Consider the following 72,089-nt stretch of genomic DNA (forward strand, 5'->3'; position numbering starts at 1 on the left):
AGGTTCCCCACCCCTGGTCTAGTGGCAGTGAAACTGCGACTGGAAAACTGGCGTGGTTTCAATTACGCTAAAGAATGGGAGTGGCTTCAAGGGGTGTGTGGTCAAATTAAGTCTGAGGTGACTTACACAGTGGAGAATTTGGTAAAATATAGGGAAATAAAAAGAGAAAGAGGGATGGAGGTAGAGAGAAAGAAATAGAGGGGCAAAAGAAAGAGGGAAGAGAGAAATGAGGGAGAGGGATGGAGGGAGGCAGAAAGAAACAAACAAAGAGGAATGAATAGAGAGGGAAGGAAAAAAAAGGGATTGAGGGAGAAGAAAGATGAAGGGGGGGGGGGAGAAGGAAAGAAAGAAAAAAGGATAGAAGGAGAGAAAGGAAAAAAGATGGAGGTATAGATAAAGAAAGTGGGATGAAAGAGAAGGAATGCAAAAAAGAGAAAAAAAAAGAAAGACGGAAAAGGAAGGAGGGAGGGAAAGAGAAGGAAAGAAAGAAAGAGCAAGGGAGGGAGAGAAAGGGAAAGAAAGAGCAAGGGAGGGAGAGAAAGGGAAAGAAAGAGCAAGGGAGGGAGAGAAAGGGAAAGAAAGAGCAAGGGAGGGAGAGAAAGGGAAAGAAAGAGCAAGGGAGGGAGAGAAAGGGAAAGAAAGAGCAAAGGAGGGAGAGAAAGGGAAAGGAAGAGCAAGGGAGGGAGAGAAAGGGAAAGAAAGAGCAAGGGAGGGAGAGAAAGGGAAAGAAAGAGCAAGAAAGGGAGAGAAAGGGAAAGAAAGAGCAAGGGAGGGAGAGAAAGGGAAAGAAAGAGCAAGGGATGGAGAGAAAGGGAAAGAAAGAAAGAGGTAAGGTGGGAGAGAAAAGGAGAGAGAGAACGAAAGAAGGATGGAGAGAGCGAGATGGAAAGAAAGAGGAAAGGAGGGAGGGAGAGAAGGAAAAAAATAGGAGCAAAGACAGGAAGATGGGTGGAGGGGGAGATACGGAAAGAAAGAGAAGAGGAAAGACAGAAAAAGAGGTGGAGGGAGATAGACGGAAAGAATGAGGAGGAAAGAAAGAGGGGCAGAGAGAGAGAGAGACGGAAAGAAAGAGAGGAAGAAAGACAAAGAGGGGTGGCGGGAGAGAGACAGACGGAAAGAAAGAGGAGGAAAGACAAAGAGGGGTGGAAGGAGAGAGACAGACGGAAAGAAAGAGGAGGAAAGACAAAGAGAGGTGGAAGGAGAGAGACAGAAAGAAAGAGAGGAGGAGGGAGAGAGAAGGAAAGACAGAAAGAGGGGCAGAGGGAGAGAGACAGTAAGAGATAGGAGGAAAGAAAGAAAGAGGTGCAGAGGGAAAGAGACGGAAAAGAAAGAGGAGGAAAGACAGAAAGAGGGGCAGAGGGAGAGAGACGGAAAGAAAAAAAAAAGAGGGGCGGAGGGAGAGAGACGGAAAGAAAGAGAGGAGGAAAGAAAGAGGGGCAGAGGGAGAGAGACAGAAAGAAAGAGGAGGAAAGAAAGAAAGAGGGGCGGAGGGAGAGAGACAGAAAGAAAGAGAGGAGGAAAGAAAGAAAGAGGGGCGGAGGGAGAGAGACAGAAAGAAAGAGAGGAGGAAAGAAAGAAAGAGGGGCGGAGGGAGAGAGACAGAAAGAAAGAGAGGAGGAAAGACACGGAAATAAAGAAGAGGAAAGAAAGAAAGAGGGGCGGAGGGAGAGAGACAGAAAGAAAGAGGGGTGGAGGGAGAGAGACAGAAAGAAAGAGGAGGAAAGAAATAAAGAGGGGTGGAGGGAGAGAGATAGAAAGAAAGAGAGGAGGAAAGAAAGAAAGAGGGGCGGAGCGAGAGAGACAGAAAGAAAGAGGGGCGGAGGGAGAGAGACAGAAAGAAAGAGAGGAGGAAAGACATGGAAATAAAGAGGAGGAAAGAAAGAAAGAGGGGCGGAGGGAGAGAGACGGAAAGAAAGAGAGGATAGGCAGAAAGAGGGGCAGAGAGAGAGACAGAAAGAAAGAGAGGAGGATAGGCAGAAAGAGGGGCAGAGAGAGAGACAGAAAGAAAGAGAGGAGGATAGGCAGAAAGAGGGGCAGAGAGAGAGACAGAAAGAAAGAGAGGAGGATAGGCAGAAAGAGGGGCAGAGAGAGAGACAGAAAGAAAGAGAGGAGGATAGGCAGAAAGAGGGGCAGAGAGAGACAGAAAGAAAGAGAGGAGGATAGGCAGAAAGAGGGGCAGAGAGAGAGACAGAAAGAAAGAGAGGAGGATAGGCAGAAAGAGGGGCAGAGAGAGACAGAAAGAAAGAGAGGAGGATAGGCAGAAAGAGGGGCAGAGAGAGAGACAGAAAGAAAGAGAGGAGGATAGGCAGAAAGAGGGGCAGAGAGAGACAGAAAGAAAGAGAGGAGGATAGGCAGAAAGAGGGGCAGAGAGAGAGACAGAAAGAAAGAGAGGAGGATAGGCAGAAAGAGGGGCAGAGAGAGAGACAGAAAGAAAGAGAGGAGGATAGGCAGAAAGAGGGGCAGAGAGAGAGACAGAAAGAAAGAGAGGAGGATAGGCAGAAAGAGGGGCAGAGAGAGAGAGACAGAAAGAAAGAAAGGAGGATAGGCAGAAAGAGGGGCAGAGAGAGAGACAGAAAGAAAGAGAGGAGGATAGGCAGAAAGAGGGGCAGAGAGAGACAGAAAGAAAGAGAGGAGGATAGGCAGAAAGAGGGGCAGAGAGAGACAGAAAGAAAGAGAGGAGGATAGGCAGAAAGAGGGGCAGAGAGAGAGACAGAAAGAAAGAGAGGAGGATAGGCAGAAAGAGGGGCAGAGAGAGAGACAGAAAGAAAGAGAGGAGGATAGGCAGAAAGAGGGATAGAGAAAGGGATGCAGGCAGAGAGAAAAAGAGAAAGAGGGATAGAGAGGGAGGGAGGGAGAGATAATGAAAGAAGACATAGGGAAAAATAATTTGTCTTTTTTTCATTTACATCACAAATAAATAGAAACCCCAGTGATGATCATATACCACCAAACGAAAGCTTTATTTGAGTGAAGAAAAATGATAAAAATGTCATTTGAGTACAGTATCGCATGATGCAATTATCAGTTAAAAGTAGTGCAGTACTGAATAGCAGAAATGACCTGGTCATGAAGGGGGTAAGCTAGCCACATAAATACCAAACCGCTTCCAGTCCTACATTATCCAATCATATGCCTCAGGCATTTCTGTGTGTAACAGGAAATAAAACCAAATCACCGCTCCGCCTTCCTCACACACCGCTTTTTTCTTATTCGTCGCCGATTTGCTGCCTCCGTGCCTTTATTGGTTTTGTCGTCTTGCCCCGCCTCATTTCCTGACGGTAGCGAAATTCTATTGGTTGGTTCTCCTTGTTCCGTGATGGGAAGATTCTGGAACTTAAGGATCGGTCGCCATTTTGTTGTGTTGTGTACGGAGGGGTTACTGGAGCGGGTGAGTGCAGTAGGCAGATGGATTGAAGCAGTGTCGTGGTTCATTGTGTACATTGCTTGTTGTAAAGGGCGGAAGGAGAAATTTGTGCGCTGAGCTGTAATGAGATGGAGCTGCGAACTGTGTGTGCAGGGAGGTGCGTTCAGTAGCACATTGTGTATGTAGTCCTACCTGTGCTGTGCCTCTTCCTTCTCCTTGCAGAATGTGATGGCATAGATAGAACCTCCTCTGCACCCTTCGTCCTTCCACATGTTTGGACAATATAAAGTCATGTGTAGGTCTTTTGTCAGTCTTATAAATGTCATACAGCCTGCAGGCCGCGCTTGGCTTATACACTTGTAAATAGTGATGGCAATGCATAGTCTTCTGCTTGTTTTGGCTCTGCATTGTTTACGAAGCATTGTATTAAAAGCGGAGTTCTGCCCTCCAAAAATGAAAAGTCAGCAGCTACACACACTGTAAACACACTGTACACACACTGTAGCTGCTGACTTTTAACCACTTTACCACCGGAGGATTTTGCTGTCTTACGTCCAGACCACTTTTTGCGATTCGGCGCTGTGCGACTTTACCTGACAATTGCTCAGTCGTGCGACGCCGTACCCAAACAAAATTTACGTCCTTTTTTTCCACAAACAGAGCTTTCTTTTGGTGGTATTTGATCACCTGTGCGATTTTTACTTTTTGCGCTATAAACAAAAAAAGAGCGTAAATTTTGAAGAAAAATTTTTTTTTATATGAAATCCCCCCCAAAAAATGTAAAAATCAAAATTTTTTAAAATTTTTGGCCAATTTGTTTTCTGCTACCTATGTTTGGTAAAAAAAAAAAATCGCAATAAGCGTATTTTGATTGGTTTGCGCAAAAGTTATTGCGTTTACTAACTAAGGGAACGATTTCTGTCATTTTTGGTGTGTTTTTTTTTTTTTTTTTTTTTTTAACGAGTAATGGCGGCGATCTGCAATTTCTTTTGCGGGACTGCGACATTGCGGCGGACAGATCGGACCCTTGACTGACATTTTTAACACTTTTGGGGGTACCAGTGACATTTCTACAGTAATCAGTGCTATAAATATGCACTGTTACTGTAAAAATGACACTGGCAGGGAAGGGGTTAATTTTATTGGAGAGGGAGGGGTTAATGTATGCCTGGTGCTTACTGACGTGTGGGGGGAGGTGACTGAGTGACACAGGGACAGATCGCATGTTCAGCTATGCTGAACCCTGCAATCTGTCATTGTTTGTCACTTAGGAGATCCGCCCGCTCTGTTTACACAAGCGGGTGGATCTCCAGATTCGATTCCCCGACGATCGGGGAAGAGCGGCGGTAATCACTGCCGCTCCTCCCCTGGCCCGACTACCGCTGTGACTGAAAACAGCGGGAGCGAGCGCCGACCACAAGGGGAGGAGTCCAGCGACGTAGGTCTACGTCGCTGGAAGGAATCAAGCCACTTTTCCGCAGTACAGTCCCAGTGACTGGTCGGCAAGTGGTTAATATTAGGACACTTACCTGCCCTGGAGTCCAGCGATGTCGGCACCGCAGCCGATGTTTACATCGGGTGTTGTCGCTACCATTGCCGGTAAGGGAATCCGGCAGTGAAGCCTTGCGGCTACATGGGCGGGTTCCCTACTGTGCATGCACACTGCGCAATCCTATTGGCTCGGCGGCAGAGGAGGGGGCCATACTTCTGAGGGACGTGGGGAAGGGTACCCGTCAAAGGGTACCCGTTCCCCCCCCCCCCCCCCCTGAAAGGTGCCAAATGTGGCACCGAAGGGGGGAGGAAACAAAAGAGCAGAATTTCCACTTTTGGGTGGAACTCCGCTTTAAGGCCCTGTTCACACCTGAGCGTTTTTCAGCTTGTTTAAAACGCTCCTCTCTGAAGTCTCAAAACGCCCAACAAGCAAAATCCCATTCATTTCAATAGCTCCTCTTCACATGAGTGTTTTGTCACCTGAAGCAAAACGCCTAAAGCTCAAAAAAGTACATGAGATTCATTTTGGCAGATTACAAGCATTTTTGTTAGATCTCAATGTCTGCCTCCAAACATCTGCACAAAAACAGCTGAAAACAATACCCTCAGATGTGAATGGAGCCTAATGTGGAACTGAAGTCTGCAATACTTGCCTCTCGTTCGATGGTCCGAGGGCCCTGTTCTTCTAGTTACCAGGATGCGGCCGACGCGGAATGATGTCGCGCATGAGCAGGGGTTATACCCCCCACTGACAGGTACCCACTCCTACTTCCTGGTAAGATTGCCGCACGGCAATCTACGTAATTTCTTCACTCCTACTCCCCCCCCTGTTCTTCTAGTTACCAGGATGCGGCCAACGCGGAATGATGTTGCGCATGAGCAGGGGTTATACCCCCCACTGACAGGTACCCACTCCTACTTCCTGGTAAGATTGCCGCACGGCAATCTACGTAATTTCTTCACTCCTACTCCCCCCCCCCCCCCCCCCCCCCTGTTCTTCTAGTTACCAGAATGCGGCCGACGCGGAATGATGTTGCGCATGAGCAGGGGTTATACCCCCCACTGACAGGTACCCACTCCTACTCCCTAGTAAGATTGCCGCACAGCAATCTATGTAATTTCTTCACTCCTACTCCCCCTCCCCCCCCCTGTTCTTCTAGTTACCAGAATGCGGCCGACGCGGAATGATGTTGCGCATGAGCAGGGGTTATACCCCCCACTGACAGGTACCCACTCCTACTTCCTGGTAAGATTGCCGCACGGCAATCTACGTAATTTCTTCACTCCTACTCCCCCTCCCCCCCCCCCCCCCCCCCCCTGTTCTTCTAGTTACCAGAATGCGGCCGACGCGGAATGATGTTGCGCATGAGCAGGGGTTATACCCCCCCACTGACAGGTACCCACTCCTACTCCCTAGTAAGATTGCCGCACAGCAATCTATGTAATTTCTTCACTCCTACTCCCCCCCCCCCCCCCCCCCTGTTCTTCCAGTTACCAGGATGCGGCCCACGCGGAATGATTTCGTGCAGGGGTTATAGCATGGCTCCACCCAAAAGGGGAAGCTCTGCTTGTTTGCACAATCGCCCCCCCCACACACACACACACACGCACACGCACACGCATACATACATACATACATACATACATACATACATACACACACACACACGTACCCACTCCTACTTCCTGGTAAGATTGCCGCATGGCAATCTACGTGATTTCTGGCCCCTTCTATGCAATCTACGTAATTTCTGCCCCCAAACTCCCACCCCCCGCTTTCTGGGACACACAGAGGTCCCAGAAAACAGCGGGACCATTCAGAAAGCACAGCGTGATATACCCAGTAGGAAACAGCCTGTGAAGCTACAAGGCTTCATTTCCCATTTCCCTTACTACAGGTGTTCTGCTAAAAACTCCAACTCGCCCAAATCTCCAACCACGTCACTTCCATGAATCTACAGCAGATATAATTAGAGATTTCGACCACTTGGTGTTTTCACAGAACATGGGCAGCCTATACTCTCCGGTACACTCTATAATGAGCGGACATTGTTAGTCTGCCCGCTAGTTGTCACTTCCACCTTGGAGGCGGCCATGTTGTTGGTTACTAGCGTGCAGACTAAAAATGTGCACTCATATCGTGTACCGGAGTGTATATGCAGCCGCCTGTTCTGTGAAAACACCAAGTGGTCAAAATCTACAATTATTCCTGCTCTAGATTTACCGGAAGCGAAGTGGTTAAAAATTTTATTGAGTTGGAGTTTTCGGCAGAACACAGGTGCTCTTTTAGATTACCATTAACCGTCAGATCGTGTAACGGAAGTGACATTCCCACCAAAAAATACTTACTGTGCATGTGTTGTGCGTTTCACAGCGCTATGCGTTCCAAACACTTCATGATCTGACAGGTAGCTGTAATCTGATAGAAAACCCAGGTGGACATCTTACTACACCCAGCTATGTCTTGAATTTCAGAGTAATTTTGGCAATAAAGTAAGCCTATATAAATAAATATAATATATTATCGGTGATGCTGTTTGGATGTTTAATATTTAAAGCGTAAAGGTTTAGCGCTGAGCAGTGCGGGGTGTAACAATATGACCTCCATCACCTTCCTACTGCTGGCATCCAGCTTCTTTTAAAATGTTACATCAAAACAGCATCACAGTTGTCAATATACTATATTTATATATGCTCACTTTATTGCTAAAATTACTCTGAAATTCAAGACGTAGCTGGGTGTATTAAGATGTCCGCATGGGTGTTCTATCGCATTCAGATCACCGTCAGATCATGAAGTGTTTGGAACGCATAGCACATGCACAGTAGGCATTTTTTGGTGGGAACGTCACTTCTGTTACACGATCTGAGGGGTAGTGGTAATCTGATAGAACACCGTCACCTGCACCCAATGGCAATTGACAAATCGACTAGGGGTGCCAACATTGTGGGGTCCTTGGACAGTTAAGTGTCCTCATATAATAGTTACAGTATTTTGTTTTTTTACAGACTGGAATTATCTTTAGCCCCTGTTAACATCAGGCCGATTTGACATGTCAAATCAGAGCCTTTTGCCCACAACGGCACCGTCTAAATCGATGCAACAGCGACTTTGCAGTGCCGCCACGATTCCCTAAAGTTAGTTTCTGCACAGGAACCCACACAGATGTCTGTAGAATTGCCCCCGAACTTGCACTGACATGCGGGTTCCAGTTCAGCTGAACTCGCACTATTTAAAACCCGCCTTTAGTGTGAATGAGGGCTTAAAGTAATTGTAAAGTCTCGTGGTTATTTTTCTTGTTAAAAAACGTTTTTATGTATAGAATTTTTATCAGAAATATTGTTTTCTCTCGTTCATTGACGGACACAGCTCCAGAATCTTCTTTACCATTGGGTTATGCTGCCCCCTACAGGAGTAGGACACTAGGCAGGAAAAAGCTTTACCATGCCTATGGGGCAGTCCCAGGGGGTATACTCCCACTTCCTGCTATAAGCATTCAGTTAGTGGCATGCCTACCCTTAATGACCAGCCCATTTTTTTGTGATACAGCACTTAATTATTTTAACTGACAATTGCGCGGTTGTGTGACGCTGTACCCAAATAACATTGTCCTTTTTTTTCCCCACAAATAGGACTTTCTTTTGGTGGTATTTGATCACTGCTGCGGTTCCTAATTTTTGCGCTATAGACAAAAAAATTCCACAATTTTGAAAAAAAATCATTTATATTTTTTGCTACAAAACCTGGCCAATGAAAAAAAAATTAAAAATCGAATTTCTTCATAAATTGAGGCCAATATGTATTCTGCTACATATTTTTGGTAAAAAAAAATCCCAATAAGCGTATATTGATCGGTTTATGCAAAAGCTATAGCATCTACAAGCGATGGGATATTTTTTACTAATAATGATGGCGTTCAGCGATTTATCAGGACTGTGACGTTGCAGTGGACACCTAACTTACGCTTTTTGACACTTTTTTGGGGACCTGTGACACTAATACAGTGATCAGTGATAAAAATATGCACGGTTACTGGACTAATGTCACGGGCAGGGGTGAACACCAGGGGCAAGCAAAGTGTTGAATGTGTCCCTAGGGCAGGGAAACAAACTGCAGCCCTCCAGCTGTTGCGGAACTACACATCTCATGAGGCATTGTAAAACTCTGACATTTACAGACATGATGGGAACTGGAGGGCCATAGTTTGAAGACTCCTGCCCTAGGGGGTGCTTGCTAACTGTGGGGCAGGGGTTGCTCTGACTGTGTACTGCTTAGCAGGAACACAAGATCTCTATCTTCTCCCCTCTTAGAATGGCTATCTGCCTTGTTTACATAGGCAGATTGCTGTTCTGCCTCTCCTGGGAACGATCGCTGGTTGTCGGCGGACATCCTTTGGACCCGCTGATTGGCATTCCCTGTATCCTCGCGCCCCCCAGTGGCTATTGCACGAAATGACGTACAGGTATATGATTTTGCGAAATAGAGCTGACCTACTGCAGTAAATAGGCAGGTCTGTAAGTGGTTAAACCCTCCTATCCTTTATAGCCATGGAAGGTGCTTCTGTTTGATATGCAATTGCCATGGTGCTGCATATATGATGATCAGTTATACCACCATCCATTTGATGGGTTGACAGTTTGGTTGGGGACATAAGCAAATGTGACAGTTAGCAATCCTGGCATTCCAAGGAAGTAACTGTTTTTTGAGGGGGGTTTGCATGTTAGTTGCATATCAAAATGGAGAGATTACTAAAGTTACAACAATTGTCATATGACAGAATAAAAAATTGGAAGTGTTGTCATGTGAATTTGTATTGTATTTTCAGATGACAACTGCACTGATTAAATAAAAATTGTACGATCTGGTATCGCAAGAGAAAAATTTTCGTGCTTGTCCCATCGGATAACATTGGATGAACTGTTGTGATCGGCTCTGGAAAGCTCAGTACTAACGATACGATTATCGTACGATGGCTTTGAAAGCCAATTTTAGGAATGTGTGTACGAGCCATTAGGGCTTGATTTACTAAAACTGCAGAGTGAAAAATGTAGAGCAGCTGTGCATTGTAGCCAATCGACTTCTAACTTCAGCTTGTTAACAAAAATCTGGAAGCTGATTGGTTTCTTTGCAGCGCTGCACCAGATTTTGCACTTTCCGTTTTAGTAAAATAACCCCCAAGTGTGTGTAACCACAATGTGCTTCACATCTACTCCTTGTGGTAACACCAGATCTGCAGTGCTTGTGTGTGCTGCAATGGTGTGTGTTGTGATGAAATGATCAAGCCTCGTATTTTTTTGCAATGCAGGTTACAATGCGCAGCAATGCATTACAGTGTGCTACTACTTGTAGCGTTGAGTGAATGTAATTTACAAAAAAGTAGTGCCCACCCACTGGTATACTGCACTGCACAGAAACACATATTGGGCATTACCATGGTGTGTAAAGTGCACGTGTACTTTTTTTGTGGAAGAGGCTAGGTTCCCAACTAAAGATCCCTGATATTTCACTCAAACACCGAACCCAAAGTGTTCTGTCCATCTGCCATTCAAGTAAACAGCACTGAATACTCCAGTGTTCTTTCAGGACACACAAAGGATCAGTAATGAGACACGTGTTTACCAATCTCCTGCTTTTTCACTATGGTGACACTTAGCCACCCTGATGACCGGATTTAAAAAAAAATAGAAAAAAGTCTCAGGTACATCAGGATTGATCAATGTTCAAGTGTATATATACCATAGTTTGTAGACTATACCTTTCACACAAACCAATTAATATACACTTATTGGGATTTTTTTTTTTTTTTACCAAAGACATGTAGCAGAAAACATTTTGACCTAAATTTCTGATAAGCTTTGATTTTATTGGCTATGTTTTAAAACAGAAAGTAGAAATTACAGGCGGTCCCCGGGTTACAAACAAGATAGGGGATCTGTAGGTTTATTCTTAAGTTGGATTTGTTTGTAAGTCGGAACAGGTACATTTGTTTTTTTTTTTTAATTGTAGTTTCAGCCAAAAAAATACTTTAAGTTTTGGATAGCATAGGTTAGCACCCCTGTAACGTATATTTTGCTGTCTGTGACCCTGTTCAGAAGATTTCACCTCCCTTTCTGTCCCTATGACATTTGAATTTTGAATATTTTGGGTTGTGGAAACAAGGATTAGTGATATACCTTCAGCAGAGACACCTTTTTTTCCATGATAACTCTTCCAGCAGTGAATTTTCCTTCCTAGGGGTAGATTTCCTCTCACTTCCTTCGTTTGTAAGTAAGAGTCGCTTGTAAGCTGGATGTTTGTAACCCGTGGACCGCCTGTATCAGGGTTTTCAATTGTCATTATTTTTTCGTTTATATAGCAAAAAGAAAAACTCCAGTGGTGATGAAATACCACCAAAAGAAAGCTCTATTTATGTGATATAAATCTAATTTTGTGTACAGGGTTGCATGACCGCTCCAGTTAAAGTAGTACAGTGCTGAATAGCAAAAAATGACCTGATCCTGAAGAGTCGCAGGTCAAGTGGTTAAAGACCCTACAAGTATAGGAAAAAAAACATATCTGCCAGAAATGCACTCGGAAGTCTTACTGTGGGATGACAACAATTTAGCAGACCAAAAGGAAGGAAATAAAAGGATTTCACTGTTGGGGTTCAAGTACACTGCAGCTCCTAAACTTGAGTTTTTTTCCCAAAGCTGCTAAACTCAACTCCATAAAAGCCTATGTGACCATGTACACCCAGGCTCTCAGCAGAGTTTAGGAGCCTCTGCGGTTAGTGGGGCTTCAACCTCCCTCTCCTGAACACAGAGGAATTATGTTCAGGATTGGAACACTGCATGGTTTTACTGCATTTTGCGTTTTCCTGTATCCAGGGGTCAAAGTAAGCTGGGTTTACATATAACTGGATAATCAGATTTTTGTATGTTCCACTATAATGATATTGGCTCTTTCTGCTTTGTTTAGAATATAAACTCATTGGTCAGGAGACATGGCATCAGATGACTTTGATATTGTGATTGAAGCAATGCTGGAGGCGCCTTATAAAAACCAAGAGAGGGAGGTAAGTCTAAGAAATGTTTATAACATTTTTTTTTTCTAGGTTAAATACCAGCGGTGCCTTTCTTCTATTGACATGCACTGTATGATAGCAGTAATGTTTAGTCTTCTGGCTGAATGCAGTTTTTTAGTCCCTTTTGTGTCAGTTTTTTTAAAGCCAAGTCCATAACCTACTGTATAGTAAAAGACATGATTTGTGAGCGCTTCTGCTGTGGAAAAAAAAAGTAGTGCTGAACACAGTGAAAAATCATGGCAATTCAGATTTGGTCATTCTTACCCCTTACTAGTCTTTCTGCCTGAAGCTGATTGTGGTTGGCCTATGTACAGGAGTCGTCAGGTTGGATTGTTGCTATTTTTACAGACTGCCCATCTGCTAGAATAACTTAAAGCTTGTAGATACATGCAGTGTTTCCTGTTTTTGACATGCATTTTAAACCCAGGTCAGCAGATTCCTATTTACTTTAATAGTGCTTGTAGAATTACAGTTTTGAAGAAGTGAGACAGTATACCTCAGTAGGACCTGCTGTGTCTATAGAAACAAAAAGCAGGTCAACTATAGCCTCAGAACTGTCAACCACATGGCAATATTAAATTGTAATTTGCTAACCTATGTTTGTCATGCCATTTTAAAATGGCTGTCTCCATAACCATCTAAAAATGTGTCCTATAAATTAAATTTTAGGTTTAACTTGAACAAAATAGCTGAATTCTTAAAAGGAATGAAAGTATGTGCCCAACCCTTGTCAGCAACTCGCGTGACAAATGCAAGGAAGATGTTTGCTGACAAATAAACTTGGGAGCAAACATTCAGAGAAAGATGGCCAATCAAAGGCATTGCCTAACTACAAAGCACCTCATCAACAGACGGTTACCACTGCTATGGCATTCGTACCGTAACATTCTCTTAGGTAGTCCAATCACCTTTTCTGAAAAAATGAACATTTCTTTTCATGTTCATCCTTATCTCTCCCAAGTATAGTTAAACAAAATAAAGTTTTATCTCAAGGGTGCATTCTGAGCTCTTGTGCATAATGTTTCTGTGTTGCAGTTTAGTAAAAATATGTCTGAGGTTGCATTGCAATAACTTGCTTATGCACTTTACAGCATGCTCTCTGTTGTATAGGAACACTTCATGTATAAAGCCTAAGTGGTTGCCTAATGCTGGCCATACACTGTACGAAAAATCGGCCGAAATTTGGCCATTTGGACAGTTTGGAAATTTTCTGCCAAACAATCGATAAATTTAAAAGATTTTGTTTCTCATCCAAACTGTTTGCCCTAGGCATATGTGAATAAACTAACTAAAAACTGATTCATTTATGCCTATTGAACGATTATCTGTCATTAAATGATGGCACTATGGTTTGCTCTCACGCCCAAGTGTTCGTTTTTCGAAAATGAGTTTGAACAATTTTTCCTATAGTGTATGGCCAGCATTGGTGTGTGTATGTGTGTGTATATATATATATATATATATATATATATATATATATATATATATATATATATATATATATATATATATATATATATATAAACAATTTTCAAATTTTACATACAGTCTTTCTGTTTTCAACATCAACAAAGGAACTGAACTCAGTTTATGAAGCAACGCTAAAAATGTAACTCTTTTCACATTTGAATTTTAGATACAAGTACTTGCATGCTTTATTAGATTAAGTTCCATCCCCTATAAACAAACTAAACATAAGCCACCTTCGCTAAAGTCTTTAAAAGAAGAGACTAAAACTTTGCAGCCTCCGTCTTCCTAGGAGGTGAATTGGAATGTAATATGTTCCCTTTAGCAGTAGGTTAGGACTTGGTTGATGAGAAACTGCTCCAAATGGAAATGATTAGTTTAGTTATAGCAGTTAATGAAATCTGAGATAACTATGGTTCTATTCACTGTAAGAATTGTTGGGGTATATTTTTGTTTTTTTCAAACCCATATAACACATATAACTTATCCAGTTCATGTCCTCACACTTCTTCAATTTATCCATGTGGACATCTGCACTGCTGTTCTGATCTCTTCTCTTCTGTTTATAGTGGGTTTTTTTTTTTTTATCTCAAAATCAAGGGCATCCTTGCAAGGAAAGGGATAAATACCTAACACTTGTACTGCTGATCTCTGCTGTATTTACAGGTTCCTTAGCAGTTAGGCATTCAGCAGGTCCTGTAGATTTTTCAGACACTGGATATCTGGGCTGCAAGAGAAGTGTAGTAATCCTCTCACCAGATTTATTTGACCATTGACACACAAAACAGATCATATAAGGCTCAATGATAATGCCAAATGTCTTTAATTCCTCCTTGTGGTCTGTGCTTTTCCACTTTCTCATCTGCATGGGGGATAGGTTGCTTAAGGGAGATGGTGCATGGTATGAGATTTACACTTTTGGTTATGGCTTTATGCAAGCGCAATTGTATATGATCTAATAAATCAAGTCCATTGTGCGCTGTACTACACTATATAGTATTCTTTTTTGGTTGCACCTGCTAGAGGCTTAGTCTGGAAAGTGAAGAGGCACGAGCCACAAGGAGGAATTCAAGACACTTGGAGTTGTTCAATGAGGTGTATATGATCTGTTTTTATGTTTAAAGGGTGAAAAAAATCTGTTGGTAGTTTGATTTTTCACAGGCCAGAGAGAGATCAGATTAAAATTCACCACTTTGTTTTGATTTATAAAGGGCTTTTTATGGACATATATATATATATACGCAGTATCTCACAAAAGTGAGTACACCCCTCACATTTCTGTGAATATTTTATTATATCTTTTCGTGTGGCAACACTGAAGAAATTACACTTTTCTACAATGTAAAGTAGTGAGTGTACTCTTTGGGCCCAGTTTGGACATTTTCACATAGGGGTGTACTCACTTTTGTTGCCAGCAATTTAAACATTAATGGCTGTGTGTTGAGTTATTTTGAGGGGACAGCAAATTTACACTGTTAGACCCAGTTCACACTGGGGCGACTTGTCAGGCGACCTGGTCGCCTGACAAGTCGCCGTGGGTGGCCTGCCATAGAGTAGCACAGGACCCGTTCTAATAGGAACGACACAAGTCGCTCCGACTTAGAAAAAGGGTCCTGAGCTTCTTTGGGGCGACCTGCATTGACTTCAATGATATGAAGTACGTGCCAGCCGCTCCTAGGTCGCCCCGGCAAGTCGGGTCGCGCCTGTGTGAACCGGCTCTTATACAAGCTGTACACTCACTACTTTACATTGTAGCAAATACAATTGTTTTTTTTTTTTAATTTAGAAGGGATTGGGAAGTTAGTTGCCCTATAAACAAAATTAGTGACCATTACCTAGATTTTTGGTCTTGCCTTACTCTGGGACTAAACTACTGGTTTGATAAATTTTACTTGATTGACTTGTCATTCTGCAACCTATTTACTATGTAGCTGAATAGCAACAGGTTGAAATATGAAGTAAAGTAACTCACTTTTCTATGCTTTTGGTTTTCTAAGTAAGAACTCAAATGTTCACATACCCTAAGGCTCCATTCACACTTGTTGGATTTATTATGCGACTTTAGACATCAAATTCATGTGACGTTGCAGCCCATTCCTTTCAGTTGCACCATTCAAGTGGCAGCGACTTTGAAAAGTTGCCTGCAATAGTTTGGTGTGACTTTTGATGCAACTTAGATCCACTAAGTGTAAAGTCTGATCCAATACGCACTGGAAATCGTGACCTTGGAGATGCTCTAATGTGAATGGAGCCTTACAGTGATAATTCTAAAACTGTAAATAGTAGTATAACCTTTACTACAAGATGCCTGTCCAGTAAGGTCATTTCAACAATAATTGAACTTTTGCCCTAAAAAGCATTACATTTTGATAGATGAATAAACCAAGAACAGTAATTTAATGCTCTTTGTGACCAACATCTTCATAGATAACTTTATTTTTGAGGTTCCCAAGTTGTTACTGTTCTTTCTATTGGTGGTTGGTTTTGAAGTTTTCACTTGCTGGTGTTCCTCGCCCACTTACCTGTTATAAAGAGAGCCTGTCAGTCAATCAATAACACACTGCTCCCTTTCTCTTCATAGAACCTAGTCCTCCTCCCTGCCCTGCTCTTCCGGGGAAGGGCCTTGAACAATGTTTGACGTCAAGACTACCACAGGACCAAAGCAAAGATCTGTTTGTGGGATAGGGGTTTAGCTCCTTCGGCCAGAGGTGGTTCCGCAATACAAGGGGCAACACATTTTAATAACTTAAGAGCATGGTTTAAATTGCACAAGTTGTACTTTCTGATATTTACACAGAACTACGGACATTGCTGCATTAGCCATAGATGTTTAGAGGCCAGTGTTTGAATAATATGTGAATATATAACTACTGCTGAGAAAAGTAAGTGATCCAGCTATCCCCTCAATGCTTACCTGTACCCAGTGTTCTTTCATATTGTGATCATTAGTGTTAGTATTTTTGAAAGCATTGTGACAGAATAAAACCTCCCCCTGGTTCATTGGTGTGTAAGGGACACACACGTGAATGATGCTTATGTGTTTGCCCTTTGCAGTGAAAGTAGCATAACTGTGGAATGTGGTCCAAACAGTTGAACTGTGATATACATATCACATGTATACATCTTTTGTTTGGGAAGAAGTGAAAATGCATGCTTGAGAACTGCTGCTTTACTTCCGGGGAGGATCATTTTCTATAGTTATGTGACACAGTAAAGACAGCCATACACTGCTGAAATTTCAATCGATTCACTCTGAACCAGTTGCAATTCACGCCATGGGTGCCCCGGTCAACACCATCTAGCTCAACAAAAGTTGATAGAATAATTGAGATTTTTTTTTTTTAAAGATGCCAGGAGAATTGTCAGACGAACAACATCTGCATTCATTCAGATGCAGGCAATGTCGGTATGTCAGAATATAAAAGCAGCAGGTGAGATTCCTCCATCCACCATGCATATGCTATAAATGGAGGAATCTGATTTTTTTTTTTTTTTTTTTTCCATTCAGCCTAAGGGCAGAACAAATGAAATCCAGTTTTTTGACCTGCTTAAGCAGCTTTGCTGATGTGTTCATGGCATAGTGCAGACAACAAGGTAAATGTACTGCCACCTTTTAAACTGAATTCCAGGTATGGCTATTTTTGCATAGTTGCATGGGTCCAGCTTGGACCCATGTAACTATGTATGTTTTATATACCTGGCCAATCTCTGTGGAAGCTGTAAATCACTCTAGTAGGCACTGCTACTATGGTGATAGACACTAGCTTCCGGGGTTTCATGCCGAGTGAGTGCCCTGCTGCTTAGTGTACATGGGAGTTCGCTTGCTAGCGAGCTCAGCATGGGTACTATTCAGAGTACATTTTGCATTTTCTCAGCGACTGTAAAGTAATCCTGATTGAGATAACTGCAATCATGTCATCATGCCCCGACCTATCCACTTTGTGCTATGACATAATGTTTTGCGATTATTGAGAAGTGCAAAGCGTTCTCTGAATGGTGCCGATGCTAAGCAAGTGATCACTAAGCCACAGGTCAACCACTCCGGACGGGACCCAGAAGCTAGCGGAAATCCCTTTAATAGCTGTGCCTACTACAGTGATTTCCAGCTTTCACGGAGTTCGACCAGTTCTGGCACATAACATAGTTACTTTGGTCCAAGCTAGACCAATTTAAATATGCAAAAATAACCATAGCTGAAATTTAGTTTTAATGTATATACTTTTTTATTAAAACATGGTATGTGCCTTTTTGCAGGCTACTAAAGCCTAGAACGGAGGGGAAAATAATGGTGATAAGGGGATGCCTATACACTTACATGCTAGTCATTGTGTGTGTTTGTAGCTCACATCTATGCTTAATTAATTTGCTCTCAGTGTGTCGTTGCTAAAAATCATAAAGCAATATGCCCTCTGTTTGCTCCAGGCCGAGGAGTTTGAGAGACAAGATACAGTGGGAAATAACCCATAATAACTAATTTTTGTATCAGGTAAGGTATATAATTAGTGGTGCACTCTGCTGATCTCTGTTAATCCTCCATGTAAGGTCATGTATTTAATGTCAAGAAATTATTTAGGTAGTTTGGAAATTTAATCTACTGGCTGAGCTTTCAAAATCCCACTATTTTATAGCAGTAACTACTGTTTTTTTATTTATTTTTTTAATTCCTAGCTAATGGTGTTTTTTTTTTTTTTGTTTTTGTTTTTTTTATGTCTTTCTGCTGTTTCCCTTCTTTGCCCCATTATCTTCCATATAATTCTATGTTGGGAACTCCCTGACCATCTTCTGTCGGTGTGGCATTTTTTGTTGGGCTGAACAGGAAGAAACTCCCAATCAGGAGACAAACCACGAACAGGCGAAAGAGACAAGCAGCAGTCAGTCTGGAAATGCCAGTAGTAGCAGCAGCAGCAGGTGGGGTATTCCTTTTGCCATCAGGGATTCTTTTTCCCTCTGTTTTTATTTTATCTGTGATCCCTGTACTGCACAGTAGGTAATTGCATATATTCTTTGTTTTTAGGAGAAGTAGAAGTAGGAAAAGGAGCCGGAGCAGAAGTCATGATCGACGTCGAAGGTAAGTGTATACCTCTTTCAAAGCGAGATTTAACTTATCACTTTCCAGGTATATAGAACATGGTTGACTTTACTAATTATGGTGTTAACCCACACCTTGCTAATCTACAATGCTGTTCCACACCACAGTATTGACAAATTTATATCAAACTGTCTTTGCTGCTTCAAATAGGGGCCATTCAGCCTAAGGGCAGAACAAATGAAATCCAGTTGTTTGACCTGCTAAGGGCCCTTTCACACGGGCGCTCCGTATGTCCGCAAATCATCCTATTTTTTTGCGGATGATTTGCGGACATAATGTAAGTCTATGGCATTGCGGATGTCAGCGGAATACCATCCGCTGACATCCGATTTTCCTCCTGTCAGTTCTGTTCCGTTTTTTGGAACTGAAAAAACCCTATTTTTGTTCCGTTCAAAAAACGGAAAGGAAGGAAAATCGGATGTCAGCGGTGTCATCCGCTGACATCCGCAATCCCCCATAGACTTGCATTAGGTCCGCATATCATCCGCAAACGGATGGGATGATATGCGGACCTACGGAGCGGATGACAGAAATGTCATCCGCTCCGTGAAAAAAAAAAAGTCCCGCAGCGGACCTTTCACACGGAAAGCCCGTGTGAAAGAGCCCTTAAGCAGCTTTGCTGATGTGTTCATGGCATAGTGCAGACAACAAGGGTAAAAGTACTGCCACCTTTAAACTGAATTCCAGGTATGGCTATTTTTGCATAGTTACATGGGTCCAGCTTGGACCCATGTAACTATGTATGTTTTATATACCTGGCCAATCTCTTTGGAATCTGGAAATAACTCTAATAGGTGCTGCTACTATGGTGGTAGCCGCTAGCTTCCGGGGTCTCATGCCAAGTGAGTGCCCTGCTGCTTAGTGTACGAAGTTCACTTGCTAGCTAGCTCAGCATGGGTACTAATCAGAGAATACTTTGCATTTTCTCAGCGATTGCAAAGCGATCTGATGGAGATGGCCGCAATCGTGACATCATGGCCCGACCTCTCCACTTTGTGCTATGGGATAACGTTTTGCCATTATTGAGAAGTGTAAAGCGTTCTCTGAATGGTGCCAATGCCAAGCAAGTGATCACTAAGCTGCAACCACTCGGCATGGGACCCAGAAGCTAGCGGCAATCCCCGTAACCCACCCCTTGCTAATCTACAATGCTGCTCCACACCACAGTATTGACAAATTAAATCAAGCTGTCTTTGCTGCTTCAAATAGGGGACATCTGCACATGTTTGTCTCTTATAGATACCTAGGACTGTTTGCTGTTTTAAAGAATAAAGGACACTTCAGGATTTTATGTGGACTCCAGCCTTCGCATTATTTTTCATGGCTGTGAGGTATGCAGGAGCCAGGCTTTTGAGAGTGGTATACCATGGGGCATTGTGCCGCAGAGGTAGAGTCAAATTCCTTTAGGTTGCATATAATTGATCTTCCAGTATGCCATAGGAGCCCCAAAACGCACAGGGCTCAGTTATGTCAATAATGGCTAGAACTTGAAAGCTCAAGCTCTGGCCCACACATATTGGCTAATGGCCATGCAATGTGATCAGCAGCTTTGCCAGGGGAAAACTTGTGGCATGGGGGCAGAGGTAAATGCGCTGGCCACGCCACAATTTGCATGATGCAGATTTTTGGAGATTTTCCAAATGGATGTACATTTTAAATCTCTTATCACCTTCTTGTTACTCAGCCGCAGTCGAAGTAGGGAACGACACAGACGACGGGGCAGCAGGGATAGACACCGAAGCCGTGAGCACAGGCACAGAAGCCGCAGTCACGGAAGACGGTACGGCTCAAGCAGTCGTGATCGCCGACGAGATGAACGTTCCAGACACCGTAGTCCTGGGTGAGAAACTTTGACTATGAGGAGTTGTGTGTGGTTTGGTGCTTTTTTTTTTATTATTATTATTATTATTATTCCTACAGATTTGGACAACTATATAACCTACAGCTGACTGTTCACTCTTTTTAAAATAAGAGTAGTTTCATTCAGGAAGCTTGCTGATTACAAATGGGAAAATTACATGGTTTGTTCAAGATGGTACTAAAATAGTTTGCTTTTGGGCTCTTTTACGCTTGAATTGTACAGAAACGCGGTTTGGGTTCCTGTGCGATTCAGTGCAGTGTTTTTAGCCTAACAATTTGAGTGGGGTGAAATCGCATTGAATTGCACCAAAAGTAGTGCATGAACTACTTTTAAAAAACGCACTGGAATTGATTTGCATGATACTGCAGTAAAATGCGATCTGATGTAGGCAAATGCACTGCATATGCATTCTTTAATTGGGATGGGGTTAGGAGTACATCGACAGATCACACACCCAGTGCGTTTTTATACGTAGTGTGGAAAATGTGCATGGAGTTTCCCACACTGCATTCTGGTGTGAATGAGCCCTGAGTGTGTATTTTGAATGCTTGAAAAGTAATTACAGGTATACTACTTTTGCTAAGCCACCCCATAAGCTGAACTACATCAATCAAACCCCCCCCCCCCCCCCCCAGGGGATTTATTATTATTATTATTTCAGGTACTTATATAGCGCTGTCAATTTACGCAACGCTTTACATATACATTACACATTCACATCAGTCCCTGCCCTCAAGGAGCTTACAATCTAAGGTCCCTAACTCACATACATACACAGTAGGGCCAATTTTTTTTATATAGGATCCAATTAACCTACCAGCATGTCTTTGGAGCGTGGGAGGAAACCCACGCAGGCACAGGGAGAACATGCAAACTCCAGGCAGGTAGTGTCATGGCTGGGATTCGAACCAGCGACCCTCTTGCTGCTAGGTGAAAGTGCTAACCACTACACCACTGTGCCGCCAAACAACCCCTTTCAAGGCTATGGAAGGATCTTTGTGTTCAGGCATGGCCAGTATTAAGAAGATTTTTATAGGATACACTGTTAATAATGCAAGAAATCTTTAGCTCCTCCATTGTATTTTAAAGGAGATGTACAGCCGAAGCTCGTTTGATTGTACATCTCCTGTGGATCACAGGAGTGCAATTAGTTTTGCACTCCTGTGACCCGTTTTCAGCAGAGTGAACTGAAGTCTGATATCAGTCAGACTGTTTGACGTCAGTCCAGGCACCGCGTCATCAGGGCAATGGAAGTAAGGATGAGCCAGGTGCCTGGACCGACACCCGGATCAGCCTCTCAGCAAGCCGCTGAGAGCCTGAGCCGACCTCTCTCCGCCCCTCCACAGCCCAGTGTTCCAGCTGCTGACTGACAGTCAGCAACTCTGCTCGTGGAGCTGTCAGAGGTTCTCAGTGCAGAGGCGCTGTGGGACAGATGCATCCACCTAGGTAAGTATAATTTTTTTTTTTTTTTTGGGGGGGGAGCCATGCATCTCTTTAAATATAAAAATGTAATGCATTTACAGTATGTGAACAGAATAATATTTTTGGCAAGAAGATTGTGTGAAGTGATGTAAATAGATATGGAAATCTTCTACAGCTTTTTTTTCCCGCCGCAATAGTAGACGTTTACATTTTAGGTGAAAATGTGTTGTTGTTGTTTTTTTTTTTCTGTGTCTAAATGTATCATGATTCACAAAAGAGCTATTAGAACCCACCTACCTTGTATTAGCATATGAAAAAAACTTGTATAATAGCTTTTAATATAAAAGGTTTTGTTTGAGCAAAATAAACTGATAATCAAAATAAATTCTTAATTTGACAGGCGGCGCCACACACGTAGCAAAAGTCGCAGCCCCCGACATAAGGAAAAGAGTCCTATCAGGTATCTTTTGGTTTATACTGTGATATTTGCTGTGCTTTCTGTGGGTACATTAACATAAATACACCCGTTCTGTGATTAGCTGTGAGAATCTCAGCAGAGCGTTCCCGCAATAGCTGCGAGTAGGCAGCTAATCATGCACACAGATATTCGCACACACTCGCATGTAATCGCTCACACGGTGAGCACATGCGAGTGATCGGCTCTGGGCGCAGGTAGTCAGTGTCCAGGGCCGATTACTCGTATGTGCTTGCTGCATTAGTGTTATTGGCTGTGAGAGCCGACAGCCTCCCATTATTTTCAGTGAGGGTACCTACTCGCACCTAATCGCCAAGAGGGTGCATTCAAAATGCCAACACCTTTTAGAATAATATTTTTAACCAGGTTAGATTGACAAGTACACCTGTCTTTGGTACATCATGAGTGGCTCCAATTGAAAAATTATAGTCAGTCTGTGCCAGAGCGCTGCCTTGCCAGTTTGGAATACTTTGTATGTTGAGCATTTTATTTTTAGGGCTTCTTGATTTCTCTGGAAGATTTTGTAGGCATGTCTAGGTAGTTTTTGGTGCTGGCTGTTTCAGCGGTTGGCTCATAATGGCTTCAGGCCTGCTTTAAATTTGGCACACTGTACTGTCCTTATATCTAAGATGTGATAACTAACATACCACTGTACATTATTTTTTCTTTTTAACCCCTTCATGGTGGAGGGTAAAGCAAATCCTAATGCCTAAACACAATCCTACAACTTTGACACGTTAGTAAAATTGTACATCTCATTGTAGCTACTTTGTGTGTCCCGGCAGATTACACCTTGTTCTTTTTCTTTTACGGTGAAATTGGGCTTTCATTTGGTTGTAAATGGTAATGGATATACTGATTATCCCCTCCCTTTTTTTCTTTTTTTTTTAATCAAAGAAAAGTGGTTAAAAATAGTAAAAAAAAAAAACTTTTTTTTTTTTTTAATTCAGCTGTAAATTTCTTGCTATTACCATAACTTACCACCAAAGGACAACCTAAAAAAAATTCTTCTGCTACTGACAATGATACTACATACGTTTGTTGTGTGTACCTGTAGTAGGGCCCAGAAACAATAGTGCGCATTTTGCTTTTTTATTTTATCCCACCTATTATACACTATCTAAAACTAAATTAAAAAAAAAAAAAAACCTACCAAAAATATGCTGAACCTGACCTGTTTGCACTTACCTTGACACTGACCTAGAATCGAGCCTTCGAGTCATCAATCTATCTGTTTTTTTCTTTCTCTTGTTTTTATTTATTTTTTTTGTTCACATTTTTCTTCCCTAAGTGCCGGTTCACATTTGTGCGATGCGGGAACGCTGGGAATATACAGCGTGTTCGCACCCCTGGCGGTTCACACTGCCATATGCAATTCGCTGGGGGTGTCAATTAAAAGTTAACGTCACCCCCAGATCGGATCACATATCGCAGTGCGATCTGAAAGTTCGCACAGAATCGGATCGCACTAGTGTGAACCACTATGCGATCCGATTTTGCTGCGGACCAAAAAAAGGGTCCTGTACGTCTTTTAGTGCAATTGCTGTGCAAATTCAGCCATACAAACTGTATGGCTGAATTTGCACCGCACAGAGATCGCATGTAATTTTAGAAGCAGTGCGCTCCGAATTACATGCGATCTCTGTGATCGCACAAATGTGAACCGGCACTGAATGGGAGAAAGATAGATACAATGCATTTTTCTCTCTATTCAGAGGAGGGAGAAAAAAAAAAAAAAACACATGGACAGGCTGCACAGTGACTGGTCACTGTGATAGCCAGCTGGAGAGTATTACAACAATCGGGCACTGGAAATCTCAGTTCCCTATTGTTAGTTCTGGACCCAGGGCTCTCGGTTGGAGCCTGGTCTCTGTGCTTGGAGCTCACTGTGCATAGTGTTCCCAGTACAAACACTGGCAAGCATGTCATAAATGTGGGCTCACAGAAGAAGACCCATTTCATTGAGGCCGTATATATGTGTACTGTATGTATGACATTATTCATGTGTAAATATGAATTTTTAACTCATGTTTTAATCACTACCAGGCAACCAGGACCCACCCTAACTCCAGAAGAACGTGATGCAAGGACAGTATTTTGTATGCAGTTGGCTGCTCGCATTCGTCCGCGTGACTTAGAGGACTTTTTCTCTGCTGTAGGAAAAGTAAGATGATCATTCTAATAAAGACTTATGTGTTTCTTCAAAAATCCTGTAGCTGACCAGCCGGTTCTTGTTTTTTTTAGGTGCGAGATGTGAGAATTATAGCTGACAGAAACTCTCGCAGATCAAAGGGCATTGCATATGTTGAATTTGTTGATATCCAGTCTGTACCTTTGGCCATTGGCCTAACTGGCCAGAGACTGCTAGGTGTACCGATCATGGTACAGGCTTCACAGGTAAGCATTGTTAATTTCGCACAGATTTTATTTGCTTTTCTTTTTTGCCCATTTTTGATTGCACCAATGTGCCTTGCAGGACAGAGAAAAACTTTACTTTTGATATTAGACCTGCAGTCCTTAAGACTTTGTGGCTTTTGGTTGCATCATTTAAGTGTTCACAAGGTTCATAGCTACTAACATGAAGCATATTACCTGTATTCTTTCAAGTACCTCTTGAAGGTCTCCTTTTGCTTAGGAATGTTCTGCCCCACAGTTTATATTTAGTACTGAAATATATAGTGCAGTATTAGGTAAAGCCTCAGAATAAATAGGAGAAAGTATTGTGACAAAAAAAAAGCAGATTTGTACAAAAGGTATGACAGTGCTGTTTATGGACGTTTTTTATTTTTTTTAAGGCTGAGAAGAACCGTTTGGCTGCTATGGCGAATAATCTACAGAGAGGAAATACTGGACCCATGCGTCTCTATGTTGGCTCTCTGCACTTCAATATCACAGAGGATATGCTAAAAGGAATTTTTGAACCTTTTGGAAAGGTTATTTGCACTTTTCATTTTAACATACAATATATAATTGACTTTTATTTTTAGTTGTGCTAAAAGAAGAATCATTTTTATTTTTCAGATCGAGAACATTCAGCTTATTAGAGAACCTGATACAGGGCGATCCAAAGGTTATGGATTTATCACGGTAAAATCCTTTGTTTTTCTGCAAACCTCATTGGCTTGCAAATTTACGTTTTGTGCATCGTCATGCTGCTGGTAGTAGCTTCCCACATTTGCTTTATGCAGACGGCATTAATTATCTAGTGCTAATAAGAATATTTTAAATAAAATAAGGGGGTAATGAGATAAGTGGCGCTGCTTTGCAATTAATATGTACGGTAATGCATGCAATGAGGTAAGTGGCGCTGCCTTGCAATTAATATGTAGGGTAGTGCATGTAAATGTATTTGAGCAGGGTAATCTAAAACACATGTAATCATACAATCATATTATCACTTCTAACACCACTTAAATATGATCAAAACATATGAATAAATAATTGAAAGTGCAAAAGTGCAGCAAAGTGTACTTGATGTGAAAAAAATAATGAATGAATTATGTAGTTATATATGATATGTAAATATAAAGTGCTCAGTGGGGTATAGTAAAATAAAATAATATCCAAAGTGCATCAACAAGTGGTCAATAAATATACCAGCTGATAAAAAAAATCACTGTGTAAGTGATCATATCCAAGTGAGTAAACTGAATTAGTGTATCCAATAAATATGAAGTGATATAGTGCTAGTTAATCCAATATATGGTAATAAAAATGGCAAATTGCAAATTAAAGTGACAAAGTGTGGCCTGGTCCAGTATGTGTGCAAAAGACCTTGTGCTATGGAGCGGCCACAAAGGTGAGTTAAAGTGACTGTGAAATTTTTAAATTGATAATATAAGTCCATAGGTCATTAATTGGTGAAGTAAATTCCAGAAGAAGTTGATGGGTGAGTCTCAGGGTGATCCAAATATGACGTGATGGGTGAGGAAACTAGTGCTCCCCTCTCAATTCTGCCCTCACTCACCAGAGCTCACTACCCCTACAGGGGTAACCAGCGTGATTTAATTGGGGGTTCCCTCTATCAGACAGGGCCCAGATGCCAGTAGACTCAGTGGTTTTATTGGATCATCTCTCCCTGATAACGTGGTATACCCAGTATAATCTATACAGCCTCGTATGATATCAATATCCTGTTGTGTTATTGCGGCAAATTCCAGATCATATAAAAGAAGAGCCTCATATAGTGAAATATTGTGTGAAATCCTTTCTTAAATAAAAACTGTACTCACATTAAGAGAAGGTAAACGAGCATGTATTGGTATAGGGACCGCAACTTCCTCACTCGCGGTATGCTTCCGGAAGGAAGGCCACACTTTGTCACTTTAATTTGCAATTTATTGACATTTTTATTACCATATATTGGATTAACTAGCACTATGTCACTTTATATTTATTGGATACACTAATTCCGTTTACTTGGATATGATCCCTTACACACAGTGATTTTTTTTTTTTATCAGCTGGTATATTTATTGACCACTTGTTGATGCACTTTGGATATTATTTATTTAATTTTGCTATACCCCACTGAGCACTTTATATCATATATAACCTAATTAATAATTCATTGTTTTTATTCACATCAAGTACACTTTGCTGCACTTTTGCACTTTCAATTATTTATTCATATGTATTGATCATATTTAAGTGGTGTTAGAAGTGATAATATGACTGTATGATTACAGGGGTTTTAGATTTCCCTGCTCAGATACATTTACATGCATTACCCTACATTTTAATTGCAAGGCAGTGCCACTTACCTCATTACCCCCTTATTTTATTTATTGAATACAACCCTTTGGGTTGTATTTTGAGGTAGGCTGCAGCCCCAGCCTCTTCCTTAGCGCGGAAATTGTACCCCTTTGATAGAATATTTTAAAGCCAAGGTAGATTTGAATATTTAAAGTGATTTGTAAAGTCTTTTTTTTTTTTTTTTTTTTTTTTTATCACAAACAAAAATGTTATACTTACTATCTCCTGCGCAGTGGTTTTGCACAGGGCAGCCCAGATCCTCCTCTTCTCGGGTCCCTCTTTGCTGCTCCTGGCCCCTCCCTCCTGTTGAGTGCCACCACAGCAAGCAGCTTGCTATGGGGCACCTGAGCCGAACTGCAGTTTTGTGTTTTCATTCAGATGTGCAGCTGCTGTTCAGTCCCATCTCCCTCCCTCTCTCTATCTATCTCTCTCTATCTCTCTCTCTCCCCTAACTGACTTTGACAGCAGCAGGACCAATGGCCGAGTATTGAGGGGGACTACTGCACACAGAAGGCTTTAATTTTAATGCATAGAATGCTTTAAGATAAACCTAACTGTACAACCACTTTTAACTTTTTTCATTATGTTGGGGACAAAAGTCCCTTTTGTGATAACTTTTTGGTAACCGGCCTTGTTTAATGGGACATCTGGGGCTTAAAACGCCCTGTATGTCTCTTCTGTGCTCCAGTGAATCTCATGCAGTGCAGATCGCACTGCATTACATTCTTTGCTGACTAAGCTCACCAGGGAAAGTGAAAGGGGACGTGGAGGTGGTGTTTTACAGTTTACCCCTCGGTCAGCAAGAAGAGGGTGAGGAGAGCATGTCCGCTCAGCTCTCCTCTACCTGTGGGAACCCGCCATGCCAGTCCCAGGGGTGCCTGTTACTGGAGGGTTTGGAAGCAATCCGGCGGCTGCGGAGGCACTTGAGTGCTTCCATCTGACCGATTTCATTTGTCAGATATACACATAATCTTGGTGGCTAGAGCCACCAGTAATGTGTGTAGAACCCCCTGCTGTCACATTCGTACAACATTTGGACCTAGCAGTGAAAGGGTTAAAGCCACGGCCCAGTGCAATCACTGTTTACTTGCCACTTAGCAGTCAGTTAAACAGCTGATCAGACCAATCGGTGTCTGGTCTGCTGCATTGGAGTTCAAAGGGGAGATGGGGGGGGGGGGGTGGGGGGGGTTAATAGACCCCCATTTCTCCATAAAAATGCAATAATTGTAGCAACAGACTTTGTAAATCTAAATTGGTAATCTGCAAAGGCTTTTAAAACATCGCCTATGGATAATTGAAAACCGTAGTTTTTCACCATTTCATGCGCACAATTGCAAATGTTTGGAGATTCTAAATAGTAATTTTCTAGCGCCAAAAAAAAAAAAGATACATTTTACATGTAAGAGAGAAGTGTCAGAATAGGCTTGGGAAGCAAGTGGAGACAAAAAAAATATTAGAATTATTCAGACTGATTTTTGTATGTGGCTATTGTGTCCGAACTGAGAATTGGCCTTCTCATTATTGCAGCACTTAGCTCTACCTTAAGCCTGTCAACAAGTCTTCGCTTTTATACAGTGCTTTAATTCCAAAATTTGTAAACACCATGTTCTCTTTGGATTCTACATTGTCAAATTTATGACTAGCTGGTTAAATCCCCTGTAAAGAGATCTCTTCACTACTGCAGCTAATATCTCGCTTATAGTACATATGGGCAAATGAGTGTAATTTTGTTAGTTCAGCTGTGCTTCAGTTTTTTTGAGCAGTGTTTTTTTCTCCACATGGCCTAGAGGAAGAAGGCTATGAAATAGACAAGTCTCTCCTCCACTACACTTTTTTTTTTTTTTTTGGCCTCTTGTGTTCACCAAGGTACCAGCTGTGGGATTAAAACTGTTATGATCTTGTGACATTACTTGTATGAGTCCTAGACAGCCTTCTGTTTAGGGAACAATGAGCCTGGGCTCTGTCAGGCCATGTGGTTTTGACTGACCAGAAGTTCAGTTGGATCCTACATTTCAGCATTTGTTACTGGAACCTGCTCATCATTTGGGTTATCTGGGTTTAGTCCTGGACATAGGCCAGACCAGAGCGATCCTTCCATATGAAAAAAACTTCACACTCTCCGATTTGAGCTCTATATAGTCCAGGATTTGTCTGACCATCTTTTTTTGTCCTGTGCCTGATTGTAACCCTCTTCTAAATTGTCTTTTGGAGGGTCCTTGTGTATCTGTCAGTGCATTTGGTTTTTCTTTTCCCAATCAACAGTCAGGATCTTCATGCTGTGAGGGTGTATCTTCAGCATTGAACCATTCTGCTGGAAGCAACCATTAGGGGGGGGAACCAGAAATCTTGCTCTAGCATAAGAGTTAGATTGCCTCTTGTAATGCACAGAATGTAGCTTTTCATAATTGTCTACTGTGTATATCCAGTGTGGGATCAATTGTCAAGCATATTTCCATAGATTGCAACATCTAGATCAGCTGAAGTCCCTACACCCAGAGATGTATTAGTACCTTTTTCACACATGCTGTATGTGGTCCTTTAGGTCCAACAATGAACTGGATAGATTTGTTTTTAGGAAGAGGGATGCTCTAGCAGAAGTGGTGGATGCTCTTATTACTCCATGGGATCAGTACACCCTGTTTCTCTTCCTCTGCTGAATCCCCTTGCTCAGCTGTTTCACAGGATTTAGATGGAATGCATTCTGGTGATCCTCAATGTTCTGAATAGCTCAAGCAGATGTGGTAAGACTACTGGCAGATGGTCTGTGTGCTCTGCTGGATTATCGGGATTTTCTGTTCCTAGAACCTATGCTACTATGCTGCTTCAGTCACTGGCCTAAACAACATGGCTGCTGGAAATGCAGTCTCTAAGAGACAGAGGCATATCAATTTCTGTGATTCATCTGATACTGGAAGCTAGAAAGGCTACTTTCGGCAAGGTCCATCAACAGACATGGAAGGCGTACTTCAATTGGTGTGATTCTCTGGGCTTCCACCTTAAGTGGTTGTAAAGCCTTAAGGTTTTTCACCTTAATGCATTCTATGCATTAAGGTAAAAAACCTCCTGTGCTGCAGATTCCCCCTTTCTCTTACCTGAGCCAGATCTGATCCAGTGGTGTGCACGAGCGCAGCGGCTCCAGCCACTGTCTCTCTCTCTCTCTCTCTCTCTCTCTCTCTCTTTCTCCCTTTCGCTCTCTCTTATTCCTCATTGGACAGATTGATGGCAGGAGCCATTGGCTCCCGCTGCTGACAATCAAATCCAGTGATGCAGGGGCAGGGCCTAGTCCCGCTATCCTTGTCCCCACAGGTGCTCCATGGGGGCACTGAATGAAGAGTAGGGGCCTGGAGAGCCAGCAGGCACCCCATAACAAGAGGATCTGGCTGCTCTATGCAAAAGGATTGCACAGAGCAAGGAAGTATAGGCATGTTATTGTGTTTTTGCTTTTTTAATTATTAAGAGGGTTTCTCAGCCCATTTAGGAGTTTCTCTGTGGGACAAATTACCTCCTTCCTACAGGTGGGTCTGGACCAACTTTTTGCTCTGTTCTGTCTTGGGTCAGGTTTCTGCCCTTTCTATCTTGTATTTAGAGTCATTAGTCTCTTTTTAAGACTTGTACAGTGAGTTTTTCATTTAGCTCCATCTGTCCCCTGATTCTCTGTGCTTAAATTATTGGAACCCATTAGGGGCATTCCTTTTTTCTACTCTCACCCATAAGTTGATATTTCTTGGAGACCCACTTCTGCAAATGGGAGTGTCAGGAATCCTTTCTGGTTTGAATAGTTAAGACCCAGGACTTTTTTTTTTTTCCAGAGGGTAGTTTCTGCCTTTCACCTTAACCAGAACATCGTTCTTTCATCCTTTTGTCAGGTTTGAGTTTTTTCCAAAGGAAATTTCCCTCCTATTGTCTGACTGTTCAGGGAGAATCTCTGTTACTGCTTCTTCCTAAGTTGAATTATTTTTTGGTCTTCTTGAATGTACCTCAGAAGTAGAAGTGCCTTCTTGTTACACCATCTCTAGGTGGCTCAGGCAGACCATTATCCTAGCCTATGGTTTTTAAGATCGGTATCTACCCTTCCCTATCAATGCCCACTCTACTAGACCTGTGAGTAAGACTTTCATCATCAAGCAACTCCCCCCACATAAACTGCAAAAAGAACTGTTTTTACCTGATTGCAAGGCTACCACCTTGTCTTCATCTTTTCCCACATTCTCTAATTACCATTTGGATGTTTTTGCTTTAATATGCGGGCATTTTTGTTGTTTCTTGGGCCTTTAGTGCTTGCTGTTTCCTACTCCTCTGTTGGACTGCTTTTGGGCGTCCTCACTTCTGTGTTCCTCAGTGAGTGAGGAAAGAAATGTTTTTTTTTTTCCCCTCTTTTGCGATTAACTAAAATCTATTTCTAAGTAAATGCTGTGTGCAGTTAGGATTAGCAGGGGTAAACTGCCCTTGGCTGGTAACTTTTATTCCTGGAGTTACACTTTGATTGTTCATTTGATTCTCCTCCAGTTTTCAGATGCAGAGTGTGCCCGGCGAGCCCTGGATCAGTTGAATGGGTTCGAGTTGGCAGGTCGGCCTATGAAAGTTGGTCATGTGACAGATCGTGGTGATGGCAGTACAGATGTTTCTTTCCTCGATAATGATGATCTTGAACGCAGTGGGGTTGATCTGGGGGCAACTGGAAGATTGCAGCTCATGGCTAAATTGGCTGAGGGTAAGTTCTCACTATTAATATTTTGTTATCCAAAATTCAGGTTCTGTTCACACACGTTGCATTTTGTAAATTGATAAAAATAAACAATTATATATTTTTTAAAGAATACATACTTTAGAATATGTCTTTACATCTGCCTAAAACTTTTGCAAAGTATTGTATTGTATGTGTGTGTGTGTGATATATATATATATAATATATATATATTCTCTGTCCCAAAAGTTCACGGCATGGTAGGAGTGCCCATACAGGCATGAAACTTTATCCCTGCACCAAGCCAATCTTCCAGATGTGCAGCGTTTGAAAATGCCAACTGTTTGCAAGGAGCACACAAGACCATATAGCGAACATGTGCCATTTTCAGTACCAGTGGCTTGGTGCAGTGATAGTTTCATGTCTGTGTGGTCACCACTGCTACGTTAGGGCGGGAACTTTTGGGATGGCATATATATATATATATATATATATATATATATATATATATATATATATATATGTATGCTTTTTTATTTCTTCATTTAAACAAGGCCTTTTGTGATCGCTATGGGCAGTGACAGGTACTTTTGAGCGCTGGAAAATGATTTAGGTGGCTGTAAAACCTCAGATCGCTTTTATTGGAAAGCCACTTGCCGACTCTTAAAACAATAAAGACATTAACAGAATGATGGCTGCAGCCATGATCCTGGTGTAACTGCTTGCTTACAAAGTTGTTTATATACATGTGCTGGGCAACAAGCGGTAAAGTACCTGGCATTGGCTCACATCTAGCTTAGAGTGGGATGTTGTTTGTGCTCCATCAATGTAGTTTTTACAGGGTGCAATAGGACCCATACTAAATTGTCAACGTATGGATTGTAACTATTGGTAAAATTGTTGCCTAGGAAGTCCATACTCATACTGTAAGTTTTGAGTGTTTGATCCATATACAATTGATAGTTTGTCATTTATGCACCACAATTCAAACCCTTCAAATTTCCCAAGTTCAGGGTAATTTAAAGGGTTACCTTTAAGGGTTAATTCAAATGAATGATGATCTCCCACAGTGCAAATAAGATTTTGGCTTCTGCCATATAGTATCTTGCATCTCTAAGGTGGATACAGGGGGGAATATGCCAGCCCCCAGGTTGGAAACTAAAGCACTCGACAGTGACAATGAAGCAAGTATTGTCTTTATATTGTTAAAACAATCGGGAATTCCCCATCCTGGTATATATTGCAGTTGTAATACTGTATAATAAAGCTTAGCGTTGGGGGGCAGCCAACCCTCCTGAGTCCTTGGGATATTGCAGATAGTCGAGTTTAATTCTAGAGCAACATTTCTTTGGAAGACCCTGAAATAGAGCGTCAATATATTCTAGCAACTGTGGGGCCCATGACATTTTTATTAAGCTCTACCTACAACCATGAGCTGTAGGTTTGCACCAACTAGTACATTTCGGTTTGAATTTATGTAGCAATAGTTTAAGATTCAATTTTAGATAGGCTTAGGGGTTCTTGACAAGATCTTTATGTGGATCTTTGACAAATCAGGAAGTTTGGTATGATGAATAATTGGTGCTTTTATGTGTTGTCTTTGTATTTTATTGCGCCTTTTGTTTTATAGCGAGTTTGTAGTGAGCTTGGTGTACTGATAACGCCATCCCTGTTAAGGTTAACACACACAAAACCAGGTAGGAGTGCTTGTCCTATTTTTTGCAGGAACATGCAACTCAAATAATACATTTTTGAACTACTTTGTTGGGTTCATAGATGTGCAAGTTATACGTTCCACTTGATGTTTTGCTCCAGATTAAGTACTAAACTGTTGCTAAATCAATTTCCTGGATGTTTTATGGGTAAATAAGCATTTTCTGCTTTGTGCCTTTTGGATATAGTTGGCAGAAGACAACACAAATTGTATGCTTCACTTGACCATTTCACACATTGTCTTAACATTGGAAGATCTGCATAACATGACTGATCTTCAGTGCTTTACCCCTTACCACTTAAATTTGTACATCTGGATGTTTCAAAGAAATTGGCAAATGTGTCTTCTGTGTGTCCATAATAAGCACACTATTAGTTGAAAGGGTTGCAATAACTCAACAGGAGAGAGCAGCTTTATTTTGTCCGTCAACTAATTGTTCTTACTGTTCTGATTTCCTTGTCTCAGGTACTGGCCTGCAGATTCCAATTGCTGCTCAAGCTGCTCTGCATCTAAATGGAGCCATTCCACTGACTGCCCTGAACCCTGCCCTTTCAGGTATACCCATTTAAAAAAAACAAATGTACTCAAGTTTCTTGATGGATTTCTGATTGTTAAAAAATTACTTTGTATTTTTCAGCTCTTAACCCGGCTTTGAACTTGGCAACCCAATCAATTTCTTCACAGTGCTTCCCACTCTCACACCTCTTCAATCCACAAACCATGTAAGTAGGACCCATATGTAACATTTGTACAATGCAATGGTCCTCTGCGTTTTAAGGAATGTAGAATGCCTGTGTTTGCTTTGAGGCATTTCTAGATGCCTTCATAGTCGGTCATTTAATTTTTCTTATAGAATTTTACTGTTTGAGGGGAGAATATTTTGAAGGACATTCTCAAGATTTTTAATTCATTAATCAGGGATTTGGAAGTAGTGAGGCGGACCTGATCGGAAAGCCTGTGTAAAAGGACCCTAAAAGTATAAATCCAATTAACATAGCTTTTTTTTTTTTGCTGCATAGAAACTTGTGTTGAGAGTATTTGCACGCTGTCATTCCTGACCTCCACTTGAAAAATTTGCCCGGTCTTTGAGACGCTGACCTGAAACTAGCATGCAGTTATAGACATCTGTTCTGTCTGAACTCCTATTCTGCATACATTTATTAGGAGAGGCGCCTTCAGGCTTCACAGCTGTTTTTTTTTACTGTGCATGCACGGGCTGTGCACGATGCACTTTCTAAATGGTCCCGCCTTCTTCTGGGACACACACAGGTCCCAGAGAGCAGCAGGGGGGGGGGGAGGGGTTAGGCGGTGGGGCCGGACATGTCGTAGATCACTGATCTTACTCGGAAGTAGAAGCGGGTACCTATCAAAACCAGGTACCTGCTCCCCCAAAAACGTGCCAAATGTGCCAGTGGAGAAAGAGAGGATGCGAACAAGCGGAGCTTCACCTTTTGGGTGGTGCTCAGCTTTAATGAGCTCCAAGAAATAGATTTTACCGTAAGTACAAAAATCCAGTTTTCTCTATCATTCGACAGACGCAGCTCCATATCTTCATTACCATATGGTTATGTTCCTCCAAACAAGAATAGGCACTAGGCATGAAAAAAACTTTACCACGCCCATGGGGGCTGTCCTTCCAGGCATAACCCCACACACTGTACTTCAGATTGCAGTTTGTTTCTGCCTAGTTTTAGGAATAGGACCTAGCTCCCTGCTGGGACTTTGGTCTTAGCTGTAAATAGGGAATTGTTATTATGTTTTTTTTTTCTATTTTCACTAGTTAGTTCCTGGAGAACTACAAGCAACAGCCGGCTGTGGTTTCGGACTGGATAATCTAGATCCTTAGGGTCTCCCAGCCTGGCCAACGAGCGTGAGCAGGTTATAGTCCAGAACTAAGCCTCTGCACGACAGTGTCCCGATGCATGGGGACGAGCCTGCGAATGAACCATCTCTTGGGGACCCAATCGACTTGGAATGCTCTGAGTCATGGCGTACCCCCTGGCTGACAGCACCCCCATCCCGGGTGGGAGGTGATCTGTTTCGGAGTGGCGCCCACCTGATATCGTGGTATGGTGAGTAATTGTTCCCCCAAAACCTCTAGCAGTCTCGGGGCGGACGTGGCCCCTATCCCTGGAATGGTCGGACCCTCGGGGCTCCCTCGGTTCTCCTGGCCTCTCAGGAGGACTAGGCCCAAACCCCTCCAGTTTTTTTCCCCTACCCTGTGCAGGTTTCTACCTTGGAAATATTGCAGACATTGTGGTGCCTTTTTGATGGGGGTGGTTGGTCCTGGTGGGGTCCCTTTTTGTAGGGACCCTCGGATGCCTAATGTTCAGGGACCCCTTTTGGGAGTCCTTGAGACCAGCATGGCGCGCCGTGGGGGCCGCCCTTTTGCAGTGGATAAATGTGTTCTTTTTCCTATTGTATTACATGGGCAGCCATTTTCTGTTAGTTCCCCATAGGAATGCATGGGGCAGCCATTTTCCTGTGGTCCACGATCGCTGGACAGGCAAGCGGCATGGCACTTTAATTCTAGCAAGACACAGGCTGTTCTTTCCTTTTCCTGTGCAGATTAGTTTCACTTTTGTTTTCCCAGAGCAAAAACGTTTTCCTGGGGTTCCCTGTAGGTTTTCCTTGTACACGCTGCTGTTGGATTGTACTAACCTGGGGTTTGGTAGCCCGCTAAGATAGCGGTGAGATCGCGATTTGGCGACTCTTAAAGGGATAGTGCACTTTTTTCTTACCAGTGTAAAACGCAGTCCCAAAATAAAATTTCACCTACAGACCCCTTAGGTGCTGCTGCGGACACTTTTGTGTCAGTCACAGCCAGATAGCACAGCATTTTTTTACTAAGCCTGATGTCAAAAGTAGATTTTGTAATTACAAGTGTTGCCAGCCGCAAACGCCCTCTGCCTTCACCTCTTTCAGCAGTGTCTTCAGACTCTAAGGCAGATATGGCCGCCGCAGACGCACCCCACCCTGCAGGGTTGGTGTCTTCGCATTCTGTCAGTGAAGAGGACCTTTCGTCATCCGCTGCAGCGCGGGAACGCGCCTTGTTGGAAGCCCTTCTAGTTTCAGTGCGGGAAACGCTTCAGGAACGCTTTCAAGGGTTTTATTCAAACCTGTTCACCGTACCCAGAAAGGAGGGCAAGGTGCGTCCCATCCTGGACCTCAAGGCCCTGAACCACTTTGTGCAGGTACAGAGGTTTCGGATGGAATCCATCCGCTCGGTAGTGGCTTCACTACACCAGGGAGATTTTTTGGCCTCAATAGATATCAAGGACGCATTTCTACACATCTCTATCTCCGCTGGACACCAGCGGTTTCTTCGCGTTGCAGTAGCAAAAGAGCATTATCAATTGGTGGCGTTACCCCTTGGTCTCGCCTCCGCCCCCAGGGTTTTTACCAAAGTACTAGCACCAATGTTGGCATTGCTGCACCAATAGGGGATTGCAGTACTGGGGTACATAGACGATCTCCTATTGAGAGCAAACTCTTTCAGCCCTGATGGGCGATCTAACAATCACTGTCCAAACACTGCAGGAGTTCGGGTGGACCATCAATTTAAATTTAAAGGGATTATCTGTACCTGACTCTGCCTTGGCGAGGGTCTTTCTTCCTCCAGACAAGCTGAAAAACTGCAGGAGGCGATTCAGTTGCTGTTAGGAACCAATCTACCCTCCCTGAGAACCTGCATGCGGGTATTGGGTCTGATGGTATCGACCTTCGAGGCGGTTCCGTTTGCCCAGTTCCATACAAGACCTTTGCAAAAGGATTTTCTTGTCAATTGGAACAAGGATCCAAAGTCTGCTCTGTTGTGGTGGCTTCAGTCACAAGCACTATTCCAGGGCAAGTCCTTCTTCCCGTTGTTTTGGATGGTGGTAAGGAGACGTGGGTCATTCTTCTCAGCTCATTAGGGGCCTTTTCGTCCCTCTGGGTCTCAAGACAAGGAATCTAAGCCCTTCAGGGCCTCCACCTGAGATTCCAAGAGGACCTGCTCTGGCAAGCCACGAGGACATGGTTTCCTCTGCATGAAGGGGCGCCCTCACCCGTATCTGGGCTGGGGGGGGATGTCTTCGCTGGTTTCCGGATCCGTGGACCTTCCTGGTACAGAACAAGAGTGGGTCCACAAAGTCATTCAGTCCGGCTACAAGATAGTTTTGATCTGATCCTCTGGAAAGGTTCTTCCCTTCCAACCTGCACTTGTCCCCTTTGGGACAATGCAAGACTTGTTACATCAAGGGGTGATTGTTCCGGTTCCGACTTCGGAACGTTTTCAAGGTTTTTACTTAAACCTCTTTACAGTTCCCAGGAAGGACGGCAAGGTACGTCCAATTCTTGACACCAAGGTGCTAAACTGCTTTGTGCGGTTACAGAAGTTTTGAATGGTGTCCATTCGCACAGTAGTGGCGTCCCTACATCAGGGGGATTTTCTCGCTTCTATCAACATCAGGACGCCTGCCTTCACATTCCAATATGTGCCAGTCACCAGCGCTTCCTCCGCTTTGCCGTGGGTGAGGAGCATTATCAGTTTGTGGCGTTACCCTTCTGCTCCTCAGGTCTTCACAAAAAGTGTTGCCCCCAGTGCTAGCATTGTTGCGTCAGCGGGGGATCGCGTTACTGGGGTACCTGGACTATCTTCTGTGAGCAGAGTCTCCTGACCGCTCTGATGTACAACGTGGAGATTATTCTGCAAACTCTAAGGGAGTTTGGTTGGATTCTGAACCTTCGGAAGTCTGCTCTGGTTCCGTCCACAAAACTGGACTATCTGGGTCTGACTCTGGACTTGGCCTAAGCCAGAGTGTTTTTTCCTCTGGGAAAACTCCATCAGCTTCGTCTGCTGGAAAAACAGGTCATCACCTGGGCTTGCATGCGGGTGCTGGGCCTGATGGTGTCTACCTTCGAGGCGGTTCCGTTTTGCACAGTTCCACATGAGATCTCTGCAAGAAGAGATTCTGGCGCAATGGGAGAAGAATCCAGTCTGTAGAGGGGGCTTCATTCTCCGGCACTTTGACAGGGGGAGAAAATTCTTCCTCCCCCTGTACTGGACGGTTGTCATCACAGATTCCAGTCTGTCCGTGTGGGGAGGCGTCCTCGGCACAGATTGTGCTCAGAGGACTGCCGAATAATGTACTGGAACTTCGAGCAATCAGACTTTGTCTGGATCATTGGACAATTTGTCTTTAGGGGGTCTGGTACGAATTCAGTTAGACAATGCCACGGGCGTGGCCTATGTCAATCACCAAGGGGGCACAGGAGTGTCCTGGCGGCTCGGGAAGTAGCCGGCATTCTAAGGTTGGCAGGACGATTTGTTCAAGCTCTCTGCTGTACACTTTCCATGGAAGGTACAGAGGTTTGTGACAGTCTCGGGATCCTCTGGCTGACGCCACAGATGCATTAGTGGCTCCTTGGAGTCAGTATCGTCTGCTTTACCCCTCCCCCCCCCCCCCCCCCCTTCTCAAACTGCTGCCAAGACTCCTGTGCAGGATTGATGCTGAAGGGATTCCGGTTATCCTAGTGGCTCCAGACTGGCCTCGCCGGTCTTGATATGCCAATCTGGTACGACTGATCGCCTGATTCCTCTCAGGGAAGATCTGCTGTCCCAAGGGCCAATCTTCGATCCTGCTTTATAGTCGTTGGCTTTAATAGCTTGGCTGTTGCAAGCCAGGTGCTGAAGAATAGAGGTTTGTCTGAATTGGTGTTTCCTGCGCTGTTAAAGGCTAAAAACTCTACCACTAGGAAGATCTACCATTGTACTTGGAAGACGTACATTGCATGGTGTGAGTCTCTTGGGGTCGCTCTTTCGGTGGCTTGGATCTTGGCTTCCCTCCAACGGGGGGTTGAGCAGCGCCTGGCCTTGAGTACCATCAAGGGCCAGGTTTCGGCCTTGGCAGTTTTCTTTCAACGTCCATTGGCCACACATTCCTTGGTGCGCATTATCCAGGGAGTTCGACACTTGGCTTCTCCAGTGCGGTCTCCATTGCCGCCGTGGGACCTCAAATTGGTGCTTTCTGTTCTTTAGAAGCCTCCCTTTGAAAGTCTTCGGGAGGTTCCCCTGCTTACGTTGTCCCAGAAGGGGGCCTTTTTGGTGGCTATTACTTCTGCGCGCAGGGTCTCGGAGTTGGCGGCGTTGTCTTGTCGTTCACCTTGGTGGTTCACAGAGAAGGTGGTTCTTCGTCCCGGACCGTCGTTCCTTCCAAAGGTCGTCTTCCATTTGTATGAAAACATTGTGTTGCGTTCCCTATGTCCCAGGCCTAAACATACGAAGGAAATTGCCTTGCATTCCCTGGATGTGGTTCGGGCAATCAGGATGTACCTGGCAGTTACGGAGTCTTTTTAGGAAGTCAGACTCACTATTTTTACTTACGGATTGACCTCAAAGGGTTGGCATCTTCTGCTGCGACCATTTCCAGATGGATCAGATAGATGGTGATTCAGGCCTATTCAATTAAGGGTCAGGCTCCGCCTTTCCCTGTTAAGGTGCACTCTACTCGGGTGCTTAGTGCCTCCTGGGCCTTCCATCATCAGGCGTCATTGGTGCAGGTTTGCAAGGCAGCCACCTGGTCGTCTGTGCACACTTTCACAAAGTTTTAAAAGGTGTACATGTTTGCATCTGTGGATGAATCCTTTTGGCCACAAGGTTTTGCAGGCTGCTGTTTAGAGCACCTGGTCCTCTTTGACGGTGTATTGTGTTTTTTTCAGGAGAGCTCCAGTTGTTAATGGTTGAGCTCCATGTTACCTGGTTGGCTATGGTTTAGCCTTGGGAATTTTTTTTTCTTGCTTTCCCACCCCTCATATTTGGCACTGCTTTGGGATGTCTGTCAATGAACGAAAGAAAATGGAATATTTGGCTTACCGTAAAATCCATTTCTCCGATGTTCATTGACAGACAGCACCCACCCCTCTGTGGAGTTGGTTTTCTTCTGACGCTGCTTGTAACAAAACTGAATGCCTATAGCTGAGAGTGGGTGTATACCCCCTGGGACTGCCCCATTGGCATAGTCTGTTTTTTTTTTTCCCTGCCTAGTGTCCTACTCCTGTAGGGGGCAGCATAACCCAACTGTCAAGAAGATAAGGAGCTGTGTCTGTCAATGAACATCAGAGAAATGGATTTAACGGTAAGTCAAAAATCCCATTTTATAACACATGCTTTTTGCAGTGGATCAAACAGTGGTTTTGATTCCTTTCCTTATTTATTTATTTGCATTTTGTCTTTAGGTAACATTTGGAAATGCAGATCTACTGACCAATAAAGATGCGTCTTTGAATTGCCAAGTTGCACAGATGTGGTATATTAACTCTTTCCATTTGTGCCCTAATTGAAGGAGTACACCTTGAAATATCTATCCATCCTTGTGCAGACATCTTAGAAGGTGCTTGTTAGAAGACGTTGAACCGTTTCTTGAAGACCTGAGTCACTGTACATTGGGGAAAGCAGTCCTTTGTAAATATGTTCTTTTTGTGTACCGAATAAAACAGTTAATGTTCTTCTGACTATTGTAGAATTTCCCCAATGTTTTGTAAATATTTTTTCAGTGTGCTGTGTATGGTTGTTTATGGTTATCGTCATAACAGCTTGGTGCTGGAAGGGCCCAGGACTGTGGATTCTGTAAATAGGCGATTGCTGCAATCTCTGTAAATACAATATGTAATAAAAATTGTTCCAAGTGTAATACAGAAAGTGGAATTATTCAAACATAGGACCCTGAAAACTTGGTTTCCTTTGAAGCACAGAAAGCAGAATGGTGTACATATTCTTGTCTGTGCTGCACCATATGGAGCATACAGTGACCTAAAATTGCTTCCCGATAGCTTGTTTGGATTTCCTGTTGGCTTAGTCAAGACACTCCGTTTTCATGAAGAGTCACCACACATTACAATCTGATCATACAATCCTTCTACAGTAAATGTTGGATCCCCAAAGCTCTGTAATTTAAACACTTACCTAATCTAACCACTTTGTATCCAGTCAGGCAGTCTCTTGCACTATATAGCTTTTGGTAGATATAAAGGGTGTACAATCAGATTGTAACCTGTGTGGTGAGCTTAAGGGTAGAAATACTACCTCAATACCAGCAGTTAGTGTGCAATGTAGCATAAAGTTTGCGCTTACCTAAACAGTATGTCGTGTGTTTCCTTACTCTCCTACTGTCACATGGATTTAACTGCTGTCCAAAAGTCTTTGTTCTTACAATGGTGCCAATTTTTTGTTCCTGCACCACTTTATTTGTTCTAGTTTTTGTATTTGCTGATATCCTTATAAATTGTAGGTGGAAATTACAGTATATAAGATGTTGGGCTGAGAAATGGGAATCTACTCTAGGTAAGAGCGGGGCAGCGGTGACAGCTTGCAATACAAAAGGTATTTGGAGTTTGTGAGGCTAAACCCTGTCATCTGTAAGTATCTCTAGGACAGGGGTGTCAAACTGAACTTCATAGAGGGCCGTATCAGCATTATGATTGCCCTCAAAGGTCCGGTTGTATCTGTAATACTAGATGTCCAGAGTATCCCAACCCCCTTACAACAGATTTCAAGAGTCCCACCCTCCCTTACATCAAAGTGCACCCCTTACCTTGTGTTGTTGCTAGGAAGAAGCTGGGGGCAGAGCTGGGAAGCAGTAAGTGCAGGGTCACGAGGAGGTCCAAAAGAGGGCTGGTTCTCTACTGCAGCTCTAGGAGAGGTGCGAGGGCCACATGAAATGGTCTTGAGGGCCAGATTCAGCCTGCAGGCCTTGTGTTTGACACACGTGCTCTAGGACCTCCTGTGTGTTGTTTGCCACCTTTCTGTGTAAAGCATTTAGTATCATTAAATCCTACTTGCCCCTAACTTACACTTGTAGGTTTTTGTTTTTTTTTTTCTCTTGCAAATTTCCAAAAATGTCTTTTGTGTTTTCAATTACCTTTTTGTTAATGTCCATTTTTTTTTTAATTCTTTAGTAAAACAAAAAAATAAATAAAAATTATTATTATTATAGCAAAGTTTTGTGCGTTTTTATTTATTTTTGTTGTGTCTTGGTTATACCTATGTAGCATGTTTGTGAAGAGCTGTGGTAGTTAATGCACCAGCCAACTGCAAAACCAGTCCTTTAATCACCTTAATACTGGGCACTTTCACCCCCTTCCTTCCCAGACCAATTTTCAGCTTTCAGTGCTCTCACATTTTGAATGACAATTAGTCAGTCATGCTACACTGTACCCAAATTAAATTTCTCTACCGTTCGACAGACACAGCTCCTTATCTTCATGATTAATAGGGTTATGCTTCTAGGAATAGGCACTAGACAGGAAAAAAAACGTAACCACGCCTTTCGACTCTGCTATAATCAAACAGTGCTGCCTAGTGTTAGGAATAGGACCTAGCTCCCTGCTGGGACTTCAGTCTTAGCTGTAACAGGGAAAGTTTGTGATTTTTTTTTTTTTTTTTTAACTAGTTAGTTCCTGAGGACCAAGGTCCAGAGGTGAGGTTTCGAATCGGTTAATCTAGATCCTTTAAGGTCTCCCAGCCTGGTCAGCGAGCGTGAGCAGGTTTATAGTCCAGAACTAGGCCTCGCCATTTTCTTGAAGTCTACGGGATGGACAGGCAATGCAGCATGGCTTATGATGATGGAGGCAGAGCTTCCTCTTCCTGTGCAGACTGTGTTTGTTTTTTTGTTTTTTTACACTGATCGGGTTGGATGCTTCTCTTTGGTCTGGTAATGTTTTGGGTTTCCCTGTGGGTTTCTTCCTCTTCTGCTCTGCTGTTGCATTATAATCAGGGATTGTGAATCCGCAGTAATAGCAGAGGGACCGTGTTTTTCGCGGTCTTAAAGGAACATTACACAAAAAAAATTATTTGAGCAATGGAGTTCCAGGATAAAAATTCACCTGCAGACCCCCTGGAATCAACTGCGGGACCCTCCGGTTCAGAAATTGCTGGTTTTTTTTTTGGCAAAGCATGATGTCAAAAGTGGATTTTGTCATTTCTGGTGCTGCCAGACGCAAATGCCCTCCGCCCTCACCTCCATCAGCAGGGTCTTCGGATTCTGAGACCTATATGGTCACCGCAGACGCAAACCACCTTGAGGGGTCGGTGTCTTCACATTCTGATGGTGAAGAGGACCTGTCCTCATCAGCCACCAGGCGGGAACGCACACTGGTGGAAGACCTCATATTTCTGTGCGGGAAACCTTAAAATTGGCTCATGAACCTACAGCGTCAGATACGTTGGTGTTTTTTGGCTCCCGTAAATCGGGCAAGGTATTCCCTTGTCTATAATTGTTCATCCACAATAGTATGAAACAATGGCGACGCATTAAGCACATGTTGGTGGCGCCTAATCGTTTTGCACACGTTGACCTTTTGCGGAGGTGGTGTCCAATAGGTGGACGGTACCACCAAAGTGGATTCTCTGGTGGCCAGGTTGAATAAAGCGATTCTGATGGAAGAGTCTCCAAACTTTCTGGATTCTGTGGATAGACAGGTGGAATCCTTGCCCCGCCATTTACATGTGGTAGCAGGTCACATGTTAAAGTCTACCTTTTGTGAATGTTTTTAGTAGCACAGACTGGTACTGAATGGGTAAATTTACTGAAAAGTAACTTGGAAACGGCACGGCTTCCCCCTGCGGTACTGGAACTCATAGACCAGTTGACCCAAGCCCTGGTGTTCATGTGTGATACGTCCCTGGCCTCAGCTTTGTTGGTGGCCAGGACGTCAGCAGTGAGGATTGCTATTAGACGCATGGTATGCCTAAAATGCTGGTCGGCTGACCAGGCTTGTAAGAAAGCTGTGACTGATCTTCCTTTTACAGGGGAGAGGCTGTTTGGATCCTTCCTGGATGAATTGATCAAAGGTTCCTTCCTGGATGAGTTGATCAAAGGTATCACGGGGGTTAAGGGCACTATTCTGCCCCAGGTGCAAGGTGCCACGTACTAGGCAGAGGCCTTCCTTTACTGCTCACAAACGTCTTTTTTGTGCCTCCGGTTTGCAAGAAAAAGATAAACCGTTTAGGTCTTCTGGGGGTTCCAAGAAGCAGTGGTCGGGAAAATCTAAGTCCAGCCAATCTGGACCTGCAGACAAGTCCTCGGCTGCATGAAGGGGCGCCCTCACCCGAGTCTGGGGTGGGGGGATGTCTTTGATTCTTTCAGGAACGCTGGACCTCATGGATTCAGGACAAATGGGTTCACAAATTGATCCGATTGGGATACGAGATTGAATTCCGGTCTCGTCCGTCGGACAGGTTCTTCCCGTCCAATCTTCAATTATCCTCAGTCCGGTTAAGGGACTTCCCGATCAGAAATGTTTTCAGGGGTTTTATTCAAACCTATTCACCATGCCCAGAAAAGAAGGCAAGGTGCGTTCCATCCTGGATCTCAAGGCCCTGAACTGCTTTGTGTGGGTACAGAAGTTTCGGATGGAGTCCATCCACACGATAGTAGCGTCTCTGCATCAGGGAAATTTCTTGGCTTCCATAGCTATCAAGGACGCATATCTACACATCCCTATCTACGCTGGACACCAGCGGTTTCTTCGCTTTGCGGTAGCAGAGGAGCACTATGTATTTGTGGTGTTACCCTTAGGTCTTGCCTCCGCTCCTAGAGTGTTTACCAAGGTACTAGCACCGGTATTAGCACTGCTGCGCCAGCAGGGGTTTGCTGTACTGGGGTACCTGGACAATCTCCTGTTGAGAGCGGACTCTCATTCAGCCTTTTTGGGGGATCAGAACTCTGCAGGGGTTTGGTTGGAACATCAATTTCAAGAAATCCGTGCTGATTCCGGTTCGGAGACTGGATTATCTGGGCTTGACTCTGGATTCAGACTTGGCGAGGGTTTTTCTTCCCCCGGATAAGCTACAAAAGTTGCAGGAGGCGATTTAGTTATTGATGGACAACAATCTGTCCTCTACGAGTTTGCATGTGAGCCTCAGGTCTGATGGTGTCGACCTTCGAGGCGGTTCCGTTTGCTCAGTTCCATACAAGGCCTTTGCAAAATGAGATTCTTGTAAAATGGAACAAGGATCCAAAGTCTTTGGATTCTGTGATTCGGTTGACCCACAACACAAAATCTGCTCTGTTGTGGTGGATTCAGTCTCTAGCACTGTGCTAGGGCAGGTCCTTCCTTTCGTTGTTTTGGACGGTGGTAACCACGGATGCCAGCCTGTTGGGCTGGGGCAGGGTGCTTGGGAAGCTCTGTGCCCCAGGGTACCTGGGCGATGGACAAGTCAAAACTTCAGACAAGTTTTGGAGATCAGAGCGATAAAGCTTTGTCTGAGTCATTGGACGACTCGTCTGCAAGGTTGTCCAGTTCGGATTCAGTCCAACGCCATGGCTGTGGCTTACATCAATCACCGGGGGGCACCTAGTGTCTTGGCGGCCAAGGAGGTGGCCGAGTTTCTGGCCGGGGCGAAAAGCTTTGTTCCAGCCCTCTCTGCTGTACACATTCCAGGCGTGGAAAACTGGCAGGCGGATTACCTTAGTCGTCAGGTGTTGGATCAAGGGGAGTGGCCCCTACACCCAGACGTGTTCTGCCTCCTGTGTGTTTGGTGGGGGACTCCTGAGGTTGATCTGTTTGCCTCTCGCCTCAAGAAGGGCAGAGATTTGTAGCCAGGTCTCGAGAACCTCTGGCCTTTAAGGGAAATTTTCCTGCCTCCATTGGATGTTGGTATGCCTCTTTAAGGTCCACAGGAAACCCCGCTCTGGTGGCTCCACTTCCCTTCTTATCCTTAGAATGGTGTTGGCCCCTCATGGATAAAGAGAATCCTCCATGTAATACTTATTTAAGAATGTAAACACTTACATTACAGTAAAAGCAACTCCCCCCCCCCTTGCTACCGCAGGAAGTCCGGGTTCGCTGATGAGTTCCACGGATGAAAACCCGAAGTGACGCTAGACTCTGCCCTATGTGATTCATCACTCTGAAGTCATCTGGAGTGGCGTCATGTCGCTGTATCTTCCGGTTTATGTATGATAAATTTACCAAGCATTCTGACGACTTGACCCTCTCCCCTCCGATCGGAATGGTCTTTATATGCCCCATGTCTCCCGTTTCTAAAAATGGTATTATCAACGGATATTGATATGGGACATAATGTAAGTTCTAGGGGCCATAATGAAAATAAATATATTTGGCAGAAATAAATTAAATTCTTATACCAGGGATCGCTGCCCAGGTTGCTTGTTAGCCAAAAACAGCAAAAAAAAAAAAAAACCCACAATAAAAATCCGTGTGGGGTTTTTTTTTTTTTTTTTCACCTATACTTTGGTTTATTTACATTTATACTTTACATTTGCACCTTCTTTTTTGTACATTGATGGTATACTACGCTAGCAAAATAGTAACTTAAAGGCAGCGCCACCACTCACTCGCACAACCAGCACATTTCAACAACACAGAACTCCACCCACAGCTGGTGGTTCATTGTGAGGGGCAGCAGCCGCAGGCACAAGTATTCCAACATATCTTAATTTTATTGAAAAGACAGCGCCAACACTCACTTGCACTGTTAGCACTTTTTCACTTTCTTTTGAAGGTATTTTTTCACCACTGGGTTTTTTATTCTTTGCGATATAAGCAAAGAGTAAAAATTTTGAAAAATATAAAATATTTTCTACTTTGTTTCAAAAGAAATCCAATAAAATCAAATTTTGTCATAAATTTAGGCCAGAATGTATTCTTATACATGTCTTTGGTTTAAAAAAAAAAAAAAAAAATCCTGATAACTTTCGCACAAACCGGTTATCATACATTTAGCTAGAGGCTGGGCTACGTATCGTTGAAAATTTATCAATCCTGATGTACTGACTACCTATCGTTTCTTGAGGCTCTAAAATGTCAGGACAGTACAACTACCCCCAAATGACCCCTTTTTGTACAGACAATCCAAGGTATTTAGTAAGAGGCATAGTGAGTGGTGTTTTTTTTTTTTTTTTAAGTTGCAGTTTTTTGCCCACAAAATTGTCATATTAAGTTATTTCTTACACATGGCATAGATAAACTTGCAATTACACCCCAAAATACATTCTACTTCTGCTACTCCTCCTGAGTATGGCATTACCACATGTGTGAGATTTTTTCACAGCCTGGCCATATACAGAGGCCCAACATCCAAGTAGCACAATCAGGCGTTATAAAGGCATAAATTACACATTTCATTTCCTGAGTACTAATCACATTTTTGAAGGCCCTGTGACAGATGTTCACTGGACGGATGTGGCAGATGTTGCCTGGGACAGATGTGGCAGATGATGTGCACCAGATCACGGACAGATGCACTAGATGTTCACTAACAGATTATTTTACTGGGACAGATGTGTGACCGGTGTTTTCACTGTTGGGACACTAGCTGGGTGATCAGTCAGTAAAAGCAGTAAAACCGCTCAATACTCACTGATCCCCAGCTGGCAGCACCGATCCGCTCTCCTTCTCACTGTGTGAGGAGAAGCAGAGCCGATCTCTGTTACATTGGCTGTATTGACATAACATGACAGCTGTGATTGGACACAGCCGTCATGTGTTTAAGAGGGCCAAACACAGAGCCCTCCTGCCGAGCGGTGTTGTGCTGTGTCCAGGGGACCCAGGCACACTGAGATCGCGCAGCTGTGCCTGCACGCGGCCGTGCGATTTCCCTTCTGAAGAACGTTCCTGAACGCCCACTCCAAAGGAGGATGCTTCCACCCAGTAGTTTATATGCATTGGCCGGATGGGAGGAGGTTAAAGCAGAACTACATTGCATCTGAGCACAAAAAACCAAAAACACAATTTAGTTAATTTTAATATTCAAAGCAAACTCTCCTATCCATCCATGTCTCCATGCTTTATTTTATTGAGTAATAAAATGCAGTATAGGTTTTTATTAATAGTTTATTTACATGAAGCTAAGTTTTGGTTTTTATGTTATTAATTACGGTAGTTTATAGATGATCTGTGTGTGTGTATGTATATATATATTTTTGGCCGAAATGAGCAAAGGTACGTTTGGAGAAGAAGGGGCACAGAATTTAATAAAAAGAACCTCTGTCCAACTGTTAAGCATGGGGAAGGATCAATCATGCTTTGGGGTTGTATTGCAGCCAGTGGCACAGGGAACATCTCACGAGTAGAAGGAAAAATGGATTCAATAAAATTTCAGCCAATTTTGGATGGTAACTTGATGCCATCTGAAAAAGCTGAAGTTAAAGAGAGGATGGCTTCTACAAATGGATAATGATCCTAAACACACCTTGAAATCCATGGGGGATTACATCAAGAGGCGTAAACTGAAGGTTTTGCCATGGCCTTCACAATCTCCTGACCTCAACATAATTTAAAATCTATGGATAGACCTTAAAAGAGCAGTGCGTGACAGACAGCCGAGAAATCTCAAAGAACTGGAAGACTTTTGTAAGGAAGAATGGGCAAAGATACCTCAAACAAGAATTGAAAGACTCTTGGCTGGCTGCAAAAAGCCTTTACAAGCTGTGATACTTGCTAAAGAGGGCAGTACAAGATATTAACTCTGCAGGGTGCCCAAACTTAGTCCTAGGTGGTATACTCCCCCCCTGTCTGCTATAGGTCTTCAGTTTTTTTTTTTTTCTGCCTAGTCAGGAGTATAAGGACCTAGTTCTCCGCTGGGATCTCTGGTCCTGGCAATTTTGTCCTTTTAACCACTTCCTACCCAAGGACATACCCGTATGTCCTTGCGTTTCAGTGGTTATACCGGGATGATGCCTGCACCTACAGGCATCATCCCAATATAATTATTTTCAGCCGGAAATTCTCTACAAAGCAAAAGTGATCTGAGTGGCTAATTAGCCACTCGATTACATTTGCGGGTAGCGGAAGGGGGTCCCACCCCCCTGCCGCCGCCCCCGCTCCCGGGCTCTCCGGTCCCATAGCCGAGGCTGGGAGCGATGCAGCGATGGCTGCCTGGGACAGAGAGAGAGGAACTAACATTCTTCCCCTCTCTCTATAACCCTGGAAACCTGGACGAGTATTCCACCCCCTTGATTTCCTGGCCACCAGCAGCCAGAGAAGCAGCTGATCAGACCAATCTCAGTACAGTCAGCTGCATGGGGGGCCAATAGACCACAAATCTCTCCATAAAGAGGACTGGTCACGGCCCATTCTGTCACAAGGGATGTTGTTCATCCTTTGTGATAGCAATAAAGTTTGTACAAAAAAAAGAGAAAAAATTTAATTTTTGTAAGAACTTACCTTAAAATTCTTTTCTCTGAGTCCTCTGACAGTCGCCGCCCGGTCAGTTAGCCTTCGTGAGTGGGTAATGCGCCTCTCTGCAGGAGCAGGCTAGGCAGTGAAAAGGTTAACATACACGCATAACACACCTCTAGGGGGCTGTTCCTCAGCTATTACCCATCAGCCACTAGGAGCTGCTCTTCAGTTTTGTAGCAAGCAGTACATGAAGACTAACAACCCCAAAAAGAAGAGGGGCGGGGGCGGCGACTGTCAGAGGACTCAGAGAAAAGAAATTTACGGTAAGTTCTTACAAAAATTCTATTTTCTCTTACATCCTCTGACAGCTGGCCGTTCAGTTAGCCTTCACGAGTGGGATGTCCCAGAGCAGTGCAGGTGTGAGGGGTGGGAAGACGCAACCAAAGAAAAGGCAACGTGCAACCATGCCAGAGTCGAAAAAACTGAGCCAACAGGGCAACAAAAGCTCAACAGGAGCCAACCCTGGACAAATGCACCCCAAGAAGAGACAGAAACACACGTCTCTGCAAAACAACCGCCACATACAAAACTTTGCGGCCAAAGGAAGCATCCTAGGACCAAGAGGAAATCATGGCTCTATTAGAACGTGCCCTCACAGGAAAAGGAGGCACCGGAGCCTATAGTGAAGAGGCCCTAAACCAAAGTCCGTCCCATCCAAACCGGAAGAAACTGCAGCAGGCGCAGCCGAACGCTTCCGAGGACCCTCGGAAGGACAAAATGGGAAACAGATTTCCCAAAAGACTCCTTGGCAGACAGGCAAAAACCTGATCGCCTGGACAACATTCAAGGAACAAAGGACAGAGTCCTTGGGACGCTTGGGCTTCGCCCAAGGCGGAAGCAACGGAAGAAACAACGATGAGGTGGAAAGCAGACACCACCGCTGGAAAAAAAGACTGAGTGGGTCGCCGGACCACGTTATCCCTAGAAATGACCAAAGAAAGCGACCGACAAGACTGAGCCGCCAATACCGACACTGCGAACAGAGGTGACAGCCACCAGAAAGGCAACTTCTTGGGACAACACATTCAGAGCTGGTTCTCTGATGTCCTCAAAGGGAGACGGTTGCAAGAAAAACTGACAAAAAACCAAAGTCAGTCCCCACGGAAGCAAAGGAGCCTTCCTGGGGGAGCCAGATGACGCACCACTTGAGTAAAGGTGTGAATCAAGGAATTAGTCACCAAGGGACACTGGAAGAAAACCGGTAAAGGCCGACAACTGACCCACGACAGTGCCCAGCGCCAAGCGCTGATCCACACCTTCCTGCTTCCTTTGAAAAGGAACGGGGATGAGACCCTTGTGACTCGCACCAGGCAATATACGCCATCAAGGTGCGATGATACATTTTCCTAGAGGTAGCTTTCTGAGCCTTCAATAAGGTAGGAATGACAGCCTTCCAGATACCCTTGTCTCTCAAGACTTGGCTTTCAACAGCCACGCTGTCAAAGCCAGAGATTGTAAAGCAGGATGGAAAATAGGCCCTTGAGACAGAAGATCGTCTCTCAGCAAAAGCCGCCAGGGAGGCTCGACGACCATCTGCACGATGTCTGCGTACCAAGACTGGCGCGGCCAGTCCGAGGCCACAAGAATGACCTGCAGCCGTTCTGATGCCAACCTGTGGAGGAACCTGGATAACAGTTGAATCGGAGGGAAGGTATAAATCAGCCGATACCGGTGCCAGGGCACCACCAACGCATCCGTTGCATCCGCCAGAGGGTCGCGGGTTCAGGCCACGAACCTTCCCACCTTGTTGTTGAGACGGGACGCGAACAGATCCATGTTCGGAGTCCCCTACCGGGCACACAGGAGGTAAAACACCACTGGATGCAGGGACCATTCTCCCTGGTCCAGGGTCTGGCGACTCAGATAGTCCACCTGCCAGTTCTCCACACCCGGAATGTGAACGGCCCAAATTGCCGGAACGTGCGTCTCGGCCCAAGAGAGGATCTCAGCCACTTCCTTGGCTGCCTGGGCACTCTTGGTGCCCCCTTGGTGAGTGAAGTAAGCCACTGCCGTGGCATTGTCCGTCTGCACCCAAACCGGGCAACCCTGAAGCCGAGTTGACCCACAGAACAAGCAGAGCTTGATTGCTCGGAGCTCCAAGACGTTTATCGGTAAGGAGGCCTCCTCTGCGGACCACGTCCCCTGGGCACAAAGCGTGCCCAGATCTCCACCCCAGCCCGACAGGCTGGCATCCGTGGTGCCACCACAAAAGATCCGATATTGTGAGGTGGCTCAGAGAAATCCTCCTGTCCAACGGCGTTCTGTCCCACCTGGCAAGAATCTCTGCTTGCAGAGTTCTCGTGTGAAATTGAGAAAATGGGATCGCTTTGAAAGCCGAAACCATCAAGGCCCAGGGACCGCATGCAGCCCTTAGAGAGGAGAGATCATTTTCCCTGAGGGACCTGATCTCGCCCAGCAGGGTCCGGAGAAAAAGACTTTCACCTGAGCGGAGTCCAGGACCATCCCCAGGTACGGCAAGCGAACCGAAGGAGTCAGAGCTGACTTCTGAAAGGTGACGATCCACCCGAACTCCTTGAGCGTCTGAACCGTGATCGAAAGATCGCTCGTCAGGGTGACACACGAGCTCGACCTTAACAGGAAGACGCCCAGATAACCGAGGACCGCAATCCCCTTTAAACGTAGTAAAGCTAGCGCCGGAGCCAAAACCTTGGTGAAGACCCTGGGAGCCGAAGCGAGACCGAAGGGCAACGCCACAAACTGAAAATGCTCCTCTGCCACCGCGAAGCGGAGATACCGCTGATGATCCTCGGAGACAGGGATGTGCAGATATGCATCCTTTAAGTCGATGGAGGCCAGGAAGTCCCCTGGACTCAACGATGCCACCACTGACCGGATGGATTCAATCCGGAACTTCTGAACCCTCACAAAATGGTTCAGTGACTTTAGGTCCAGATCGGACGCACTTTGCCCTCTTTTCTGGGCACCGTGAACAGATTGGAGTAAAAACTGCAAAACCTGTCCCGTGAAGGGACTGGCACAATGACTCCTTGGGCGAGAAGATCTCGAACCGCCCCCTTGAGATCTCTGAAATGATTGGGAGTCAGATGGAGATTTGATGGAAAGAACCTGTCTGCAGGGCGAGATCGAAACTCGATCTTGTTCCCTGAACGAATCAGTTTGTGAACCCACCTGTCCTGAATTTGGGACAACCAGGGTTCCTGAAAACAACGCAGACGCCCCCCCACCCCTGAAACGGGTGAGGGCATCCCTTCAGGAAGAGGCGGACTGGTCCACCGAACCGGCCTGACCGGCCTTGGGCTTACCTGACCATGGCTTCTTGTGACCACCTGAGCTCTTGAAGGATTTCCTGTTATCCTGTGTCCCGAAGGCACGAAAGGACCCACGATGAGCCTTAAAAGAAGGGCCCCGCCTAGCGCGGGGTGATTTTCCCTTAGAGGCTTGGGGCAAAAGAGTACTCTTGCCCCCCCGTAAGCCCCTTGATCAACTCATCCAGAGTGTCCCCAAAAGGACGTCTACCCACATAAGGGTTCAGCCGACCAGCTTTCCAGCCAAATAATGTGGCGGATCGCAACCCCGACCGCAGACAGCCCTGCAACCCAGGAAGCCTCGTCCAAGGCCGCATCACAAAGGTACATCACGGTCTGGGTCACTTGATCCACCATGTCCAGGGCAGCCGAAGCTACCGACTCTGCCACCGAAGTGCGCCTAAGTGCCCCGGACCATTCAGTGACAGCTTGAGAAACCATCACCGAAGCGAACACAGGCTTGAGCAGGGTGCCCGCCACCAAATATATGTGGTGGGAAAGAGTCCTCACACGCCTATCCGATGGATCCTTAAACACCGGGGAGTCCTCCACGGGCATCAATGTAGATTTATTTAGTCTAGAAACAGTGTGGTCCACCCTAGGTGACACCATCCAACAATTGTCAACAGGTTCCGCAAGGGGATAACGGCATTTAAACCGCTCGGCACCGCCAGCATATCCTTGATGCGACGCCATTGGTCCTTCATGGTTACGTGAAACACCTCAGGGCAGGGGAACACCTGCCCCGACTTCTGGGCTTTGCGGGACCTGAAGGAAACCTGCTTACCTGACAGGGAGGGCTCATCATCAAGATTTAAAGTCTCCTCAATGGAGCTAATAAGTGCATCCACCGCATCGCGTTCCTGCACCTCCGTAGAGGAAGACTCTTCCTCCTCCCCACCTGAATGTGAGGACTGGGACCCCTCAGGGGGGACGTTGTCCGTGGCAACCAAATCAGGCTCCGAGTCAAAAGACTGAGAGGGCATAGGCCGTGTTTGAGAAGTGCGTTCAGACATCAGCAGATCCACTTTGGACGCCAAAGTCGCAAGAGCAGCAGCTTATGAGGCCATGGAAGAGGATTCAGGAGTTTCTGAAGCACCAACCAGGTCTGTGGGGAATTTGCCATCCTGGGACTCCATATTAGTAATAAAAATTTTTAAGGACGCTGGCCCTTTAAAACGGTGGTTCCCACGGACCCCCACCGTAAACTGCACCACCTGTGGAGACCCTTCAGAAACAGCAATAGCCACAAAAAGAAAAAGCTTTTACAGGAAAATGCCAGAGAAAACAGTTAAAATCACCCCACAGTGTCTGTACTTGCCACGCGCTGCTGCAGTGAAAATGAGAGAAAAGAGGAAGTGACCTCGCGCACATAGAGGCCTATGCCCGCCCTGAGCCACAAACAAATGGTGCCTGATGAAAGTCTATGGGAGGAAGCACAGGCAAAATGGCTGCCGCCCTTACTAGGCAGTTGCCCATACCAAAGATGGCGCCCGATCGGCGCCAAAACGATGAGCTAAAATAGCTGCTGCCCACACAGTGAGGCCCAAACAGCCTGCCCTCACCCAAAATGGCGGCCGCGCGAGCAATGCCAAATAGAGCAAAAAATACATGCGCTGGCCCCCACAGGGAACCCCAGAGAGCACCCCCCGGATGTATTAAGCTCCCACACCCCCCAGTCATGGCTGTATGAACCGCAGAGCGCCCCCAGCAAGGCAGGGAGGAAGGGGGCTGTACCATATGGCCAGGAGGGGGATACCACAGAAGCCACCATGTACTGCCATCCCCTAAGAGTGGGCCCACAGATAATAGCCCCCTTTTAGGGACCCAGGAGTAGTAGCACTCACCAGTCCAGCGAATGCAGGCACTGCTCTGATACGGAACATCTCCCACCCTGAGTGGGGGTGTCGTCAGCCAGGAAGGATGCTAGCAACTTACGGGCATTCCGGAGTTGAGACATCCCGGCGAAGAAGGGACTCCGCAGGCTCGTCCCCATCTCAAGGGGCACTGTCGTTGCGAGGCCAGGGCGCACCAATGACCTGCGACGCTCGGTGGCAGGCTGGGACTACATAAGGATCTATATTATCCAGTGCGAGGCCCAGCTCTGCTGTCGCTTGTAGCCCTCCAGGAATTCCCTGTCTAACTAGCGACAGTGAGTGAAATAAAAAAAGCTATTTTCAAAGAAAAAAACACTTTTCAAGAAAAAAATATAAAGAAACTGAGACACTAGGTCCCAGCAGGGAAGACCTAGCCTACACCTAACGCTAGGCAGCATAAAACTGAAGAGCAGCTCCTAGTGGCTGATGGGTAATAGCTGAGGAACAGCCTCCTAGAGGTGTGTTATGTGTAAAGGCTTTTGTTTGTTAGCCTTTTCACTCCCTAGCCTGTTCCTGCAGAGAGGCGCATTACCCACTCGTGAAGGCTAACTGAAAGGGCAGCGACTGTCAGAGGACATAAGAGAAAATTATTATTTTTGTATAAAATAAATAATAAAAAATTTAAAGCGCCACTGTGCTTAAGCGCAAATGCGAGCGCATACATTACTCCCGCACACATATGTAAGCTGTGATCGCACCCACACGTGAGGTATTGTCGCGAACATCAGAGCAAGAGCTATAATTCTAGCACCAAACCACCTGTGCCACACTAAACTGGTAGGCTGTAAGGGTGTTTAAAGCGCCGCCTATGGAGAATTATAAGCAACGTAGTTTGCCTCCAATTCCACTGGCAATTTTAAAACGTGACATGTTAGGTATCTATTTACTTGACGTAACATTATCTTTCCCATTATACAAAAAAATTGGGCTAACTTTACTGTTTTGTTTTTTTTTTTTTTTTATATTCATGAATGTGTTTTTTTTTCCCCAAAAAAATTGCGTTTGAAAAACCGCTGCGCAAACACACACCATTTTATTCTATAGTGTCTGCTAAAAGAAATATATATTGTTTGGGGGTTCTAAGTAATTTTCTAGCAAAAAAAAAGTAGATTTTTACATGTAGGAGCGAAGTGTCCGAATAGGAGGTGGTTAAATGGCTTTTCTTTTTTCCCTACGAGATCTACAACTGACTGCCGGACTGAGTGCGAGGGGCTGAATAGTCTAGATCTAGTCGTCACCCCAGTCTGGCCAGCAAGCGCATGCAGACCACAGCTCCATGCTAGGTTGGTGGTGACATAGCCCAACTGGATGGGGACTGACCTGCGAGTTAAACGCCTTGCAAAGTCGCATATGACCGGGTCTCGGCCTAAGTCGCAGCGTTCCTCCTGGCCAACAGCCCCCCATTTCCATAGTGAGGAGGTTCTGTCTGGAGCAGTGCCTGCCTGTTTCCTGGCATGGTGTGTAGCTGTCCCCCCTATCCCCCTGGAAGGTTTTGGTGTGGACGCGGGCCCCTCCCTGGGACAATTGGACCTGTGGGTTCCCATTAGACCTTCCCTGAATATGGTGGTCCCTGTGAGTCATCTAGCCCCTCCCATCTGCAGTAGCATGGTGGTTTGGGTTTGTGTCTGGGCTGTTGTGTTGTAATGTGCTGGTGGTGGGGGAAGGGGGGGGTGCGCCGCTGGGGACTGGGCTGGGGGGGAACACTACCTGTTATGGGGGCCCTGTGCCCGGTTCTCCCCTTCCCTCATATTTGCATTTTGGGCTCAAGGGATCTCGCCTGGGCGCAGCGGCCATTTTGTTGTAGCCTGATTTGAATAGCCCACAGCCATGTTTATGTAGTCTGACAGCCATTTTTCGTTGGTCCGGCATGCTAAAGAGCAGAGGCCATTTCAGAGGAGCCTCTGGACGGCGATCTCGGCTGGGGGAGCTCCTCCTTTTCCCCTGGTGCTGACTCCTGGGTCTTTCCCTTGGACACCGCATGTGGAGCAAGTGCATCCTGATGCAGTCGATGCTTCTCCGGTGGGGTGGTGAGTCTGGTGGGGTCCCTCCCTCTCTCTGCTGCAAGTTGTGGGATGCTTGGTTTGATGGCGACCTGGTGGTGCTACCAGCATGGTGGGGGTGTGCTTTTGCAGTGCTAGAAACTTTTTGTGGGGGTCCCCCTCTTTAATGATGAAGCCTCTGGAGCATGTTTCCCCACCTGACACCCTCTGAGGCTGCGGGTCCCTTTGGGTCCCAAGCATCAATCGCTGCACTGATGGCGGTCCTGGAGTCCTTTGTGTCCCAGGTGGAGATTACTTTTTTTTTGCAGGCTAGCAAAAAGCGCCTTCCCCTGCCTCATCTGTCTCATCAGATCCTGAATCTGACTCAGCCACCGCGAACGGGGCCCACCCTGCATTCACGCTCTTAAATTATCAGATAGTGAGGATGATTCCTCCACACCTGTAGCTGTGAACAAGAAGGTGCTGGTGGACGCACTGATTGTATCTGTGCGTGAAACTTTAAAAATGGAGGATGCATGAAGCTGCGATGAAGGTGGCTGGCACTCACAAACCGTCTCACTCGCCAAGTGTTTCCTTATCCTTCCTATTTTGACAGGTTTGTCGCAAAAGAGTGGGAGTATCCAAATCCTCCCTTTGTGGTTCCTAAAGCCTTTGTGGTGAGGTACCCCTTTGGGGTGTCCCTCCTTAAAAAAAGTGGACTGTTTCACCGGTGGTAGACCCCCGTTTATTGGGTTGAATAAGGCAACCATGATTCCGGTTGAGGAATGGCCAACCTTTAAAGATCTGGCTGACAGAAAAGCGGAGGCTGTGGCCCGCAGTATGTTCACTGTTGCTGGTTCGGCGCTTAGGCTGGTCTTCACCATTGCCCTGTTGTCGCAAATTTTGACCGTGTGGGCTAAACTTTCGTCCTGTGACCTAGAGGATGAGCAGATTCCCCCTGCCTTTGCTGAACTGGCGGACCAGTTGGTCCAGAGGCTGCAGTTTATCTTTGATGTCTTTTTGGATGCGGCTCCCCGATCTCTCGGCTGTCTTTCGGCAGTGGTACTTAGGCGTGTATTGTGGCTTAAGTGTTGGTCTGCTGACCAGACCTTTTAAAAAAGCTCTGACTGATTTACCTTTTAGGGCTGCCCTAGATGACATAATTATGAATCTCACAGGGGGGGAAGAGTACCTTTCTTCCACAGGCTGGAAAGTAGTGATCGACCGATATTGTTTTTTCGTTACCGATACCTTTATCGGCCGATATTGCCCGATATTTTCACACATGTAAAAATTACCCAAAAAAACACAAAAATCTACAGAAATCTCTTAATAAACATGTTACTCTTTATTTATTAACATTTTTAACTATAAGTGCTCGTTCTTCACACCTTAACTGCATAAAAACTGATATGAAAACTTCAATTCCAGGGACATTTGCTTTGCATTTCACATCCTGTGCAATAATGTATAAAACTGACTGCACTGCAGTAACATATTGCAGTGTGTGAGTCCACTACTGCAGCACTTTTGCTGCAGAGTAGTGGACTAGTCTCACACACTGCAATATGTTACTGCAGTGCAGTCAGTGCAAAACAGCTAGAAAAAAAACTAGGCAACAACAACAGCTACACAAAATACACATACAGTGGATTGGATGGACTGGAGTCAGTGGAAGAGGACTACCTCTGCAGTAAGGCACTGATTGCAACTAATGCAGTGCAGTCAGTGCAAAACTGCTAGAAAAAGAGCAAGGCAGCAGCTACACAATGTCACAGTGGATTGGACTGGACTGGAGTCAGTGGAGGACTAGCCTCTGCAGTAAGGCACTGACTGCAACTAATGCAGTGCAGTCAGTGCACAACTGCTAGAAAAAGAGCAAGGCAACAGCTACACAATGTTACAGTGGATTGGACTTTACTGGAGTAAGTGGAGGACTACCCTCTGCAGTAAGGCACTGACTGCAACTAATGAAGTGCAGTAAGTGCAAAATTGCTAGAAAAAGAGCAACGCAACAGCTTCAGACCATATTTTCTTTTTCTCTCTTTATATACTATACAATCAGGTGAGTGGCTGAACATATTACTCTAACAATACAAACTGTAAAGTGGGATATAATTAACATAGCTAAACAAGAACTAACAAACTATGTTAACCGCTTGCCGACCACCCCACACAGATTTACTGTGGCAGGGCGGCTTGGGTGTGCATAATCACGTAGATCTACGTGATCAAGTGAACGCCGTCTCTGCATGTATAATATATAAATTCTGTGTGAGTTTTCAATAAACAGTTCCAGTTCTCGTACAAGCTATTGTCGGCTAGCCTTGTATGGTCAGCTATAATATCTGGTTCCTATGTCCAGACTGGAGGAAGCTGTATATCTTGACGGAAGCACCTAAGCGGGGTGCCGGACGGTTCCATCACAGACATCCTCCTCCAGCTGGTGATTAGTCAGATGAGACTAAAATTTAATTATTTGGCCTCAACACCAAGCAATATGTCTAGCGGAGATCCAATACAGCTCACCATCCAAATAACACAATTCCTACAGTAAAGCATGGAGGTAGTAATATCCTGTTATTGGGGTGTTTCACTGCAGAAGGGACTGGAGCACTTGTCAGGATAGAAGTAAAAATGGATGGGGCAAAATACCATTAAATGCTTGAAGAAAATCTGCTGTCCTCTGCCAGAAAATTGTCAGTGGGAAGAAGGTTTACCTTCCAACATGACAATGACCCAAACACACAGCAAAAATGACCACACAGTGATTAAAGGAGAAAAAGGTGAATGTTTTTGCATGGCTTGGTCAAAGACCAGACTTATGCCCTGTACACACGTGCAGATTATCTGAAGACTTTTGTCTGCAGACTTACCTTTTCTATGTAGTGCAAGGGCCTGCCGGATTGCATACAAATTGAAAGTGTTTAGGTTTGACCTCATATTATATGGTTTTGGTAAGTCTGCAGACAAAAGTCCTCAGATAATCTGCACGTGTGTACGGGGCATTAAACCCCATTGAAAATCTGTGGAATGATTTGAAGACTGCAGTCCTGCAAAGTGGTGCAAGAGTGGGAAAATATCGCAAAGTGTGCAAAGTTAGTAGAGACATGTGCCAACAGACTAAAGGCTGTGTTTAAAGCAAGAAGAGAGAGAGAGAGAGAGCCCAGCGCCGATCTGAGTGTAGCACAGCAGTACTTTAATGACACACAAATTACAATGCTACTCACAAGAGGTAGATAAAAGCAGGCATCTCTTGTGAGTAGCATTGTAATTTGTGTGTCATTAAAGTACTGCTGTGCTACACTCAGATCGGCGCTGGGCTCTCTCTCTCTCTCTCTTCTTAGTATCTTACAGGGTTACTTCACCCTTTACAAGCCTGCAGCCATCCCAGTGTACAGCCATCGGATCGCCCCCCCTTTTTCTGCCCACAGGTGACACTGCGGCAGCTACCCACACTGTCTGATTGCGCCAACTTTTTTCCCCCATCTGTGTTTAAAGCAAAATGTGGTCCAACAAAATACTGATAAGGGGGTGATCCTTTTTCCAACTCAGTAATTCTGTTTATTATTTTTGTTATATCTTTCACTTGGATGTTATAAGTTGAACTAGTAAATACAGCTGGATAAAACAAAAACTGTACCTGTCTTCATTTCAGGCTGCAAAGCAACAAAATGTGATTATTTTAAAGGGAGGTGATTTTTTTCTACACCCACTGTATATTTATTGTATGGAATAAGTTTTTAATTATTTATTGTTTAAACACTTTATTAGGCACTAGCTTTAGCAGGGGGTTGACTAAATGTCCCCTGGAGGATTGGTGTGCAGCTCAGGCTCGTATGCTGGTTAGGGGAGAAATGTAAATGGTGAATGCATCCGCTGCTCTGGGAGTGCCAGCGAAGGAGTGGAGCTCATCCCAGCTCCTGTGACCACTGGAGAGAGGAGGGAAGGGATCCCCGATGCCGCACATTCACGCGAGTAGCGTGACAGTAGGAGAGACAACCTCAGCCTGGGCTCCCGCCATGCCAGGCACGAAATGCACTTCGCTCTGCTGAGCAAAATGCATTGGGGGTGTGGCTTGGTAGGAGTCCAGGCTGAGGTTGTCTCTCCTACTATGGCACAACTCAACTCACGTGGATGTTCAGCATCGGGGATCCCTTTTCTCCTCTATCCAGTTGACTAGATATCATCTGCTTAGTATAGCTGATTAGTCAAGGAGGGAAGGATCACCTTGGAGATAATTTATTGATTTTAAATTGTGTTTAATATAGAAAGAGAAAACAGCGCAGGAAAATATTCACAGAAAAACAGCAAATCCAGATGAATTCAAAATGAAAGTGCCTATTAGCCTCCTACCTCAATAGGTGCCCTACTTGTCATGTTTAAATCCTGAGTCACGATTTCATGAACAATTGACTTGTTAATTCTCGTTTCCTCTGCAATCATTCTGATAGTGAGCTGTCAGTCACGGTTAAGAACAGACCTTACTGCATCCACATTCTCTTCCGTTTTTGACCGACGGCTCACTTTCAGATACTCAACTGCGGGACATAACCCGGATCCACAGGATGCCAAAACCCGTGGAATCTGGGACAGCAGTACAATGAGCTAATTTGTTCATGCGCTGAAAGGAAGAGAAAGCAGATTGACAGAGAGATGAGCTCATCCACTGTGCTGCTTCCCCTTTCACTGTCCCGTCACAGGCTGGGGTGAGTCCAGAATGACCGGGGATCAGAGGAAGTGAGTTTAATGATGCAATGCTGGCCATCAGAATAAAAACATCTAGCCGCAGAAAAAAAAAAGTACTGTCTGAACTATTTTATTTTTCTATTATTTATCTATTTTGGACAATAAAAGTAAATGTTGATCCCCCAGCATCTCTTCAAAAATAAAAAAGCATCTCTATTTATTTTACTCTGCTGATATTTGGCACTGTAACCCTGCACACTCACTAATACAGCAATGCCGTGCTACTCCTCTTCCTAACTCATACCTCCCAACTTTTTCGGAAGGGAACGAGGGACACCTATTAGCAAAAATATGTAGGCATAGGACACACCGCCATGTCACGCCCCCTTAATGGAGAATTATACGAAAAAAAAATAGTTAAGCCCACAAGTGCTTTTTTTATTTTTACTACTTCTATTCCTTTATACTGGCTTTTAACATTTACAAGTCCAGCAATTTAAACATTGTATTAAAGGTTTAGCACTAAGAAAAACTTTTTAAAAGATAAATAGTGTATTTTATATACAACTATATAGATCAGACCAAAATGAGGGACAAATGGGGAGGAAGGAGGGACAGTCCCTTCAAATAAGGGACAGATGGGAGCTGTGCAAACTTAATGATGGTCATTGTCATTTAACACATTTCCTGTAGGTCCTGAATGTCAAAGCGTTGTCCTCAGTCCTGGACTTACAGGGAAATGCTGCAGAGTGTCACACCACGTAAGGAAATAGTACCAGTCTGCAGAATATAACATTGGATTTATTAACAGCTATAGGCTGGATTAATGGGCTGAATTATCCCCTTGTTTCTTTCTGTTAAATAGCTAAAACTGGGTGGATATCTGTACATTTCATTTTAAATGCCTAGCACCCATAGAACTGGGTAGAGCTACTGTGGTAAATGTGATTTTGCTTTTATCTCAATTTTGTCATAATTATTTTACCAGCATATGCATTTTCTAGAATGTTCGCACAACCATTACAGTGGACCTAGCATCAAATATCTTTTTTCCATGTTAAGTGTATGCTAAGTACTGTGTAGGTGTAACACATAGGTGTTTATTAACCCTCACTGAGATCACAGTATGCTTCCTTACAATGCTTTCTGCTGCTTTTCTTTTCTGAGATCCATCTTCTTTCAGGTATGATCCATGGTCCAGAATGAGATGCTGGTCCTGAGATGTAACAATCATGTAAATCATGATGTCTGTGCAGTTCTTGGCACATTTCCCAATGTCTGACATGGTTTATCTCCCTGCTTTAGCCTCTCACCTTGTGACTTCAATGTTTGCAGTCAGGGCCGGTGTTGGACTATTCTGCGCCCTAGCCAAGAACAGCTACTTGCACCCCCCCATAAATAAATAAAACTTCAACATTTCTAAAAACTGTAGAATATAAGCACACTCCATGCATTCCCCATACACCACCCATACTCGCAGCACACTCCATGAATTCCCCATACTCCCCCTTATATTTGCATCACTCGCAGTGAGGGGGAGCAGTGTGTCGGGGGGAGCAGTGTGTCAGAGGGGGGGCAGTGTGTCAGAGGGGGGGAGCAGTGTGTCGGGGGGGGGGGGTAGTGTGTCGGGTGGGGGAGCAGTGTGTCAGGGGGGGAGTAGTGTGTCAAAGGGGGGAGCAGTGTGTCAGGGTGGAGGAGCAGTGTGTCAAAGGGGGGGTAGCAGTGTGTCAGGGTGGGAGAGCAGTGTGTCGGGGTGGGAGAGCAGTGTGTCAGAGGGGGGGGCAGTGTGTCAGAGGGGGGGCAGTGTTTCAGAGGGGGAAGCAGTGTGCCAGGGTGGGGGAGCAGTGTGTCAGAGGTGGGGAGCAGTGTGTCAGGCGGAGGAGCAGTGTGACCAGTAACATATACAGTAATACATAGCACACACCGTGCACAGCAGCACCCAGCTTACCCCACATCACACACACAGCTCTCTATGCATTAGCCTCACTTTACCCCCAGCAGTTGCAGCACCGCCTTTCACAGCTCACCCACTGCCTCCTCGCGGCTCAACCTCCTGTTCTCTGGTCGCGGGTGTCCCTTCGTGGCAGCCAGGTCCCGCAGCACAGACGCCAGAAGCTCCCTCCATGCCGCCTCCTGCTCCACCGCCACGACCTAAGCTCAGTGTAAGGAAACCCAGAAGTAGCGGTGCGCGGAGCTGCACATGTGTTTGGACCGGGCGCTGAGAGAGGAGGGGGGGGCAGGAAAGGGCCACACACCTCATACTGGCCAGGCTGGACTCTGTATGCCAGTATATAACACCGGATAATGGCAAGGTTAGTAGGGAAACCAGCGGCCATGGCTGCGCCCCCTGGCAGCAGTGCGCCCTAGGCATTTGCCTAGTGGGAGCGTCGGCCCTGGTTGCAGTCAAATCACTGGGGGAAAGGAGACTAAGGCAATGCTTGCTTTCATCTGCAGCAGACTGATCAAATTCTCCTTATTTGTCCTGGTAACCAATGTCACTAATGCAAAAAGTCTAAATGAGCAGAAAAATGCTCAAGTATGAATGGGGGTGTACCCCTGCCATGGAGCTTCCCATCTATTGCTGCAGTATTTTGTGGGGTAAAAACATATTTTTCAACAAAAAGTTGTCCTAATGATCACAAAAGGTGAAAACTATAAGCCATCTAATCAAAACTATAACAATTCATTTCAGGTTGATTAATGTTTTCTGAAATGCCATTGTTTACAAAGGTACTTGTTAAAAAAGAAAAAGATAGCTCAACTAAATGGCCACTGTATTAGGTACACTTATCAAGTACTGGGTGCAGCCCATTTATTCTTCATAACTGACTAAATTCATGGTCATATGGATAGCGCTATGCTGAAAACAGATTTGGCCCATGGTGTCTCCGCAGCATTGTGTATTTCCTATAGACACCATGTTGTGACTTTAGTATCTGAATGTACCAGCAGAAATCAAGATAAGGCAGATCAGGGGATGCTTTTTTTTATTTCTTCAAACATATTTCCTGGTTTTGGTGACCTGTGTGCATTGTGTTCTAATTTTTCTGTTCCTAGCTAACAGGAGTGGAACCTGATATGAAATGCTGTTGCAGCTCGTCCTTTTCAAGGTTTGACATGTTCATTCAGAGGTACCCTTGTGTACAAACACTGTTCTAAAGTACACTTGTAAGCTTCTGCCAGTGTGAACAAGCCTGGCCATTTTCTTTCGACTGTTTTTTCTAATAAGATGTTTTTCATCCACAAAACCTTTTTTTTCATCCACAAATCTGTACTAATGAGACGAAAATCGGACGTGTTTTGATGGTCGACAAAAATGATATAACCTGCACACCAGGATTTTTTCAGCCGAAAAGTCGGAGTCGGTTGTCGGAAGCACCATACTAACAAGCCGAAAATCGTCAGATCGGTCGTCGGACGAAATTTCCCGGCCGAATTTCTACTCGTGTGTACGGGGCTTTAGTATTTAAGTTCTTAGAACTGTTGGTTTTTCAACACAGAGTTTGAAAAATAGAGAACATGCAGCTCACTTCATGTTAGCTCCTTATGTTATAAAGGATTTGTAAAACATAAACAGCCCCCAACACATACCCTCCCCCCTCCCCCATCATTTTTTGAAACCCTAAGGCCCCTTTCAAATGGGGTGGATCTGTTTTCTCCGTTGATCCCCGCTGAGCAGACGGATGACAGGTCCATCTCTACTCACTGTGCAGAGACGGACCTGTCAGAGTCCCGCTCTTCTCTATGGGGAGATCAGATGAAAACGGAAATCCTGTCGCATCATCTGACCCGACCCGCTGGACAGATGGCGAACGTATCACCATACATCTGTTTTCAGCGGATCTTGTCAGATTGGATGACTGGTGGGTGTCAGCGGACATCTGCCTACCCATAGAGGTCAATAGGTGGGATCGGGTTTGCCTGAAAAACGGACCGGCGGACCCGATCGGTCCGATCGTGTGAAAGGGGCCTAACACTGTACTCAAATCCTACAATAAGGTCTTAACACTTAACAAGCTCCCCTCCCCATTTAACAACTAATAACATGTGATAAAATAAAAAATATGATATGATAATAAAAAATGTTCTTGCATTGGTGGCGTCACCAAAAAGAAAAAAGGCCCTGAGTCAATGTTGTCACTGAAATAAAAAAAAGTCTGCTTCAGTGGTGTCACTGGAAGGAAAACATTTCCCTACGCTGGTGGTGCCACTGAAAAGACAAAAAAAAAATCCCTGGATCAGTATCATTATTGGAATAAACACCACTACTGAGCTCATCCCTCACCCCCAGTGCAGAGCTCTTTACTCAACCCCGATCCCTCCCTTATTTACTACTACAAAGCTCAACCCCCCCCCCCCCCTTTAGCACAGAGTATCTCCTCCTTCAACCTCCTCCCCTCAGTACACAGGGCTCCCCCTTCTCCACCTAGTACACAGAGCTTTCTCCTCCCTCTCCCCCAGTACAAAGAGCTCCCACCTCCTCCCTCTCCCCCAGTACACAGAGCCTCCCTCCACCCTCTTTCTTCAGTATACAGTACTCCCCCCTTACCCTCCCCCAGTACACAGGGCTCCCTCCTCTTCTCCCCCCGCCTCTCTCTCCCTCCAGTACACAGGAACCTCCCTCCTTCCTCTCCCACCAGTACACAGAGTTCCCCCCTCTTCCCTTTCCCCCTATTACACAGAGCTCCCCCTCTTCCCACACCCCCCCAGTGCCTAGAGCCCCCCCTCCTCCTCCCATCACACAGAGCCCCTTGTCCAGCTAGTTATGCAGTCCTGCGGAGCGCAGCTGCTACGCCTACACTGAGGGGGCGCTGTCACTTATAAACACAGAATCCAGCATAGGAAGCTGCTTCTGTGTTTACAAATGACAGCAGCCAACAGGGAACACAGGGCTAGTGCTGGAGGTGGCTATAAAAAGACCTTGACACTGCAGTCACTCCTGTCAGTGAGAGGCACTGGGCCACTGGAGCTCCCAGCATGCCCCTGATTCTCCACATAGAACCACACCCTTCTGCCCTCCCACCCCTCCCCGTCCCAGCCCTGGTAGTAGGTCTCCTTCCTACTGCAAATGCAATGGTTAACTGCTTGTTTTGCCTAGGGATAGTAAATAAGGTGAAATACTTATTCGCGCTACTGCAGGCTTCCTTCTCTTTGTGTGGCTAGTCTCCATACAATTCAGGACTACTGGAGATTAGCAAGGACCCACCCACATCAGGCAGTAGAGGAGAGTGCCAGTTGCCAATGGAGTAAGGAAAAAGCATGTTTGTGGGTGGGGCTTATCATGCCTCAGTGGGGACACTGCGGAACTGTGCTTGCTAATCCCTGAATTACAGGCAAGGAGCAGCTGTCATGGGAAAGTCAATATTAAGATGGTACTCCAGTTCAGAAGTGGGCAGCAATTGTACAGTTAACTCTTTGTAACTCATGGCGGAACTTCTATACAGTACTGATATTGGAGCATTTCAGACACTTCTTCTGTCAGAGAACACCTCTTTTACCCATTGGGGAACCTTTTATGAGGCAATGCCGCGGAGCATGCACCCGTCTCCACTAACTCAGAAATTCTTTACTCCTAGTGACTAATCCCAGTGTTACTACTGGATACAGGAAACACACTTTCCCCATTCTCCATGCTTGTTGGTCACTCTGAGGACTCGCTACTTCAACTTTCTCTTTTATGACTAAAGCCTAGTCACTCTGTGCCGTAGATATGGACCCAGCCAAGCACATACCACCCTTCACCACCAGAGTAACCATCACCTTAGCCATGTCACCTGTCTCCTCGCTGGTTGGCTGCTTTGGCATGTGACAAAGACACTATAGTCATTAGCAACAACATTCTAACTTCCTCTGGACAGCTCATTAGGTCTCTGTGCTGTATCTTCTCTAACTTCAGTCTCCTTGTTGTAAGCCCTGGTCTTTTGATACGCAATGCAGGCTCCCCTTTAGGAGACTTCAGACCAGGCAACACAGGTAAACAACTGAAGATCTTTTATTTTTGCCTTGCAGATAACAAGTAACAGTTCTCAAGGACATCTTCATACAGTTTCTTATACAAAGCTTTCTAGTGCGCTATAAAGTGACTGTACCATAGGCAACCCTTTCAAGGCAAAAGTCCATTCAGGCAATAAATCCACAAGTAGTCCCTTGGGGGGGTTACTAAAACTGAAGTGTGCAAAATCAGGTAGAGCTCTGCATAGAAACCAATCAGCTTCTAAGTTTTATTGCCAGAGCTTAATTGAACAAGCTGAAGTTAGAAGCTAATTGGGTATCATGCAGAGCTGCACCAGATTCGGAGTCGTCAATTTTTTGTAAATCTCCCCATAGAGTCTATGATTTGGCAATAATCCATAAAGGTAATAAGTCCAAACTGGACTGCATTTGGCACTTTCCCCAGGAACTCTCCAGGGCACTAAGTGAACCCTTTTTATATGACGTCACAGATGACATGAGGGGGCGGGGTCTCCTGATGACGTCGCCTGGCGGCCACGCCCACAATGGCTGTATAACAAGCTGCAGAGACTGGAGACCGGCATAATCACCGGAGACATCGTCTGAGGAGGACCGGAGGAAGAAGACGAAGAGCCGAGGGCAAAAGATCAGAAGATTGGACAGCAGAAGAGCGGACAGCAAAAGAGCAGAAGACAAGAAGAGCGGAGAGGGAGAAGACCAGAGCGGAGAAGTCCGGATAAAGATTTTTAATAAAGTTTCCAAAACGTCTCCTGTCGTTATTTCCATACACTGCCTTTTATGGGGTGAATGGGTAGGGGTACAGTGTACCCCATACCCATTCACATAGGGAGGGGGTCCGGGATCTGGGGGGCCACCCTTGTTAAAGGGGGCTTCCAGATACCGAGAAGCCCCCTGCCCGCAGACCCCCACAACCACCGGCCAGGGTTGTGGGGATGAGGCCCCTGCCCCAAAGCACCAACACCCCCCCCCATGTTGAGGGGATGTGGCCTTGTATGGTCCAGGGGGGATGGGGCCGCTCGCTTGTCCCCTCCCCCTTCCTGCCCTACCGGGCTGCATGCTCGGATAAGGGCCTGGTATGGATTTTGGGGGGGACCCCACGCTGTTTTTTCGGCATGGGGCTACCCTCAAATTCTATACCAGACCCGAAGGGCCTAGTTTGGAACCTGGGGGGGACCCCACGCAGTTTTTTTCCCATTTTTGGCGTGGATTTCCCCCTCAAGATTCTCACACCGCAAGTCGCACCGCAAGTCGGATCATCCTGATCCGATGAGGTGCGACTTCCATTCAAATCAATAGGCTCCCATAGGGAACCATTGATTTTGAATGGAAGAAAAAAAAAACGTATAACGTGGCTGAACGTACTTCATCACGTTCGGTCGCGTTCGGTCCCGTTTTTGTGTTTGAAACGCCGGAAAACACACGTTCGAACGCAAATAATTGCGTTCCAAAAACGTCCCTGAACTCAACTGCCTGCAAATGACTGTAAACGACCCTGTGTACATGGACAGATAAGATAAAATGTAGATGGGTTCAGGGGCTTCTGAAAAAAACACCGAACTGCTCTTAAACGGACATTTACAACGTCCCGTGTACATGGAGCCCTTGGCTTCTTTCACACGGTCCGCCTCCGTAGGCCGCCGCGCTCTGTGATTGCTGTGTGCTTAAGACACAGCTGATCACAGATTGGGGGTAAAGGACCAATCACAGCGGCCCTTTACCACGTAATCAGCTGTGTTCAATCACAGCTGATCATGATGTATACACAAACCGATTATCGGAATTCCTTTCCTCACGCTGACAGCGTGAGTAGAGCAGAGGAGAGTCGATAACCGGCTTGTGTGAAAAGGACATCTACGCTGATAATTTTGGCACTGATTATAAATGGAGTCTCCAACAGTGCTGTCAATCAGTGCTGTCAATCAGTACACGCCAGTGCTGCCAATCAGTGTCCATTGGTGCTTCCTCATCAGTGTCCCCCATCAGTGCCTCCTATCAGTGCAGCCTCATCAGTGATTCCTCAGTGCTTCCTCATCAGTACCCACCAGTGCAGCCTATCAGTGGCCATCAGTGCAGCCTTATCAGCGCACATCAGTGGAGAAAAATTACCTGTTTGCAAAATTATATAACAAACTATGAAAAATGTTTTGTTTTTTTTTAATTTTGCAAAAAAACATAAAACCCAGCAGTGATCAAAAGAAAGCTCTATTTGTGTGAGAAAAAAAATGATTAAAATTCCAAATGGGTGCATTATAGCATGACTGCGCAATTGTCACTCAAAGTGTGACAGCGCTGACAGCTGAAAATTGGCTTGGCTGTGAAGGGGGTAAAAGTCCCCAGTAGGCAAGTGGTTAAAGTAACTTATGCCTTTAAACATACCCCCTTACAACTATAACCTATTCCTGAATCCTTTACACTTAATCTAAACCCCACCAAAACCTAACCCTTAACACAAATGCTTTTGTAGTTAACCCTTCCTCAAACACATAACATATGTTGTTACTCTTACCCTCTAAGCAATTTACTCTTAAAGTGTATGCAAACCTAAATATTGGATTTCTCTTATTTGCTCCCCTTTGATATGTTAAATATACCATTTGAAATTTTTTTTTGTGATACCGTATATGATTGATAAGTGTAGCACTTATCCCCACAGGAACCACTGGATGTAATGGGTTCTCTATTCTGCCGTAACTCTTTAAGCTGTTCGATCTCGCTGACACACATATGTAACTTAAACGTTAGTATGCTGCCACTCTATAATAATGCATAGGTCACAAGCAACTGGATGGTAAATTAAATGGATGTATTATGGCAAGGCAGTTAAACAAGGCATGAATCCATAAACAGACAAGTGAACATGTTTAACCACTTGCCGTGAAACCTCGTACCTGTACGTCATTTTGCTCAATTGGTTATAATAGGGTGATGCCTGCAGCTGCAACTCGGCAGCAAAACAAGGACATCACTTCTGGTTTACTTGGCAGCCAACGGCACCAGTTTAAAAAAATCCAAAGTATTCGAAAACTGAGATCTTGGTGTTTTGAATACTTTGAAGTGCAGAGGAGGAGTTTGGGGTCTTTTAGACCCTAGATCCCTCCATAAAGACCTGTCACTGCCTATTACTGTCACAAGGAATGTTTACACTCCTTGTGACAGCAAGGAAAGTGATCAGAAAAAAAAAATGTAAAGGCACAGGGAGGCCGGAGCAACCAGCCGGCACATCCGCCAGCTGGCTGGAGACCCAAATAAAGCCCAAATCGGCTTTGATCGGGTCTCAAATCTAGTAAGCCGGAAGCAATGTCATGACTTCACTTTCGGTTTACTGGAGTCTTAAAGGCACCAGATTTAAATAAAATGTCAGTAGTCAAAACAGCAAAAACTCCAGATCCCTCCAAATAAATACCTGGCACATGACTTTTGCTGTCCCAAGGGCTTACATTCCTTGTGACAACAATAAAAGTGATCAAAACTTTTTTTATCGGGATAGTGTAAAAAAAATAAAAAATAGCAAAAATGTTTTAAAGCGCCCCGTCCCTCTGTGCTTGCGCGCCAAAGCAAGGGCATACGTAAGTCGCACCCGCAAATGTAAACAGTGTTCAAACCACACATGTGAGGTATCGCCGCGATTATTAGAGGGAAAGCAAAAATTCTCGTGCAAGACCTCCTCTGTAACTCTAAACAGGTAACCGTAAAAAAATTTTAAAGTGTCGCTTATGGAGATTTTTAAGTACCGTAGTTTGTTGCCATTCCACGAGTGTGTGCAGTTTTAAAGCATGACTTGTTAGGTATCTATTTACTCGGCATAACATCATCTTTCACATTATACTAAAACATTTTGCTAACTTTACTTTTTATTTTTATTTTTTTTATTAATTGAGGTGTATTTTTTTCAAAGAAATTGCATTTGAAAGACCGCTGCACAAACACAGTGTAACATAAAATATTGCAACAACCACCATTTTATTCTCTAGAGTCATTGCTAAATAAATAAATATATATATATATATATATATATATATATATATATAAAAAATGTTGAGGGGGTTCTAAGTTTATTTTTCTAGCAAAAAATACTGATTTTAACTTGTAAGCATCAAATGTCAGAAATAGGCCTGGTCTTAAAGTGGTTAAGGATGCTGTATTAGACAATGTAAACACCGACCCTTTAGATGGCAATCAACTAAACTGTAGTAATGCTAGACCCCGATTTTACCTGATGCAAACAGGATTAAAAGTATCAGCATTTCCTAACCCAAAAATAAAGGTCCTCCAGCACATAACGCATACAGCCCCAATAGCAAGTGATTTCCTGAAAAACCACCCCTGGAGGTGACTACAAGTACTTAGCTCCTAACTGTCAATTTTTCCTGGCTACAGTTGGGGCCCTTCTGCAAGGTGGTGCACACAAAGCTGTCACTTTAAGGGTGTGCAAGAGATGGCTGATGGGCTGCTAAACAAGGAGCAGTCTCTAATAGCAATAAATGTCAGTTTTGAGTACAGGTGGTTGGCTCATCACTCCTGGTACATAGGAATCCGGTCCAGACCATGGTCTGCTGTCCTCAGGTACTCTGTGACTCAGTCCTCCAGGAACCGGTCCTCAGTCTCTCATCTCTGGTCCTTACTGGTTATCCCTTGCTGTAGACACTCACTGCGCCAGGTCCTTCCAGCTCCAGTCCCAGCTCAGCAAAAGATCTCTCTGTGGCTCAGTCCTTAGGC

General features: G+C 44.7%; 1 protein-coding gene across 1 annotated transcript; it reads left to right on the forward strand.

Moving 5' to 3' along the window:
• The first annotated feature begins 3,267 nt into the window (after positions 1-3,267).
• RBM23 (RNA binding motif protein 23) lies at positions 3,268-40,902 on the forward strand. The gene is made up of 14 exons (XM_082243633.1): positions 3,268-3,388; positions 11,814-11,910; positions 18,203-18,294; positions 18,401-18,454; positions 20,160-20,315; positions 22,159-22,218; positions 24,280-24,397; positions 24,478-24,630; positions 25,029-25,166; positions 25,255-25,320; positions 31,495-31,699; positions 33,852-33,941; positions 34,024-34,108; positions 40,602-40,902. The coding sequence occupies exons 2-14, from the start codon at positions 11,839-11,841 to the stop codon at positions 40,603-40,605; spliced, it is 1,293 nt and encodes a 430-aa protein (XP_082099759.1). The 5' UTR covers positions 3,268-3,388; positions 11,814-11,838; the 3' UTR covers positions 40,606-40,902.
• Positions 40,903-72,089: the final 31,187 nt, after the last annotated feature.

The sequence above is a fragment of the Pelophylax lessonae genome (genome assembly GCF_965119305.1).
Source record: "Pelophylax lessonae genome assembly, chromosome: 1".
NCBI classification, from domain to species: Eukaryota; Metazoa; Chordata; class Amphibia; order Anura; family Ranidae; genus Pelophylax; species Pelophylax lessonae.

Bases quoted from the DNA above. Each gene is read 5' to 3' on its own strand.
- RBM23 (XM_082243633.1), top strand. From the start codon at position 11,839: ATGGCATCAGATGACTTTGATATTGTGATTGAAGCAATGCTGGAGGCG. The intron at 11,911-18,202 runs GTAAGTCTAAGA...TGGGCTGAACAG, and splicing joins ATAAAAACCAAGAGAGGGAG to GAAGAAACTCCCAATCAGGA. The intron at 18,455-20,159 runs GTAAGTGTATAC...CTTGTTACTCAG, and splicing joins AGTCATGATCGACGTCGAAG to CCGCAGTCGAAGTAGGGAAC.